The sequence below is a fragment of the Pelobates fuscus genome, chromosome 5 (genome assembly GCF_036172605.1).
Source record: "Pelobates fuscus isolate aPelFus1 chromosome 5, aPelFus1.pri, whole genome shotgun sequence".
Lineage (NCBI taxonomy): Eukaryota > Metazoa > Chordata > Amphibia > Anura > Pelobatidae > Pelobates > Pelobates fuscus.
The window spans coordinates 293,593,151-293,665,239 of record NC_086321.1 but is presented as its reverse complement, the minus strand read 5'-3'; the positions used below and the strand labels follow the sequence as shown (position 1 = coordinate 293,665,239).

At 41.6% G+C, this 72,089-nt stretch overlaps 1 protein-coding gene across 1 annotated transcript; it reads left to right on the top strand.

Annotated features, from left to right (window-relative positions):
- The first annotated feature begins 18,450 nt into the window (after positions 1-18,450).
- Positions 18,451-56,302, top strand: SLC5A5 (solute carrier family 5 member 5). The gene is made up of 16 exons (XM_063455457.1): positions 18,451-18,509; positions 22,033-22,400; positions 22,708-22,773; positions 22,853-22,904; positions 22,987-23,054; positions 26,961-27,115; positions 35,992-36,132; positions 41,351-41,480; positions 43,098-43,186; positions 43,295-43,407; positions 46,615-46,685; positions 50,779-50,865; positions 52,295-52,488; positions 53,237-53,340; positions 53,444-53,553; positions 54,072-56,302. The coding sequence occupies exons 2-16, from the start codon at positions 22,038-22,040 to the stop codon at positions 54,264-54,266; spliced, it is 1,938 nt and encodes a 645-aa protein (XP_063311527.1). The 5' UTR covers positions 18,451-18,509; positions 22,033-22,037; the 3' UTR covers positions 54,267-56,302.
- Positions 56,303-72,089: the final 15,787 nt, after the last annotated feature.

Here is a 72,089-nt window from a genome sequence, read left to right as displayed (position 1 = left end):
GATGGACGCAAGTCTCTTTTCATCTACGTAACTATGTAATTAGAAAAATCCTTGCCCTATATACCTAGTCATCAGAGTAAGGGCAAAAAGAAAATAGAGGATATGTACACCATAGGGCTATAGTTAGGTTAAAGAACCTGTTTTTGAATTAATTAGAATAGTTTCCTCAAACAGCGTATGAATAGAATTTTTACTTATCTCTATTCAGCACCAGGCGAATTCTCTGCACTGCTCGTTGTGCACCTTTCCAATGCTGCCATACTATTGCCATGCCAAGATCCAATGAAAGGCTTCTCGGAGAGAAGCTAAGCTAAAAGCATAATCCAGACTCCTTTCTCACTGTGTCTAGAAGTGTATCAGCTACACCATCTTGACCAAGCCCAAAGTTTTGCTATATCTCTTGTGCCGAAAAGACTAGCCGGCATTTCGATTCTAGACTATCCTTATGGGTGGGATCAGTCTGATGTGCAATTGTTATAGGTTATCTTTGTAATGGTAAAAGTGAACAAAAACTTTTTTAAGACCTAAGTGGAGACTAACCAAAGGGCAAGCTACTGAGTTTCTCTAAGCTTTTGCCCATTCTCAGAGTTCTCATATTCCCTGTTTTTATTGCTTCTCATAGAGAAGCATTTGATTAGAGGATTTAATGGACTCAGTACACAAGTGTGTGCATAGAACCCACAAGAGGATTGGAAAAGAGAGGGAGAGTGGGAAAAAAATATTAGCGGAGGGGCAATTAAGGCATGGAGGGCTATGGTCAGTGTGGGAGGGAGAGAAGACAAGGGTGGACGAGGGAGAAGCAGTTACATCTGTCATCAGCGTGCATTGTACGCCGATAATAGATGTAAAATATGCACAGAATTTATGTTAGGCAGCCCATAACAGAGTTCTGTGTTTCCTTAGTCATGTGTGCCAGGGGTGCAAAGTGCCCCAACACACACAATTGACAATATTTCTGGATGTGCAGTGTTTCAAGCTAAAACACTGCATATCCAGATGCCTACCACCATGGCCACTTAAAAAAGCTTAAGTGTTCATGTTAGTTGCTGCAACCCTTTCAGTGCCAATATGAACAGGAGATGCTACACAAAAATAAATGATGGGTTGATAACAGATATAAAGCCTATCAGAAGCTTATAAACCATAAGGGTATGCTCACCATTTAAATCAACCCAGCTGGCTTCACAAAATATCAGCAAAAAACTGTTCACCAGCAACTTTCTACATGCTATTAGCTGGGCAGATAGCTTCAATAGCTGACTATTGAAGGGTTAAAGCATGTCTCTGAGTGTGTTAACACTAATATTCCTAAGCACACCACTATATGAGGTGTAAATACAGTGACCTTATGGGGACAGAGCACTAATATACAAAATATCGTGGATTTATAAACCAGAAAAAAGCATTCTTGAGACAAAGCAACTCTATGTAACTTCGTACACCAGAGTGAAAGATGTACCTACAATAATCTGATGGACAGAATTCTTGAAATAAATGAATCTTGGAAAGTCTGCCTGATAACAAATCTGCTAGCAAAATTAACCTTGGAACACCATCATGAAGGGTGTACTTACAATACCCTTAAGCAGACAAAATGCCCTAGAGTGGATTGGAACTCTTTCCAGGACAAACAGCCACACAAACAAATACTCATTTATGCACAGTCACATTCACACTATCAAAAGGAAATAAAAGCGTTAGGTAGATTTGAGTATGCACTTTGTGTTAATGAGTATTATATGTCATACTTAACACAATTCAACGCTCCAAACTTGTAATTCCGCCACACTCCCTCTTGCTCTGTCCTCTGACCTCAAATGACTGCTAATGAACAAAAAATAAAAAGGGTATGTGAGAACACAAATGTAATGGTTAATGTAGTGCTTTGCAAATGAACATTCATTATGAACTGTAATTGACAGATTGCAACTTTGGCTTAATACACTTATATTTTTCCATTGATTTAACAGATGTGTGAGTATGAAAAACTTATTTGCATGTGAAGTGGTGTATCATATATACATATATCATATATTGGTTTGGGGTATGCCGAGAGTAATAGAAACATAATGGAGCTTAGTTCCTCATCAATAAAAGTGTTGTAGTGTAGAGATTTATGAACATTTTATTACTTCTAATTCAACCAAGCCATTGAAATGTTAAATGCAAAAGCTTGATAAGGCCTTACAAAAACTCATTGCCAGGTCACCCGTTGGTACAGAGCTGGATTAAGACTGAACAGGGCCCTAAACAGAATGGCAGATTAGATCTCCCTCCTAGAGTCCTGGACTCAGTGAATGGGAGTATGTGTGGGTGGTTGAATTGTGTGTGTATGACAGTGTGCAGTGGCTGAGTCTTGAGAGTGTTGGAAGCTAAAAGCTGCATATGGTGGAGAAGTCTGAGTGTGCAGGTTGAGTATTAGTGGTGTGGTGGCTGAATTTTGTGTGTAGAAGAGTCTGAGTGTGGCTGACTATTGCGTATGTGGTGTCTGGGTAATTGGGTGGGGGGGGTGTAGACCAGCTAAATTCTAGCATTGCTGATTATATCATTAATTTAAACATATATTAATCTAGGTGTATTCTATTAAAATAATCCCAGCACATAGAGTGCAGGGTACTCACTGTATCACCTGGAGATAAAGGTAGTAGTTGTAATAGTAACTGGTACAAAATCCAAATACCTATAGCTAGTGGAATGTGTGGTATAAATTAGATTTGGTGAAAAAATAAATAGTAGAGAGAAGGACAATAAAACAATAAAAGAAGTCCTAATAGTCACCTTTTGACTCTCAATATTTACATTTTGACAACTTATCCTAGCTAAATATTACCAGTCATATATGTCATATCTGACTAGATACTGGTTTGTTACCCCTAAAGAGTGCCATTGATAAATGACTATATCAAGTACTATTTGGAGGGGGAAAGGATACTAGTATATATATGGATTACCATTGAGATACATACTATACAGATCTATAGGACGTATATAATTAGGAGATACTTTACTATATAACACTTGATTTATGATCAGGAGATGTTCCCTGAGAGAGCCATACCTAATAAAGCTTATCCTTTTATATTTTTAACTCTACCTGTATCCAATGACCCTTAATTGTTATATATTTGTATCATGGGAGCATACCTTATTAGGTGACTATAAGGACTTATTTTATTGTTTTATTGTCCTTCTCTCTACTATTTATTTTTTCACCAGATCTAATTTTATAACAAGACACGGAGGCTCATATTGCATATCCCTTTCTTTACTGTTGACAAATAGCAGCAAAGGAAACAAACAGAATGAAAAAAGAATGAACATGTGATAACATAGGCCCCTCCCCCTCAGGTCCCAGTATAACAGGCAGCACTTCCCTTCCATTTCCCTCTTTCTTTGCTGCTCTGACACAAAGATAAGTACATGCCATATTTTCTCCTCATATTTCTCTTATATACTGTTCATTGATAATTTTCTCTTATTTAACTTGTATTGATTTAGTCTTTTATTTCTAAGGTTAGTATTTGTCTCTTTATACACTAGCCTCAGGGCCCAGACCTCCCCTGCTTATGTAATCTTGCCTGTTTCTTCTGCTCGAGCGCCTTTCTGCGCACTTCTTCTTGTTTCATAGTTTTACCGCGTATCTCGCGGGTGCCGCGAATCCCGCGAGATTCCCGGCGGCCATTTTCTTACATCCTGTCCCTACCTCTTAGTGTGTCGCTGGTCTGGGCCCTGGTGAGAGCGTTTTTTCCTTGCTTAGTTTGTTTGGGTGACTAACCCATACGTCCTTTATTTCCTATCACCATCATGCCTAAACCCAGACTATCTACTGGGTCCGCTCACTCTGGGGAGTCGGATTCCCCAGTAATCAGAACTGAGGCCCCTGTCACCTCAGATATTTCGCCTTCTATGGCGGATGGGACTACCCAACCCGGTGGACCACAGTTTCTAGCGCTACAGCGCTCAGTGACAGACGCCATTATGGCTGCTATGGGGTCTATGTCCTCCACCCTCTCCCACACCATTTCACAAGCCCTCTTGCCCCGTCCTTCAGACGAGCAACTCTCGGGCACCTTGACACCCCAGGGAGAGGTGTCTAAAGGGGACTTCAAAAAGGCCGCCCGTAAGTCCAAACACTCCTCTGCCTCCAGAAACACCATGACTGGCGTACCTTCGGTCGCCCCAGAAAGCGTGTCCCATCCACGCAAAAGAGCCTTTCCGCGCCAGGCAGAACGGGCGCGGCTATGGAAATGTGTTAGAGCACAGATTGAGAGCGACACCGACTCAGAAATCGGGTCAAATGAGGAGGCTATGAACGAGTCAGATACCGACTCTGATGCGGATTCCGCCGATGGCGCTCTCGACCTCCTTTCCTCTGCTCAGGCAGAGATGCCCGGAGGCGAGACAGGGACCAGGAACCCCGCGGCTGCGGGGCCATCCCTCGTGGATCCTTCGGGGGTCCCACTCTTCGACCCGGATGACCTTCATCATCCGAGGTCGGCGGAGTGGCTCCCGGCCGACCACGTTGCCACATACCTGGAAAATTGGGTCAGAAAACCCTTAAGCAAGGCGGCCCGCAACAAATTGAGGGCGGAGTGTCCTAGGCCTCTGGTGCCCAACAAGGTGTGTGACACCCCAGAGGTTGATCCTAAAATGACTCAGTTCCTCACTAAACTGGGCTGGAATCCCCGTAAAGGACTAGAGTCCGCTTTGAAGTCCTGCCAGGACAAGCACCTGGACATATTCGGGCCTTTGGCCAAACTATTTGACTTGGCGGAAGACGCCAGAGCGGAGAACCGCATGGTCGACCCTGAAGACCTTAGAGGTTGGGTCCAGAGAGCAATTTGTATTGCTGGGAGCGTCAATACCTCCCTATCTATTGAAAGGCGTAAAGCCATATTATTCAAAATTGAGCCCAAGCTGGCCAACCTCGCCCTTACGGAGGCGGGCAAAGACGCCCAAGGACTCCTCTTCGGAGATTCCTTCATTAAAGACTTAGGGCGTTTTGTGGGAGCATTCACGGCTCTAGACAAGGCCCAGGCCTCCATGAGGCGAGTATTCCAGGGGCGGGTCTCTACCAGGGCCGGCAGAATCAGGAGCCGTCTGTCCGGCCGCAACTATCCCCAATCCCGTGGCACGGGAAGAGGCTCCTTTCAACACTATAACCAGTACCAGGAGACCTCCCGCCCCATGTTTTTTCCATCCCGTGGACGTCAATGGCGATCCAGAGGCCTTCGGGGTAACCCAAACTCAAGACGACCATACGGTGAGTTGCCTTATACCACACATTTCTTCTCCGGGTTACATAGGGGCAGACTCCAACATTTTTTCCCAGCCTGGTCACAAATCACTTCAGATCCCTGGGTACTGGCCACTATTCGGGGCTTCAATATAGAACTCACCTGCCGCCCTACACACATTCCCCCTCCTCGACCGATCCGCTTTTCCCTCCAGGATCGCGGTCGGATCGACGAAGAACTTTCAACCCTCCGGTTCAAAGGGGCTATCGAACTAGCACCCCCCAACCCTGCGGGCGTAATAAGCAATATCTTCCTAGTGGAAAAGAAAGGCGGCCAATTGAGGCCAGTCATAAATTTGCGCCCCCTCAATGCCGTAGTCAGGTACCGCCATTTCAAGATGGAGGGTATTCACCTGCTAAGGGATCTCCTCCTCCACGGAGACTGGCTAGCGAAACTAGACCTAAAAGATGCGTACCTGACAGTGCCAATAGCGGAGGCCTCTCGGGACCTCCTACGCTTTTACTGGCGACACGAAACATGGCGGTTCACCTGTCTGCCCTTTGGCCTATCCTCAGCCCCGTGGTGTTTCACAAAGCTTCTACGGCCCGTTATGGCCTGGCTACGCAGTCGAGGAGTTCGGCTAATCGTCTACCTAGACGATATTCTCCTCATGGCTCCACCCTCCTCACACATCTACGACTAGCCATAAACCTCCTGTCACGCTTAGGTTTCATAATCAACTGGGAGAAGTCATGCCTGACCCCCGCCACCCGCTTGGAATTCCTAGGATTCCAAGTGGATTCGGGGGCAGCGACGCTGAGTCTCCCGATATCCAAGATTCGATCCATCCGCAAAGAATTACGCAGGGCCCTTATCCGGCCCCAGCTCACCTTACGCCAATTGGCACGCCTCATAGGCCTGCTGGCCTCTTCAATCCAGGCCGTGTTCCCAGGCCCACTCCACTACTGAGCGCTACAGCGCCTAAAGATCGCTCACCTAAGAGCCGGGGCATCCTACGCAGACCTGGTCTCTCTGGACAACGAGACGAAAGACGAGTTGCGATGGTGGATTCTCAACCTGTCTGCATGGAATGGCAAAGCCATCTTCGGCTTAATGCCGGAATTCACGATCGACTCGGATGCGAGTCTACACGGTTGGGGAGCCCACTGCGAGGGAATCTCAACTGGGGGCCGGTGGTCGGAGTCCGAAGCCCGACTACATATCAATGCCCTGGAACTTCTGGCAGGCTCCTTCGCCATCCGCAGCTTCGCCAAGGACCGTGCCCTATCATGTATTCGGCTCCGCATGGACAATGTTTCGGCGGTGAGATATGTCAACCACCTGGGTGGTACACAGTCGGCGGTCCTGGCCAGGTTGGCGAAAGACTTTTGGGAATTCTGCCTGGAACGGAACCTGATGGTCTACGCAGAGTACTTACCTGGTCTGCACAACGTCCAGGCGGACTGGGGTTCACGTTATCTTTCAGACACCAGCGACTGGAGATTAGCCAGGAAGGTGTTCTCCAACATATCATCTCTCTGGGGACCATTTACCATAGACCTTTTCGCCTCCCGGCTCAATGCCCAACTCCCACGCTTCTTCAGCTGGAGGCCGGACCCCATGGCGGAGGCAGTGGATGCCTTCCTACAAGATTGGAAGGGAGGCCACCTCTATGCCTTTCCCCCATTTTCCATGATCCCTCGCTCACTCCTGCAGGCCCGCAAACACCGGGCCGAGCTAGTCATGGTCACCCCATTCTGGGAAACTCAGTCTTGGTTTCCCCAAATGCTCGAGATGACGTTGGACTATCCTCGACTCCTGCCGGGTCGCCACGACCTGCTGCAAGACCCGACGGGACGCTATCATCCCCTCCGGCTAGAGGGCTCTCTCCCACTTCTGGCATGGCGAATCTCCGGTGACCCTGGGAAATCCAAGGAGTTTCGGACGCAACTAGACACTTATTTTTTTTTTAAATTCTTTATTTTTATTGTGCATTGATTGACATACATGCATATGATGCCATGACGGCAGCGGTGATCATTATAGGTACATACATCAAAATATCGTGTCATGGCATGTGAGTATTCTGCACTTTTTTAGGTATAACAAAACAGGCTGAACTTTGGATCTAAATGTAAGATCTGAGTAACTACAAATTTAAAGGAACGTAAGGTATTGCTTGGAGCATGGTATATGCTAGGTAGGTGCTAGATAAGGTTAAGACATACATAGTATAACATGCATAGTATAACTGTAGGTTTTGTACCACTGGTCTTCATCTTTAATTTTATGCGTATGGGAGTGAGATGATGGGACTCACTGTAGCTCTATGCCATGTGGGTTTCGTATATAAAGCAAGCTGAGGCAAAATAAAGCAAAATCACGCTATGAAGCATGGAAATTGGAAATTGTGCTGGGTGTCCGCCCAGCCAGGTGATGTAACTATCACGTTAGACTAGCTAATCTTTAGTGCTGCTGTGCATGGCCTAACGTGTAGGGAGGCCTATGGCCGAGTCAGGGTCCGCAGTCATGTCTAACCAATGCCCATCTGGGGCTGTACAGATTCTGGATCTGTAACATGTCCGCTGGGCTGCAGTGGGGTGTAGCATCTACAGTCCCTGCCCCTGTTCGGGATTGCGGGAGAGTCTCTGCATCTTGTGGCACGCAGTATGTGTCTCAGAGCACCATCTATTTTCTTTTCGGCCTGCTTGGGGATCTGTCGCTGGGTTCTGCGGGTCGGAGCCATGTATGAGGTTGGCGTCATCTTCGTCCTAGTGAGGCGTGGAGCTTGGGTCGCCTTGCGCTTGATGCGGGTACCTGGTTTCCTTTGCTGTAGCCTGGGCATCGCAGCAGCAGCGGTTGTGGCCCTTCTCTCTCGTGGGTTATTGTCATGTTTGTTCTGGGTTGATTTCCCCCCTAGGAGGTCAGGGTTTCCAAGGTCCCCGTCAATGCATTGTCTCCGATGCAGCGTGGGCTGTGAGGGCAGCATTTTAACTTCAAGTTGCTGCCAAAATCTCTCAAATGCCCTGTCTATGCGTTGCAGTATGTCAACTGTGGAGTTGGGCTGTAACAGCTCCTGTCCGTGCAGTACTTGCCTCTGCTCAGGGAACTCGTCCGCCATCTTGGGTGCATTAGTTGGAGTCTCCATGTGGTAGATCTCGGTCTTTTGGTTATAGCGTGTGTTTGCTGTACTAGCCAGTAGGGACCGGGATGACCCCCACCGGTCCATAGGGGGGCGGAGTACCTTGTATGAGCGTCTCACCGCAAGGCCAAGCAGTAGGAGAGCGGCCGCCTCTCCCCCGCCTGGTCACTGGTAGGCCGCAGAGCCTCGAGGTATAGTTTCCAGTGTCTGAGAGGTTCCTGTGAGGTATCCCCAGCACCACCGGTAGGAACTAGACACTTATTGGCAGCAGCATGGGCTCCCGGCACTAGACGGGCATATGGGTCAGCTTGGCGAGCTTGGGCTAGCTGGTGCATGGCTCGGAACGAGGATCCCGTTTCGGCCCCTGTAACAACGATCCTGCAGTTCCTGACATCTCTCTTCGAAGCCGGTAAGGCTTACAGGACTATTAACCTTTACCGTTCCGCTATCTCGGCGATTCACCAAGGTTTCGAGGGCCGCCCCGCGGGACAACACCCTCTAGTGTGCCGACTCGTCAAGGGCTCTAGATTTTCAAGGCCACCCAGGCCCCGCTACTCCACGACCTGGGATGTTTCAGTTGTATTGGCTTTCCTCTCATCCTGGCCCACTAACGCAGGACTCTCCCTCAAACAGCTGTCCGCCAAATTGGTGTGCCTGCTCTGTCTCATCTCATGCAAGAGAGTCTCGGATGTCAGTGCACTGGACGTCGATGCCAAGTCATACACCCCGGACGGGGTAACTTTTAACATCAGCAGGCGCACTAAGACTTCCATCAAAGCGGTATCCTACCCTAGTTTCCCTGCCTCTCCTTCGCTATGCCCAGTGACCTGCCTTCGTGAATATGAATCTCGCACCGAACCACACCGCTCTACTGCCTCCCATCAGTTGTTCTTATCTTTCCGTCCTCCTTTTCACCCAGTTTCCAGCACTTCCTTGTCACGCTGGGTGAAATGGCTGCTGGCCCAAGCGGGCATTGACACTACAGTGTTTGGCGCCCACTCAGTACGAGGGGCATCAGCCTCTTCTATGATGTCGGCGGGCGCCCGCCTAGAGGACATTATGAGAACAGCTGATTGGTCTAGGGAATCTACCTTCCGAGAATTCTACTTTCGGCCGGCCCCACACACATTCGCTGTAATAATGGATCAGCTTTAAACTTGCAATATGAGCCTCCGTGTCTTGTTATAAAATTGCATGATTTTGCTATTACATGACGAAAAGTCATGATTTTATTAAAGACACGGAGGCGAGTATTGCCCCACCCTTTTTTGTTATTCTTACACGCTGGTAAGTATGTATCTCCCCACCCAAATTACTCATACCACGATACACCACATAGTATAGTTTGGGACGGTAAGTGGGGCCGTCCTTAGACTTGTTGTTTTTCAATATTACTGGATATGTTAACATTGATTGTGTTGTGGGACTGTACATACAAGGGTCTTTGTTCTCACTGGTGTAACCTTGTAACTAGTTGCAAGTATCGACTTTAACCTGTTGGCTCCTGTCCTTTATATCTCCACAGCTTAATCTGGCAAGACGTCTAGCAAGGGTCCGGTTTATTGGTCTCCTCCCGCTGTCCTCCATCGGTCCTATGGATTCTACGGTCACACTTCCCAGTTTTTGATGTTATACCTCTTCGGTTTTTCTGTTATTACCTTGGGACTTTATTCTCGCACTACTCTAGTTATGGACATTGTTCTTTGGTCGCATCTGCAGAAAGAGGGAAATGGAAGGGAAGTGCTGCCTGTTATACTGGGACCTGAGGGGGAGGGGCCTATGTTATCACATGTTCATTCTTTTTTCATTCTGTTTGTTTCCTTTGCTGCTATTTGTCAACAGTAAAGAAAGGGATATGCAATACTCGCCTCCGTGTCTTTAATAAAATCATGACTTTTCGTCATGTAATAGCAAAATCATGCAATTTATACCACACATTCCACTAGCTATAGGTATTTGGATTGTGTACCAGTTACTATTGCAACTACTACATTTATTTCCAGGTGATACAGTAAGTATCCTGCGCTGTGCTGGGATTCTTTGTATCTATTAGTTTGCTCTTTTTTCGTTTAGGTTATACTTGGGTCAAGCCCTGAGAGACCCCTGAGTCTCAGTTTGGTGCTAAGGATAGTCGGACACACCTGGGTGCTATTTCTTAGGTATAGCGACACCGGTGGTACCCACTATCCTTTATTTGTTTGTTTGCTCTGTTTAAATAGGTTTTAATACCAACAGCACCTACAACGCGTATCATGGCCAGATTTTAATTTGATAAATCCAAGAGAGATATTTGGTGTTCAGATACAGATCGAGTTTTTTCAGACCAAGAACTCAGAAGCAGTTCAGTCAGTGATGATATTATCCTTTAATCGTTTGACTAATTTGTTTCAGCAACAAATTAAAACAGGGTGGAAAATTGCATCACTTGAAAACTACCTTGAAAAAGAATTAATACCAAGAGGTTTAAGGGTACAAAACATTCCAGCTATACATATTGAAGAGGAGGAATTTATTAAAGAATAGGAAGAGGCGGCAGGAAACTGTTCCAAGAGATTTAAAGAGATTTTATGTAAATTTGAATCCAAAAGATTGGAAAAAGTTAGTAAAGAGGTGGTGGATCAGATTAATCAGATTGAGAAATTTAAGAATGACTCCAGTTTTGAATCATTAGAAACTAAGCTTAAGAATAACATAGACAAGTTTCAACACCACTTTAAAAAACATTCAAAATGTGTAAGAGACAGTAAAGACTTTAAAAGTGGGAACATATATAGGAGGAAAAGCCTTTCTTAGCCACTTTCAACATCAGAATATGAGACAAGCGGCTCAGATTCCAACAAGGCGGGTACAACTAGCACCTATGAACGTAATACTAGAAGCATCCTTAAAAGAGGGGTATCTTTTTTAGGCCATCCAAATATGGAGGACAATGTAGCCCCTCAGACACGGAGTCGCTCCAGACCACCACAACAATACAGAAGAAAATGATACTAGATCATGATAAAAATCAAATCATTCACCTCTACTCCCATATTCTCACCAAACTTGAAACACAAGTCTTATAACGAGGTCTGACCTTCGTCCCTGTTTCTGACTTAGACCTGTTTAGCTGGACGAAGGACATACATCTATTTGCGAGGAAACTTGCACTCCATAAATTCCATCGCATTAGAGAAGAAAAGAGAGCAAAGAATTTTGGCCTGCAACCTTCTGATATCATTTTACTAGACACACTTGTCGACCTTTTGTCCAGTTATGATATACCTGAGAACTCACAACCCCCCTTCACGCAGCTTAAGAAAAAAAGTGAGTTTACTCCTCATCTTGCAGAATTCAAATATATTGATCTATTTGTAGAATTAACCTGTAGCGAAATTGAAAAATTAAATAAAAAAGACCTCTTAATCTAACCTTGACGTAACATTACACCTAAAGCTTTCTGATAAAGGTGGCAACACTGTAATTTTAGACAAGACAGGTTATATCTCTATAGTACAAGGACTCATTGAAGATAGAGATACATATGAAACACTAAGTGGAGACCCCACTAAAAAATATCTGTCAGGTTTGAAAAGTATTCTGGATGAAAAACTCTCACTGTCATTGGTCTCTAAAGATGAACATAATTTTATGTTCATAAAAATCCTGTGACTGCTACATTCTATTCACTACCGAAAGTACATAAGCAAAAGTCCGTACTAACTGGTAGAATAATCGTTTCAGGCAGGTCTAATCTAACTCAGAATGTGAGTGTTTATGTAGATCAGATCCTGAGAAAAGCAGTAAGTGAACCTCCTTCATATCTGAGAGACACCAAACACACTTTAAATACTCTAGATGGGATACAACTTCCTGATAATGCCATCCTGTGTAGCCTTGACGTGAAGATCCTATATAGCTCTATTCCACTTGAAACATCTAAAAGCCTTCCTAGATATACATCCAGAAGCCTCACAAAAGACATAATCAATTCGTTCAGGATTTGATGCGTTTTATACTTACGCATAATTATAAAAATTTTCACTGGAAATACTACCACCAGGTGAGAGGGACAGCTTGTGCTCCCTCATATGCCAACCCCCACCTGGGCTGGTGGGAAAAGACTGTTGTGTTATGGACTGACTTTGAGAGGTACATTAGACATGTCAGACTTTGGAAAAGATATATTGACGATATCGTAATAGTCTGGACTGACACCATATCCATATCTACACCATTGTATCTATTAGTTTGCTCTTTTTTCGTTTAGATTATACTTGGCTCAAGCCCTGAGAGACCCCTGGAGTCTCGGTTTGGTGCTAAGGATAGTCGGACAAACCTGGGCACTATTTCCTAGGTATAGGACACAGGTGGTACCCACTATCCTCTATTTGTTTGTATTCTATTAATATTATTATATATGATGTATATTAATATAATGCGCATACATTAATATATGTATGTGTATGTGCATAACACTCAGAAATACATCAATTAAGTAAAACAATTTATAATATTGAATTCACATGTCAACACGGGCAAGCATGTGAGCACCAAGTCAGAGGCTTTTCAATGAGGGAGGTTTACTAAGGCTGCCGTTCATAAGATCTGCAGCCTTTCAAGTTTTTTAAGGTATACATTTATTATATTACATGTATTTTGTGGAGGAATATCTACTAAATAGTTATTTTTCTTTTTTTTTTACCATGTGATGGGATTTGGATAGATTAGGGGACTGGGCACTAAAATGGCAGATTAAATTTAACGTAGAGAAATGCAAAGTTATGCACTTCGGGGTTAAGAATGCACAAGCAACTTACACACTAAATGGTAGTGAATTAGGGATAACCACACGCGAGAAGAATTTGGGAATTGTTATAGACAACAAATTAGGCAGCAATATGCAATGTCAATCTGCAGTTGCTAAAGCCAGTAAGGTTTTGTCATGTATAAATAGGGGCATAAATTCTCGGGATGAAAATATAATTTTGCCTCTTTATAAATCACTGGTAAGACCACACCTTAAATATGCTGTGCAATTTTGGGCGCCTGTTGTAAAAAAAGATATCATGGCACTAGAAAAAGTCCATAGACGAGCTACAAAATTGATAAAAGGAATGAAGCATTTTAATTATGAAGAAAGGTTAAAAAAATTAAATCTGTTTAGTTTGGAAACACGGCGCCTGAGAGGGGATATGATAACTTTATACAAATATATTCAGGGCCAGTACAAACCTTTATCTGGAAATCTATTCATAAACAGGGCTATACATAGGACACAAGGTCACACATTTAGGCTGGAAGAAAGGAGATTTCATCTAAGGCAAAGAAAAGGTTTTTATACAGTAAGAGCAATAAGGATATGGAATTCTCTGCCTGAAGAGGTAGTTTTGTCAGAGTCACTACAGATGTTTAAACTGCAATTGGATAAATACTTACAAAAACATAACATACAGGGATATAATTTCTAATTAGTGGGGTAATAGCTGCTTGATCCAAGGAGACATCTGACTGATATTTTGGGGTCAAGAAGGAATTTTTTCCTAGTTTGTGGCAAAATTGGAAGCACTTCAGACTAGGTTTTTTGCCTTCTTTTGGATCAACAGCAACAACAATGGACGCAAGTCTCTTTTCAGCTATGTAACTATGTAATGTGGGCAATGGAGTGCTTCTTTAGGGAAAATTACTAACTATAGTGAATAATAATTTGAGGAATAGACACAAGTGTATACTCTTATTGATATATGCACATACTGTCACTGACACAAACATTGATATATACTCACAAGCACAAGAATACACACTGGCAAGAACTCTTGATGACACACACATTGACACAGACAGTAACGGACACACTGCCATAAGCACTCACTGATACAGGCACTCACAGTCACCCAATCTGATACAAGCACTCTCTGCTCCAACAGCTATTACAGTGACACAAGCACTTACTGTCACACATACTGTCACACATATACACTGACTCATTGATACACTGATAATAGCACTCAATGACACACATAGGCACTTACAGACACTCTGATGCAATGATATAAGCAAATAAGCACACACACTGTCACAAGCATACACTGGCATAAGCCATCAGTGTTGTCCCCCTCCCCCCCACATATTTTATATACAATTCTAAATGGCACACAATGACACACACAGACACAAGCACTCAGTGACACACACTGACACAAGCACTCAAGACACACATACTCAGGTACAAAGGTACTGAGTGAGACACACACTGACATAAGGCCTTATAGTGACACACACACACTCACACACACTAAACACTTAGTGACATACACTGACACAAGCCCTCAGTGACACACACTGACACTAGTGCTCAGTGACACACATTGATACCAACACACAGTAACACATATTGACACAAGCATTGACACATACACTGGCACAAGTACTCAGTGACACACTGTACAAGCACTCAGTGACACAGGTACTCTGTGACACACATACTGACACAAGCACTCAGTGACACATACTGATAAAGGTACTCAAGACACACACTGACACAAGGACTCATTGAAATGCACTCATTACATACTCTTTTGTAAGCTCAGCCTTACCAATAGTTCTGTCGATTGAGTTTGGAGGCCTGGGTTGTTTAAAGTAAGGTGCCAGAGAAAAATGAAGATACCATAGGGCCCTAGGCTGATTCTAGTTTACCACCCCCTTCATTTTTCACATAGGGATGGTTTACAGGGCCAAATAACTTGATGGTTCTGGGGCCATTGTCTAACTCCTATGCTATCTAGGGTTACCTTATGGTTAATCCTATATCTTTACACTGTCCTGAATTTCTAATTGTTGGTACAGATAAGTTTGAGATAAACGTACCATGCACAGTAGTGAGATATAGATGTAGTTGTGAAAGTTGTGAAAATTGACTGTGCTACAAGGAGTTGCAGTGAAAGATAATTGTACTGAGTAGAGTAACATTAAAAATAGAGATGTGCTTTTGTCGACCTTAGCAACGCGGAATGTTATTGCATGTCACTGGTAAAAAAGGGAATGTCCAGCTACAACAATGATATGGCACAAGACTAAGCAATTTCTCAGATACGAACTGCTCTCTACATCCTCAAAAAAAAACACCACTGCCACGAGATATAACTGGCAGAGATGGACCGAGCTAGACAGAGATAGGGATGCAATATCCTGATATTTCGGCATACCACGACATCCACAACTAGACCTACCTACACCCCCCACCCCACGACACTCGCCCGAAAAAGATGGGAAAGTACAGGTTGAACACCCATATAGACAGGGAAGATCCAACGCTGAGTATATGGACATGATTACAACAACACCAGGATCGCCATATCATTACATTAGCTCGCACCATATCATTATATGAGTCAACACCTTATTTATATACACAGGCCATCAGCAAATATCGACCAGAGGCTGAGCAGCACTGGATATATCAGCCAAGCACCATGCATGACCTACACGTCCCGTCTAACAATGTAATACTTATTAGGTATAGGAATGTATAACTATGTGTTGACACACTGTTGAAACATTGACTAATCCCATGTTGAAATTATGGACATCATATCTTAATCGCCTTCATTATATTCATAATTCATAGTACATTTACATGCGAGACCTGTAAACGCATAAATATGTCTGTTACACTCCCCTTACCTCCCCTTTTTCCTTTCTGTACCCCTATTGTGAAGAAAAAAACCTCAATAAACTACAATTTGAAAAAAAAAATGTGCATGGGAAAAAAATATTTTGTTTCTTTTCAATTCATTATTTTTTTAATTTAGGTTCATACGAAGTCGACAAAATATAAATTTTGACAAACCAAAATTAGTTTTTCCCTATGGGGATTGTGGTGGGAGTCACAGAGGTGAGAGGTGTCAGTCACAGAGTTACAAAGGAACCTACCTCCAGTTGCGTCTGTCTTGCCCCATTTTGCATGTTTTGCTTATTTTCGTTTGGGAGTTATTGTATCAATTTGTCTCCCGAAAGAGGACCAACCCTGTACCCCATTAGATTGTTCACACCAGCAACTTAAGTGTGAAATTGCAATGGTAGTAATTAATGAACGCTTCCCCTTGGTGGCCTTCATTTCGTATAACTGAATGCACATGGTCGACAGAAGAACGGCCACCATTTTGTCTCCTGGACATGGGCAGCGGCACTTGGTGGTCGAGTGTCTGGATTCTTTTCGGCTGGGCACTCGCACGAACCCCGGTAAAGATTATACCGCTGCCCATTCTACTTCCCAACCAGCTATGCGAACGATATTCGGGAGATATGAATTACCGAACAGGGGGGGAACATTCATACCCTGAAATTAAGACAATCTCTTTCATGGTGTTTGCACAGGAACCCCCGAAACAGAGACCCCTGGAACTGTTTTGGGCTAGCGCCGGCCGGTCAAAGCTTTACCACAATGGCATTCCCGTTTCACCAAACCAATCTGAGTGATATTTGGATATGGTATACACTCAGATCAGGGGATATAACTTTGTGGGGTTCCTAGTTATGGTGTATATTTTTTTGTAGATTTTCTGTATTTTCTGTAGGTTTTTCTCATGCAATTGTCTCTCAGGCACAAATGACCCTGGGAATGAAAACCCTGCATTATTGTATTGGAGACCCCATGTAGGGGTCTGTGCATAAGAGTCGTGTGTGGCCTGAAATAAATCAGTTGACTCCTAGAACTATGTTTTGTTTGGTTACTGGAAGAATGGATGTCTGCTTGCTTTAATGGTTCCAGTCTGGCTGAGCGAAGGAATTAGCAGAAGTAAACAGTCGGGTTACCCGTGGTCCGCTACCACCAGTTTAGGGAGTTAGCTGCTAAAATGCTGAAAGATGAAAATTAAGAATATACATTTTCTTAATTTTAATCTTTAAGCTGTTTAGTAGACAACTCCCTAATTGTCTATCCTTGCACAGGGTTGCTATATTTCAGGATACCAAATAAGAGAGCTATCTGCTAAACAGCACCCTAATTTGGTATTCCTAAATATGGCACTAATTTACTAAACTGCTGAAAGGTCAAAATAAAAAACAAAATCATTCAGCTGTTTAGTAGGTAACTTTATCATTTGCTTTATGTGGGATTGCCATATTAGGTATACCAGATTAGGGAGCCATCTAGTAAACAGTTGAAATATCAAAATTAAAAAAGTTAATTTCTTAATATTTTTCTTTCTGTTGTTTAGTAGATAACTCACTAATTTGCTACACTAATCTGAAACAAATGTGTCTGAAACAAAATGATTTGATTTAATTAGAGATCCATTTGTGCCGTGTTTATTTTGTTTTCTTGTTGCGTTGATTCAGATTTCAGATGAAATTCAATTCATTCTGAAACTAATTTTATGACTCCAAGTTCATTATGGGGAATAATTGCACAGATGACATCCCTATCATTTCAGTATAAGATTCTAAAACCTGATCTACCTATTTAAACAGCCGGCAGATCGGATAATGTGACTGTGTTATGAATTGCTCTGTTGTGATATAGCTGCCAGGAGTTACTGCTTCAGTAGATGGTTGTACTGTACTGCACAGGGATACATTCACACTGTCACAAAGTTACATAAATGAAAAGAGACACGAGTCCACCATATTCAGCCTCTCTCACATTTGTTTTTGCTGTTGATCCAAAAGAAGACAAACAATACAGTTTGAAGTGCTTTCCAATTTTGCAACAAATTAGGAAAAAATGTCTTCCTGATCCCAGAATGGCAGCCAGATATTTCCTTGGAACAAGAAGCTATTACCCCACAAATTAAAAAGCATACATCTGCATTGAGAGCTAATTGTCCAGCTCATGGTACAACTTGTTCTTAATCTGCGTCCTGAAAAAGAATGCTGTCATATTTTTACTCTGTGAAAGCTATCTTACACATAGTTATAGTTTAACATAGCTAGGCTGCACAGGATTGCTTTGAGAGATAACTAGTACACCCAAAATTACAATGAAAGATAGCTGGGCTGCCCAGGATTGCAGTGAGATGCCCCAAACTCCTCCTTTAACCCCCCTCCCTCCTCCCCATTCATTCTTTAAAGCACCTGCCACCTCCCTTTTTCTCTTCTAACGTGCAAGAACCAGCACTTCTCCAGCACATCTCTGCTGCTCCCAGATACAGGTGAGCCTTGCAACTTAAAACTTTTCTAAATGTTGTGTATACTGTTGAACTTCCATGCTGTACTCCATTTACAAACTCACACTCTGTGTGGCAGCAAAGAATAAGCCTCTTATGTAATTTAACACTTTCAATGCTGATGCTTTACTGTTTAAGAAAAATGCACTTTGAAAAGGCTAAATATTTATATTACAATTATTAACGTCCTATCTTAATCTGATTCCACACTACCTTCTTGGCATCTGTTATGTTGCCTGGCCACAGGTATTTTCCAGTGTAGCACAATATAACATATACTGGGAGTGTGTCCTATGAATTTGCAACAATATAAAAGCAAACAATAAAAAAATCATGCACAACAAATTGAGCTATACCATTGCCATATCCAACATACTTACAATACCTTTTATAAATTTTCATCCTCGTGGACAATTCCATATTTTGCGACATGACAACCTGAAATTAAAATTACCTGTCAGTACACACAACGTATTAAATTCATATGAAAAAGCATAACATTTCCTCTAGAACAATTGCTAGTAATTGTATAGACTTTTAGATATTTTTAAACAAATCAATACATGTTTGATGTAGACATTAGAATAGCTTCTAAACCAAAGACTGAGTCTCAAGGCGGAAGAAGAAGAACCCTCTTATAGGCGATGCACCTGATGTGCTTATTGCCCCATTAAGCCCACCTTGTGCCCTGCTAGGGAAATAAGTAATGGAGTAATTGATGCCACTGAGTTGTGATGCTGATATGCTGACAAAAAAGCCAGCACGACAGTCTTATAGGAAAGCTGTGGCCTGCTTAGAGAGTTGTTCCCAAGATGGGCCAATCATGTTAGAGAAGGGCAGGGAGGTGGGGGCATTGAGTACAAAATTAATATCTCACTAAGCAATTAAATATTGAATTGATAATAATGATCACTGTTATACTTGTTGGCTTTTTGAATATTAGGGTTTAAAATGTACACGTCATAGATCATTTGTTAAATCATTTTTACTTTAAGCGTTTGTGTTACAACTCTTTTTGAAAATGCTATTTTGTATTATGACACAGTGATTTTTCTTTTGACACTCTTTATTTAGTGACATTTAAATAGTACAAATAAAAAAAAAAAAGCCACATATTCAAGCATAGTATTAGTGGACCCCAGGTTAATAAGGACTTACATACCAGTGAGCCTAGGGGAGAACCGCTTTCCCATATGAGCCAAAAGAGGCTAGGGAAAGAAAAAGGGAGGAGAAAAAGAGGGGATGTAGAAAGAAAGAACATAGAGAACAGGTAGAAAAAAAGATGGCTTTGATTCGACAATTAAAAGGACTGAGATGCAGAGTCCTCCCTTTTTCTTAACCCCATCAAGACCTTAAACTGTCTGCCTATCCTCTGCCCTCCCCCAGGTGCTCCATAAAATCCAGCCAAGGAAGCCACATTTCATGCACTTTCTGTTCCCTTGCATAAAGGCTCGCAGTCATCTATGTACCTCGTATCTTCCATTTTTGCTATTCATTGGTCCAGACTGGGGGTGGAAATCTGTTTTCAAAGCAGGGATCAACACTCTATCCGCATTAAGAAAGTGCTGCGCTAAAGACTTTTTGAACTCAGAGATTAAGCAGCATATTTGCCAGAGTGAATGGAATATTTTCACCAAATATTGAGGTCAATTACACAAAGTGAATTAAAGAAAAAAAATTGTTGCATTCAGAAGTCACTGAATTAGTTAAATGGGGTCTGTACCTGTAATCTGTTAAAGAGTCACGCAATCTCAAAGTATGCTAGTTAACAACATAATGAATATCAAGGAGCTGTCAAAATTAGTTGGATATAATTAAAACTATTAATAAAATATGGCAAGACTACATTACAAATGTAACTTTAGTTAGAGAACCAACCAAGAGACGAGTGTTAACTTAGAAAGAGCTGGAAAGATCAACAGCAGAGATGAAAAATGGTCCATGGGATATTTATAACTGGCATCACCAAATCTGGGCTTACTTTCATGTGGAATGAAGACACCCATTGATGAGAAGCCCCCATATCAATAAACAGGCATGTGGAAGACACCGTAAACATGTGGAAAGGCTCTTTGGTCTGAAAAGGTGAATAATGACATTATTGGTCTTAAGGCAAAGACAACACTGCCCAAAAATCTATTCCCCGGTTTTAACATTACCATATATGGAAACATCCATGGGAGTGAATACTTCTGCAACCCACTGTTTTAGGAAAGCTATTGTCACGATATAGAATTAGCCCCAAGCACAGTGATCCGATTTCACAACAGAGAGTTCTATAATCCATATTACCAGATCATAGAGTGGCCTGGTTTAAAGGAACATTATAGTTCCTAAATTACTTTAGCTAAATAAAGCAGTTTTAGTGTATAGATCATTCCCCTGCAATTTCACTGCTCAATTCACTGTCATTTAGGAGTTAAATCACTTTGTTTCTGTTTATGCAGCCCTAGCCACACCTCCCCTGGCTATGACTGACAGAGCCTGCATGAAAAAAAAATCTGGTTTCACTTTCAAACAGATGTTATTTACCTTAAATAATTGTATCTCAATCTCTAAATTGAACTTTAATCACATACAGGAGGCTCTTACAGGGTCTAGCAAGCTATTAACATAGCAGGGGATAAGAAAATCTTAATTAAACAGAACTTGCAATAAAGAAAGCCTAAATAGGGCTCTCTTTACAGGAAGTGTTTATGGAAGGCTGTGCAAGTCACATGCAGGGAGGTGTGACTAGGGTTCATAAACAAAGGGATTTAACTCCTAAATGGCAGAGGATTGAGCAGTGAGGCTGCAGGGGCATGTTCTATACACCAAAACTGCTTCATTAAGCTAAAGTTGTTCAGGTGACTATAGTGTCCCTTTAACATAAGAATGGTCAGAGAAATTGGCAAGGTCAAGGGTTGGAGAAAACAAAGTAAACGGTAGACAGACAAGCTAAATATCAGGAGTACAGAGAACAGAATAATCGTATAAGAAGTCAAGTCAGTTTGAGAGAGTTTGAATAGTTACAAACACACTATTGGGCTAACCGAGAGCCATAAAAGGGCGATTGGGATTTAAACAGTGGATATTTTACTACTATTGGGCCACATCCTAGGAGAGTGCCAGAAGATGCGAGGACAGTGGATCGTTCAATTCAAGACATGCACAACATCATTCGCGCTCGAGAATAAATAGACACACACTGGCATTAGAGACCAGTCTGGAGCGGCTTGAAAAGCCTTGGAATCTGCAGGTATGACAGCTATGACCAAGAATGATCATTGTGGACTAATCATATCCTTAGTGTGAACTTAAGAAAAAAAAGAATTGAATATGGCACATAAAATGGCTACATTAGGATACATTTAGTTTCATAAGTATATTATTTTTAGTTCAATTTGATTTATATCTCTCCCATGATTCAGTGAGTTGCTTGTAGTCCAAAATAGCCAGATTGTCACAGTTGCCTGTATTTGAGATAGAACCATAGAAGTTTACTATTATTGTTTTGTGCTCATTTCAGGGGTAATGGAGACATACACACCATATGTGCCAGAAAGACTGACCTTCTCACCGTGGGATTATGGGGTCTTTGCTATAATGCTCCTTGGATCCACAGGCATTGGGATGTTCTATGCATTTTCTCATGGGGGACAGAAGACATCGGATGATTTTTTTACAGGTGGCAGGAAAATGTCAGCGGTGCCTGTAGGCTTGTCTCTGTCTGCCAGTTTTATGTCTGCTGTGCAGGTTCTGGGGGTACCAGCCGAGGCTTATAGATATGGTACTAAGTTTATTCAGATGTGCATTGGCCAAACCTTTAATAGCCTCCTTACTGCCTATATCTTCATGCCAATATTCTACAGACTAGGGATAACCAGCACCTACCAGGTAGGTCAATTGAGTGGTCATTTATTATGTTACCATGTTTAATCTCTGTAAAGTTTGAGAAATGTCCTATTAAAGGAAAACATCAGCAAGCTGCAGTAGTTATGGTGCCCTAGTGTCAAGTTGTGACTGGCTGACCCTAGGTAAGGAGTCAAACTGTTCTAAAATGGTTTGACTCCTTACAACGGGGGTGCCTGAGCACTAATGGAACCATAACCACTTTAAGTATGTGATTAACATTTGTTTTCTCTGTCCTGTGATTTTCATGTGTGTTTTATATTATCTGAACTTGCTATCTCTCTATTCACAGTATTTGGAATTAAGATTCACCAGAAGTGTACGACTCTATGGCACTATACAATTCCTTTTAGGGACAGTAAGTATCCTTATCAAATTGAAAAAGTAGTGAACAGGTAGAACAAAATAACTAAATTGTCTATGCTTTGTCTCAACAGATGTTTTACACTGGGATTGTGATCTATGCTCCAGCATTAATACTCAACCAAGGTTATTATAATTTTTTTTCTATGTGGTGCATATACATTGTGACCAAGGACAAGTCCAAGTTTCACTTCTTTTCTCTATACAGTTACTGGGTTGGACATTTGGTCATCTCTGTTTTCTACTGGAGCAATCTGCACATTCTACACTACTGTGGTAAGTGTCTCTTTAGCAAACATGTAAATAGTCACTAAGGAATAGAATTTACACTCAGTGGTGCATAGTTGTTTACCTCAATTAAGCAGGACAATTCTCTGATGAATATATAATTTTGATGTGGTAAATGATAATAATTCCACATATATATCATATCAACGAAGGTAACTCAGGCAAAAAAAAAACTCTGCTGAACAACGGTCCCATAAACAAAGCTTACTTCTTAGAATAAGTAAGATTTGTTCATCTGTTAATGTGAGAACAAAAAGGAAGACCTAAGGAGAGAAGAGGACACTCCTCCTCCCTCCACATGGTCAACCAAAGTAGGAAACCCCAACCTTAGAGTAATGCTAAAACTTAACCTTTAATGATATTAAGAATTAATATTAAAATGCAAATACAAACAAAACAAAATAATAAAATAAAAATGGAAATAGGGGGTGCAGACACTGTAACTCTGGGTGTGGATGGCAGGTATATATAATGCAAGCCACTAAAACCACCTAGTGATGAAGGTATAAATACAGCATGTAGCTCACTAACCATGCCCTAGAATATACCATGGAAGTAAGCAGCCTTGTAAGGCTAAGAACAGGACATGGGAATAAAGGATAAGGAAGGTGTATATATAATACCCACATAGGTCAAAGGAACCTCCTAATGAAACCTTCCAAATACAGAGGAAGGAGGGGAAGGGGAAGGAGCAATCCAGTGAGTCACTATTAAAACTCCTAACAATGGGGATACTAGTACATAAAGTGGCAAACAATATGGATACAAAGTCTATAGTGCAACAAGACAGTGTAACACTTGCAGCAGTAATCCCTGCTAATACAGGAAGCTAATCAAAGCTGGCAGGTGTAGCCAACATAGCCACTTTAACTGAAACAAAAAAATAAATAAAGTAAAATAAATTGAATTCCCCCAAAGGAGAGGACTCATAAACCCCAATGTTGCTAACTATTCTAAAGATTACCGCTGTCTAAATCATATCTCAGGCTGCAACCCCTATCCTAAACTGCCTAACGCGTGTTTCGGCACTTCTAAATGCGCCTTTGTCAGAGGCAAAACAGAGGTCCATCCTTTACCTGGCTCTTTTATATATGCATCGAGCCGGCGAAAGTTAGGTGGGCGTGTAAAACGTGTTCGCGCCAAAACCGGAAAATTGTATATAACACCTAATGGATTGTGTAATTTAAAACCTCGATATTTTAGTAACAAATCAAATGCAAGGCAGAGTTGAAACCCCGATATGAATATAGGTGTTTTGAAATACTTTGCCATAATAGTTGGTACATAAAACTTGTAATCAATCCCTTATAAGGAAGAGAGCATTAATCACTTTCTTTCAACATTGGGATACCCCAATCGTTGCCTCAAGTATGCGTTCCAGAGGGAATTATTGAGTGATAGAATGGACCTTTTAAAAGATAAGGAGGCACCAACCAAACAAGAACCCATCCGTTGTATAGCCACATTTGATTCTGGATGGGATCAGACTAAATGGATTCTAGGTAGGTTTTGGCCTCTGATATCCCAAGATCCACAACTTAAGGGAGTTGTGACTCCAATTGTTCCCTTTAGGATTACCCTGACACACACCTACGCTGGTTGTCTTTGGCCACTAGCTGTTCTCCTTTTTTCCATCTGTTAATGTGGTTTCCTTTCAAACCATGGTTGCACAACCTGAAGCTCTATTAAACAAGTTCTTATTGTAGTAACAGTAGCTGGATCTACTCATTTAACCCCATAAGGACTGAGGCAGTTGTACAAGTTGTGATCAAAACAAAACGTAAACTAAACCTTGAATTTGCGCAAATGTCTGTTCAGGCGTAATTCATATTTTTCATATTATGTGCACCCACACGTATCATATATCATTTTGTTCAGGAGAAACAGGGCTTTCAAGTCACATCCAATATTTGTATATTAAACATAATTTAATATGAATAAAATATTTTTAAAAAAATAAGAAATTAAGAAATGTTGTTATTTTTTTAGTTCTGCATTGCATTTTAACTGTGAATGTCACAATACTGTTAGCTGTTACTGCAATAAAGTAAACATATTTGTATTCAGCGATGTTCCACGAGTAAAACAGTACCCCAATGTAAAGGTTTTATGGTGTTTTGGAGAGTTACAGGGTCAAATATAGCACATTAAAATTTTCAGTTTATACATATTGAAATGTGCCAGACTGGTTATGTTGCCTTTGAGAGCCTATGTTAGCCCAGGAATTAAAACTACCCCCATGATGGCATACCATTTGCAAAAGTAGACAACCCAAGGTATTACAAATGGGGTATGTCCAGTCGTTTTTAGAAGCCATTTAGTCACAAACACTGGCCAAAGATAGAATTCATATTTGTTGTGTGTGAAAAATGCAAAAAACTTAATTGAACGCTCATTTTGGCCAGTGTTTGTTACTAAGTAGCTACTAAAAAAGACTGGACATAACCCATTTGCAATACCATATCTGTTGGTATTTTGCAAATGGTATGCCATCATGGGGGTAATACTTATTCCTGGGCTACCATACAGTGTCAAGGCAACATAACAAATCTGGCAAACTTCAATGTGAAAAAAAGGAAATTCAAGCCTTATATTTGACTCAGTAACTTTTGAAAAAAACATAAAACCTGTTTACTGTTATACTCGGGAGACTTTGCTGAACACAAATATAAGTATTTAAAAATAGTAAAACGACAACAATTATATCGTCAGTGAAAGTACAGTTTGTGTGTGGAAAAACGCAAAAAACTGCATTTTTACTGACAATATCATCGTTGTGATATGTTTTACTGTTTTTAAACACTAATATGTGTTTAGCGAAGTCTCCCAAGTAAAACAGTACCACCAATCTACAGGTTTTATGGTGTCCTGGAAAGTTACAGGGTTAAATATAGGGCTTGCAAGCCAAATTCTCTGGACTTTCTGCCTGGGTTGTCGGGCAGGTCCCTCAGATTGTAATTAATAAAATTACTTAATTATGTAAAAATATTATATAAATATACTTGTAGAATTTAAATGTATATATATATATATATATATATATATATATATATGTATAGATAGATAGATACATATATGTATTTATAACATCATTTTAAATTTATTTTGAATTTAATATACATGTATATTAATATCAGAATACAGTTAGAACAAATTAAAAATAATATATAATTTTTTTCAATGTATTTATTTTTTTCAATTTATTTATTGATTATTTTTATTTTACACATTTATATATATATCGGCAGGGACCCGGTATGTGCCCTGGACGGCGGGGAGGTTCTATGCCACCCACCGGCATTTAGGACCACCCGAAAAAGGACGGCATAGAACGTCCGCCGTCCTTAAGGGATTAAAGGAACACTTCATGCACCACAAACATTACAGTGTGTGATTGTAGTTATGGTGCCAGGAATCCCCTGGGCCACACTTTTGTACTGCTTCCTGTCTCCTCTCTAGTTAGAATCTCATAGCTCTGAGTTAAGCCCAGATGTGCAGTTAATTGGATGAAAGCAATCAGGAGAGGCAATGGAAGCTCCTAACAGGAACTTCCTGCTGAGGTGAAAAGGCAGAGGGGGGTGCTCAGTGAACCCAAGGTAAGAAGTCAAATTGTTACAGTTGAACTTCTTACACTAGGGGGGTGCACCAAGACACTTCTAGCACCATATCCAATAGAAAATGTTGTAGTAGTTATGGTGCTTAGAGTGTTAATTTAACCATTCTTACACCATAGCCTGTGAGAAAATATTGCTTCTTCATGAATGTTTGCACCTGGACAAATAAAACTGCTCCACAATCACTGAAATGTTCTACTGCGAAGAATGACCTCTAAATGACAAGAATACTACTTGAAGATCAAAGTTGTCTCACATTGTTTCATATGTTCTTTTTTAGGGTGGAATGAAAGCTGTGATCTGGACAGATGTCTTTCAGGTGCTAGTAATGATCTCAGGATTCTTTGCTGTTGCTATCCGCTGTACCATACTTGTTGGTGGAGTGTCTGAGGTTATGGACATTGCAGGGAACCATTCACGGATTAACTTTGGGGAGTACGTAAAAAGTCCTACTATTAACAAAATAGCAGTGATATTTAGAGGTCTACTGGACTACAAGTCTGATAGCTTGATAAAGACCAAGTAGGGTCAAAACGTTGCTGCTTTTGCCCCAGTAAAGCTTTTTTGTTATGCCGGAGTGCCTGAACCATTATTTATTCTGCATATTTTAGAAGGGAGGCCTGCTCAGGTCTGGCTTCAGAGCACCTGGGTTATTTGGTGAGTGCGGTACATCTCTACTATTGATAACCACATCAGTCCTTGACTGGCTATTGTGCAAACAGGCAAATATCTGATAGGCTACAAAGATCATGGGCCCGATGACCAATTAGGGTCATCAGGAAACCTCCATTACTGGCCTTGTTAATCTGCAGCTATGTTATGTGTGACTATAGAATCACATGCGGATTCCTTCTGGTTCTCTGTCAACTCCACTCACAATAGAAATTAAGATGACCATGCATGAAACAGCATATATATATATATATATATATATATATATATATATATATATACACACACACAAAGAGGGAAACGGCTGGTATCTAGATGGAATATACAAAAATAATATTGTGTAATACTATTATGAAATAACAATCTGCGCAAATTATAATGCACTCACAAGATCTTGTATGATTCAGGCTTGTAAGGTGCCTCCCCTGATGGTATGGGGGGCTTGGGAAACTTCCCCTGGATTACTCCACTCAAATACAGGACTCCGGGTGGATGTTGAAAAAAACAGCTTTTAATAAGATAATAAAAGCAAATAAATGAATACAGCAGTCGGTCCTACGCGTTTCGTCCCTTTAACAGAGTATGGGACTTCCTCAGAGACCACAAAATAAAAACAATTACACAGGTACATACCATCAGGGGAGGCACCTTACAAGCCTAAATCATACAAGATCTTGTGAGTGTCAGGGTACCTGAGGCCTCTACCTCTAAGGGAGGTAGAGACTTGGTGGTGTATCCGTCCAGGCGAGCTGTCCTCTCCGTTCCTCGCGGTTCATCCAGTCACTTAAACACCGGCCGCGAGGAATCCACGTCCTTTTCTAGCAGGACGCTCAATACGTGACGTCATGACGCTAGCACGAGCTATCTGTCACTCAAGTGTCCGATATCCAATCGGTACTTTTCAGAGGCGTGATTTCCATCCAGAACCAGGGTATTTAAGCTTACTCCTTACTTCAGCTCATTGCCCTGTCGTGGTTCTAGCTTGTCTAGTCACTCAGTGCTCTGGTATTCTAGTTTGCTCTTTTGGTTTTGACTCGGCTCGTTGTACTACCCTGTTTCTCTGTTATCCCTTGACCCGGCTTGTCTCTCGCTTATCTGTCTTCTCGTTCCCTCGACCTCGGCTTGTCTCTGACTATTCTTTACTCTCGGTACGTTAGTCCGGCCATTCTAAGGCCCGGTATACGTACCTTTCCACTCTTTGTACTCTGCGTGTTGGATCCCTGTCCCGATCCTGACATTACGACAGGGCCAATGGATCCTGCAGGTACAAACAGTCAGCTTGGTTCTTCGGATCCCAGGTTTGACGCCATGGAACATAGGATGGATCAGATGGCTTTGGCACTACAGGCACTTTTGTCTCGTGCTAGTAATCCACCTGAGGAGACACGTACCCCTTCTATCTCTCCTGCAGTCTCAGGTCTAGAGGTAGCCACTGTAGGTGCTTCTTCCCGTATTACCCCACCAGTACGTTATGGCGGGTCACCGGAGAAGTGTCGTGGCTTTCTAAACCAGATTAGCATCCATTTCGAACTACAACCCCGCTCTTATCCTACAGATAGAGCAAAAGTTGGATTTATTATTACTCTGCTCATTGAAAAAGCTTTGAGATGGGCCAATCCTTTATGGGAGAATGATAATCCACTCGTCTATAATTATAATGCCTTTGTAGCTGCGTTTAGAAGAACTTTTGACCCTCCTGGCAGAAAGGTCAATGCAGCTAGATTAATGTTGCGCCTTAAACAGGACAATCGAACACTTGTGGATTATGCACTAGAGTTCAGATCCTTGGCGGCAGAAGTTAAGTGGAACGAACAGGCTTATATAGATGTGTTTCTGAATGGGTTATCAGATATAATTCTTGACGAGGTCGCTACTAGAGAACTCCCTGAAAATTTGGAGGATTTAATTTCTTTTATATCTCGTATTGATGAACGCTTAAGAGAGAGGCAGAACACTCGAGATAGGACCCGTAGACCCTCCTTTAAACTAGCGCCTACCTTTCAAATCTCTGAGTTCGAAGACTTACGTATTCCTGAACCTATGCAGATAGGCAGTACTCATCTCACTGAAAGGGAGAGACAGTACAGGAGAAGGGAGGGTTTATGTATGTATTGTGGAGTCAGGGGTCATTTACGCCTAAATTGTCCCAATCGTTCGGGAAACGCTCGCACCTAAGTTCCTCTAGAGGACAGGCCTTGGGTGTTTCTACTTTGTCCTCTATTCACAACTACAAGGAGCTCAGGCTTGTGTTACCCGTTTCTTTAAAGTGGGAGAAGGGAGTAGTTAAGACTATGGCACTAATCGATTCTGGAGCTGCTGAGAGCTTTATAGATCAGGGTTTTGCTGCCAAGCATGCTATTCCATCCCAGTTAAAAGAGACACCTCTGGCTGTTGAGGCCATCGATGGTAGACCGTTACTTGAGCCTGTTATTTTTCATGAGACCATACCGATTAACTTGACTGTTGGCATCCTGCATAAAGAGGATATATCCTTGATGCTCATTTCTTCTCCGTCTATTCCCATAGTTCTGGGGTACTCCTGGCTGAGGAGACACAACCCTATTATTAATTGGGAATCAGGGGAGATAATTTCATGGGGAGAGAATTGTCAAGAAAAATGCTTGCGGAAGGTCTTACCTCTTGGGTTAACTAATACATCGAATACCTCTGACAATCCTACAGAGACACAAATTCCGCCTCAGTATCTAGATTTAAAGGCAGTATTTGACAAAAAGAAAGCCGATACCTTACCCCCACACAGGTCCTTTGATTGCAAAATTAACCTACTCCCTGGTACCATGCCTCCCAGAGGTCATGTATACCCATTATCTATAAAGGAGAACTCAGTCCTAGAGGAATATATTCACGAGAATTTAGACAAGGGATTCATCAGGAGGTCCTCCTCCCCTGCCGGGGCTGGATTTTTTTTTGTTAAAAAGAAAGATGGTTCTTTGAGACCTTGTATTGATTATCGAGGCCTGAATAAGATAACCATTAAAAATGCCTACCCGATTCCCTTGATCACCGAACTCTTCGATCGTTTGAAGGGCTCTACAATTTTCACCAAGTTAGACCTCAGAGGGGCATATAACTTGGTGAGAATCCAGCAGGGACATGAGTGGATGACGGCATTCAATACTCGATATGGCCACTATGAATATACCGTCATGCCTTTTGGGTTATGCAATGCACCAGCAGTATTCCAAGATCTGATTAATGAGGTTCTTAGGGAATTTCAGCAAGAGTGCGTCATTGTATACCTAGATGATATACTCATTCATTCTAGTGACATTGAGATTCATCACAAACAAGTCAGGAGGGTTTTGCACAAGCTTCTCCAGCATGGCTTGTACTGCAAGTTGGAGAAATGTAGCTTTGATCAAACCCAGGTAACCTTTCTCGGCTATGTGATCTCTGGGGAGGGATTTAAGATGGATCCGGATAAGCTCCAATCCATTCTAGAGTGGCCTTTACCCACAGGTCTTAAAGCCATACAGAGATTTATTGGTTTTTCCAATTATTATAGGCGCTTTATTAAGGGCTATTCTTCCATTATTGCACCTATCACTAACATGACCAAACAGGGGGCTGACACTAAGAATTGGACTACTGAAGCTCTCCTTGCGTTCAAGACTCTCAAGGAGCTTTTCGCTTCCGCTCCAATTTTAGTTCACCCTGACACTTCTCTGCCATTTTTGCTCGAGGTAGACGCATCAGAGACTGGTTTAGGTGCTGTTCTATCCCAAAGGTTGGGTGTTGATAAACCATTACATCCATGTGGATTTTTCTCTAAAAAATTGACCGGTACTGAAAGCAGGTATGACATTGGTGACAGAGAATTACTAGCGGTTATCAAGGCTTTGAAAGAATGGAGACATTTATTGGAAGGTACATTACATCCTGTTACCATCCTGACAGACCACAAAAACTTGTCTTATATCGGAGAGGCCAAGCGTCTGTCCTCCAGGCAGGCTCGTTGGTCGTTGTTTCTTACCCATTTCAATTACGTTCTGACTTACAGACCTGGGTCGAAGAATTCTAAAGCCGATGCGCTATCTCGCCAATATGAACCCTCTGCTTCAGTTGAACCACTTTTGTCTTCCATTGTACCCAAATGCAATATTATTGCTAATACCAGTCTCAAAATTCATTCCCCGCTACTTGACCAGATCTTGAAGTCACAACATCTAGCTCCCGGAAACACTCCTGAGGGAAGAAACTTTGTTCCTCCTGAACTTCAACTGGAGCTCTTACAATGTTTTCATGAAAGTAAAATAGCTGGTCATCCTGGTATTCGCAAGACATACTCTCTGATATCCAAGGATTTCTGGTGGCCTTCACTTCGTAAGGATATTGAGGAGTTCGTCGCAGCTTGTGAGACTTGTGCCAAGACTAAACTATCTCATGCATCCCCATGTGGCCTGTTACACCCCTTGGACATTCCTGAGAAACCTTGGTCCTGTTTGTCCATTGACTTTATCGTTGATTTGCCTGCTTCCAAAAGACAGACTGTTATTCTCACGGTGGTGGATAGATTTACCAAGATGGCTCATTTCGTGCCATTACCTAAACTTCCGACTTCCCCTGAATTGGCGGAGATTTTTGCGAGAGAAGTTTTTCGCCTACATGGGATCCCTTCAGAGATTGTTTCTGATAGAGGTTCTCAATTTGTCTCACGTTTCTGGAGATCCTTTTGTTCTCAAATGGGCATCAAATTGAACTTCTCCTCTGCCTATCACCCTCAGTCTAACGGAGCTGCTGAACGTACTAATCAAAAGATCGAACAGTATCTGCGTTGCTTTGTTTCCGAACACCAGGACGATTGGGTCGGTCTGATTCCTTGGGCGGAGTTCGCACACAATAACCTTGTTTGCGATTCAACTCGCTCTAGCCCTTTCTTCATGAACTATGGCTTTCATCCTTCGATTTTTCCTTCGGTTTCCTCTTCTCAGGGGATACCGTCGGTTGATGATCATGTCGCCAACCTGAAGAAATTATGGGATCAAACTCGACAAATTCTATTACATAGTTCCTCACTGTTCAAGAAACACGCGGACAAACATAGAAGAGCGGCTCCTGTTTTTGTTCCTGGGGATAGGGTATGGTTGAGTACTAAGAATATCCGCCTAAAAGTTCCGTCCATGAAATTTGCTCCTCGTTACATAGGTCCTTACAGGGTTCTCACTCGTATCAATCCGGTTGCGTATCGCCTTGCTCTGCCACCTGCCTTACGCATTCCTAACTCTTTTCATGTCTCCTTGTTGAAACCCCTCATTTGCAACAAATTCTCCTCTAAGGTCTCCTCACCTCGTCCTGTTCAGGTGGAGGGTCGGGAGGAGTACGAGGTCAGCTCCATCATTGACTCCAGAATTTCAAGGGGAAAATTGCAATATCTGGTCAACTGGAGGGGATATGGTCCTGAGGAGAGGAGTTGGGTACCTCAGGAGGACGTCCATGCTTCTCGCCTTCGCAGAGCATTTCACCTTCGCTTCCCATCTCGCCCCGGTTCATTCCGCCCGGTGGGCGTATCTGAGAGGGGGGGTACTGTCAGGGTACCTGAGGCCTCTACCTCTAAGGGAGGTAGAGACTTGGTGGTGTATCCGTCCAGGCGAGCTGTCCTCTCCGTTCCTCGCGGTTCATCCAGTCACTTAAACACCGGCCGCGAGGAATCCACGTCCTTTTCTAGCAGGACGCTCAATACGTGACGTCATGACGCTAGCACGAGCTATCTGTCACTCAAGTGTCCGATATCCAATCGGTACTTTTCAGAGGCGTGATTTCCATCCAGAACCAGGGTATTTAAGCTTACTCCTTACTTCAGCTCATTGCCCTGTCGTGGTTCTAGCTTGTCTAGTCACTCAGTGCTCTGGTATTCTAGTTTGCTCTTTTGGTTTTGACTCGGCTCGTTGTACTACCCTGTTTCTCTGTTATCCCTTGACCCGGCTTGTCTCTCGCTTATCTGTCTTCTCGTTCCCTCGACCTCGGCTTGTCTCTGACTATTCTTTACTCTCGGTACGTTAGTCCGGCCATTCTAAGGCCCGGTATACGTACCTTTCCACTCTTTGTACTCTGCGTGTTGGATCCCTGTCCCGATCCTGACAGTGAGGCATTATAATATGCGCCAATTGTTATTTCATAACAGTATTACACTATATTATTTTTGTACATTCCATCTAGATACCAGACGTTTCCCTCTTTGTGTGTGTAAATATATTTCTGTGGATGGCAGATTGCCAGCTGGGAGCGATCTGAGGGAGGCTGTAACCATTACTACTGATAAGTATCCAAAACATACTATTTGTATCTGTATAGGGTGCAAGTGTTTTTTTATGAAACAGCATATGCCTTTATAGTCACACATATCATGACTGCAGGAGGCAGTGGAGAAGACAGCAAAAAGTAAGGATCCACATGTGCCAATTTTATTTCCCAGTCTGGTCCTGGGTAATACCTGGATACAGTCCATGCAGGTGTATGTAATCAATACAATCTGGTCAATTTACTAGTGGCCAGAAAATAATGGTGCATCTGAAAAGTCAGTAAAAAGAGCCTTGATACCACAGTTCACAAACTAACATAAGAACAAAATCAGTGGACTGATTTTTGTAGTTCCTGTATAAAAAGATGTAAATATATTAGGCAGTGGCAGAACTAATATAAACAGGGCCATAGTGCAAGAATTATTTTTAGACCCTTCTATAGCGCAGTGGTTGCTAAAAGGTAGATCCCCATCTGTCATAAAACTCCCATGATGCTATCCCAGCTGACAATCTACCATTTGCCTTGCAGGCTTATATTTGTGAGTAGTATCTGTGCATTTGAATGTAAGCATGTTTTTGTATGAAGTGTGTGTATGTGTATGTAGTAGTGTATTTGTATGTACTGTTGGCATTGAAATTCAGTTGTGTACTTGTGTATTTTGTTTGCTTTTGAATGCCGGTGTGTGTTTGAATGTAGTTTGGCTTTTAAATACAAGTGTACTTTTGTGCGTAGTGTTGGTGTTTGAATGAAGGGGTGTTTGTATAGAATTTGGGGTTTGACTGCAGGGATGTGTTGGCATGTAATGTTTGCATTTGATTGCAGGGGTGTGTGTGCATGTCATATTGGCATTTGACTGCTGGGATGTATGCACATATACACATACACTGCAGCATACATACTTACACAGTTACATATACACATTGACACACACATAGAGATACATACGTATACACATACTGACACATACACACACTGAGATACACAGTGACACACACACACTCAGATATACACATATATATACACACACACATTTTTACATACAGTGACACATGCATAAACACATAATACATTCTGTCATTGTAATAGTTTTAGCCGCTCTACTGTTAACATACCTTTTGTGGATGAATGTGGCTTCCCTAATTTATTGCTGTTGGCTTAGGATAGGAGAATGAGCCTGGTGCAGGCTCTCTCATCCGCCCCGTCCCCTTCCCTCCACTCCAACTCCTTGCTCAGACTCTCTATGTAGCTGGAATGAAAGGATCTGCACTCTCTGTAGCTGGGAGTAATTGACCTGCACTCACTTTCTCCCAGCACTGCCAATTTGATGGGGTCAAATTGTTCAGAAATGCCCAATGGGTGGCCCTATGTGTATGAGCCAATCGATGATCTGACAGCGTGCGGACCCCGGTGCAGTCATTGGTAGTAGTCTCTATCTGCTGAAATAAGGTTCCATGTCAGCAGGGAAGAATCTCCCCTGTTCCTCCACCCTTTATGCGGGTTAATAGAGACTAATAAGTATGGGACTAGTGGCATCCAGTCCAATAGTCCTCTACGTGTGTGTCAATGTGTATGTGTAAGTGTATAAGTATGTATATCGCAGTGTATATGTGCATATACCCCAGCAATCAAATGCCAACAGATAGCACCCACCTATCTAGAATACCTAAAGCCTGTAGCCACCACCATATATATCTAAGATATACTTTTCCTCCTTCTATTAAATAGCATAGAAGGTTAGAAAGTATATCCTCATGAAAATAATGAAAAATAAATATTTCACACTTACCAGTTGAGATAATTTAGGGCTTTTTAAGTCTACTGTAAAATATAATATATTATTATATATGAACATAATGCCACTAAATTTATCAGGCTTTTGTGGTACTTTGAGCACCAGAGTGTAGTTTTAACATTAAAAAATATGTTCTTAAAATCTGTGGCACATTGTATGTAGTTTTGCTATTTATTAGACAAGGCTTTTCTGACAGATAATATTATTCATATTGTCTTTATTTTGATGACCCATTCTTACAAAAATCTTCAACATTAATATATAACAAATATATAGTGTATATCCACTTTAGTTGACTCTTTTTTTATATCAAAGGGTTTTCCAGTGCACAGAGGAAGGCAGTAATCAATTTACTAAAATATATGTATCTCTTCCAACAATTGAGGACAGCCTGCAATACCATGGCATCTAAATTTTGAGTCCTATTTAAAAGTCCTAATAATGTCTTCCAGTGGGTCCCAATTGTTGGAAACATGGTAATTTAGTTATCTCTTCAACAAAATCATGTTCAAACATTCCCAGGTCTCTGGTGTCTCCAGGAAGAATCAATAACTAATAATAATAATTTTTTTATATTTTTATACAGCTTTGACCCAGACCCACGTCGGCGCTACACTTTTTGGACTTTTGTTTTCGGCAGTACATTCCTCTGGCTGTCCATGTACGGAGTCAACCAGGCCCAGGTTCAACGATACGTAGCATGCAAATCTGAACACGAGGCAAAGCTGTGAGTCATTCTTATATTAATGAAAGATTGCATTTGCAACATGGCACTTGTTGCTTGTCTATTCAATTGTTTTTAGTCTGGTTTGTTACGGAGAGTGTTTTTTGAAACTGGTATATTGCTAATGGTAGGGCTCAAAAGGTCATATGCTACTAGACAGGCCTAAAAATTACTGCAAGCCTAGAGAATCCATAGAACACTCACTGTTGGAATTTCACCTGCCAATGGATCTTAAAAGCATTTATCCAGAAGCCCAATTACATAATGAAGGCATGTCAATTGCCAACTATTAAAATAAAGCAAGAGTATGTAATAGCAGCATAAGTGTCTGCATTCGTGACTCAAAAAACACTTTTTATAAGAACCAATTAAACAACACAATTACCTATATAAACACACATCTTAGAAGGTATTGCTCAGTTCAGAAGTACAAATCAATCTATATATACCTACATATGGATTTTATACACATTGTTTTGGGCAGCAGCTATTTGGTCAGTGCTATTGTTTCTGATGTTTTTCTCATACAACTGAATTATATAGAAACATGCAAGTCATGACCTAAGTGATAAAGAAACTACTTTATCTTTGTTTGCCATTGGTCTGATATTTGTTTTCTTTCTTAAGAAAATTAAAGGACCACTATAGTGCCTGGAAAACATACTCGTTTCCCTGGCACTATAGTGCCCTGAGAGTGCCCCCACCCTCAGGGTCCCCCTCCCGCCGGGCTCTGGTGTGAGGAAGGGGTTAAACTTACCTCTTTCTCCAGCGCCACTAGAGGATTTGGAGGCTGGATTAACCCATTTATAATCATAGCAGTTTCTCTGAAACTGCTATGTTTATAATAAAAAGGGTTAATCCTAGAGGGACCTGGCACCCAGACCACTTCATTAAGCTGAAGTGGTCTGGGTGCCTAGAGTGGTCCTTTAAGTTAATGGATACAGGATAATGGTAGATTTGTACTTTGTAAGGTGGTGCTCTATTAATGAGAGGACAGTAGTAGAGATCCGCAACAACACTGCCATTTTGTTAAAGGTTTACTCCAAACATAATGACCACTTCAGAGATTTGAGAAACAGAGAAACACTGTATAAACAGAATTAAAGAGCTTTGATGTTGGAGGTGTAGTTCCACCACAGGTAGGGTCATTAGTGAACCCAAAACGAAAGTTCTGGACTGGCTGATGTTAATTCTGTGCACAAAAGGCGTTTGTTGTCATGCATTATAATTCTGTTCATAAAAGGCATTTGTCATCAAAGCATGCTGATGACCAATGGTGGCACTCCTTTCCCTTCCATGCCACCCAAGTCCTCCTTCAGCCTGGCCTTTTTGGGCAGGGCACTCTTAACAGCATTATAGACCCCTGGGCAGAGCAGTGCACTGGGGCCCTGCCTACACAACCACTCACAGGAATAAAAATGTAAATTATCAATAAAATGAATTGTATATTTATTGGTACCGCCAACAAAATCAGTGTTTAACGTTAAAAAAACATGCTGTACAGCAAAGATTAATCCTCACAATCGTTTGAAAGTTTGGCGCTTTGAAGCTGAAAACAAGAAATTCAACATTAAAATGGTACTCAGTTGGTAAATCATTCAGACAGAGATAGCACAGAACAAAATTAACCCAAAAAGTTGGTGCACAAAACAAACATATACAAACTTGATCATACTTATAAAAAACGCTCTTTTAGAGTTTCTTGTGTGTACCTTTAAGACTAAAATATAGGAACACAATTTATGCAAGGATAAACCAATACCAATATTCAGGGCGCCACAATCACTTGTGTGTACCAGTTGGTCTCCAATGGACTTATTAGTGTGAGACAATTATAGCTAGAAGACAATATCTGTATGATGAAAAAAAATAAAAATTTATTCAGATAGCATAAAACACATGTATCATAAAATACAACTACCATACAATAAAACAGCCTACATAGGCTCCTTCTGGTTAGCAGTTGAAAACAATATAAAGTGCACTATGCATACGACATATAAGTAAAGGGAAGTGCTGAGAAATGACTGCTTACAGCCATTAACATTGACCATCCCTTCACAATGGGAGTAGTAGAAAAAGCGACAATCGCTAAGTGACAATAAAGGTCACTAATTGGTAACCCTCCCAATGGTCAGAATAAAGTGTAAATATTAAAGTGCATACAAGCAAAATCAAACTGCTGATACCAAACTTCAGGGTCGAATACAGCTGGGCCCTACGCGTTTCGTGGGTCGTAAGACTTCCTCAGGAGCTTCAGTCTTCTGTCACCGACTTCTTGCTTTTAAATCCGCCGGTCTTCGTGTTAAAATTAATGATCGCGCATGCGATTTATTGTATGGTACTTGTATTTTATGATACGTGTGTTTTATGCCATCTGAATTAATTGTTAATTTTTTCATCATACAGATATTGTCTTTTAGCTATAATTGTCTCGCACTAATAAGTCCATTGGAGACAAGTTGGTACACACAAGTGATTGTGGCGCCCTGAATATCGGTATTGGTTTATCCTTACCTAAACTGTGTTTTTTAGTAATTTGAAGTCGGGAGTGACTTTGGAACAGAGGCCTGCCTGCACATTGTTTTCACCCCTTCCCCTATCCACTTGGCTCTTATTGTTTTTTTAAAATATAGGAACATCTAGTGCAGAGTATTTACACACTAAAATCATGAGTTTGGTGGATCCACGAACCATAAACTGGACCGCAGACAGAGACTGTTGGTATTCGTGATGCCTTTATTATTTCTCAAGTAGAGTTAAAAACATTTAAACCAAATTCAATATTAAAATCCTTTGAAGGTTTTCTGTATCTCTTTAGTCACTTAGTGTTTCTTCCCCTCTCACAATCTTGTCTCACCTTACATGCATAACGCGTTTCTCTCCACCCTGGAGCTTTTCCAAATGCATCAGCGTTTTAATCCACTTGAGAAATATAAAGGCTTCACGAAAACCAACAGTCTCTATCTGCGGTCCGGTTTATGCCAGGTGGATCCACAGAACTCAAGGAGCTTGATCCCAGCAGGGCTTTTAAAGTGGCACACAATCCACTTATATCCAGTGAGTTTAAAAACATATAATCAGATAAAATTGTATGGTATCAAAGTGTGTAGATGCACTGCACTAGATGTTCTTATATTTTTGTCTTACAGGTTCAACACATGCAACTATAAACACACTCTTTATATAAGTGAATAGCTGTGTGAATAGCTGTGTGTGAGGTGTGGTGGGGAGTGTGTAATTTGTAGTAGGCAGTGTGTGGATAGACTTTGTCTGTTGTGTACTCCTCACACCTTCTCATAATTTTACAATATCAATTAATGATAAAATGTATATATATGCTTACCTTTAGGCATGGGTCAATAATCCTGATAGGATTGTGGTTCAGGGCTGTAAATTGTAACCATTGTTGTACTCCATTGTGGACCAGTGGGAGTTTGTGTCCTGTCCCTAGTTTTTTTGTTTAGATTTTGGTCCCGCTACCTAGTGGTACTGGTGGGATCTATGCCCAGCTTCCTGGTGGTACAGCGGGAGCATCTTGTGGTCTGCACTTTCAGCAAGTGCAGATGATTGTAAACACTCCTTCCAGTCTGGGATCTCAAAGGGACATTTAAAGTGATCTACATCAACTTGAGATTTTTACAACATTGGAACATATTTAACTGCTGAATGCAGCTGTGTGCATTGTTAGATAACATTTTCCATATTATCTATAATGCAACATATCAAGAATCACGATTGCTAATAAGACTAGATGACATTGATTTAATAGCTAATGTATATATTTATTATTATATTTATATATTATATTTATATTGTGATATTACATTTTTTTTTCTCACCCATCCTGGGTGTTATGTTTATTCCTCATTCTCTGGTCCTCTATCAGAGGCCTGGGAGTTTGAGGGTTCTGCGCAGTATCTTAGCTGTTCCTAGAACTTCACTCTTCTGGACAGCGATCTCAGATGTCCCACCTGAAATCTGTTGAAGCCACTCCCCCAACTTGGGAGTCACAGCCCCGAGTGCTCCTATCACAACTGGGACTACTACTGCCTTCACTTTCCACATCCTTTCTAGTTCTTCTTTCAGAAGAAGGAACATGAGAAGGTGAACAAATACCAAGGACTGAAAGAATATAATATAATATAATATATATATATATATATATATATATATATATATATATATATATATATATATATATATATATATATATATAGTGCAGCAAAATCAATCACAATTGCTAATCTTACTCTGTGACTTCATTAGGATTTAGAATAAAGAGAGAAAATATGTCTTGTCTGTCACTGAGTGACTGGTAGTGATAATAAATAGGATGTATCACCACTCGAGATAAAGGGCTTTTGGCCTTAGATAAATGTAAATAGATAAAGGATAGTGGTGAAACATGATTTATAGTAGTGGCACTAATAATGATAATATTTACATAGAAAGTAAAATATACAAGTTGGTTAATCCTAAAGTGGATACTGTTTGAAGTTTTGAAGGAGTGCTGTTTAGGTCTATGTTAATAGCTTGCTAGATCCTGCAAGAGCCTCCGGTATGTGATTAAAGTTCAAGTTACAGAGCAAGAGATAAAATTAAGGTAAATTACATCTGATTGAAAGTGAAACCAGTTTTTTTTCTCATGCAGGCTGTGTCAATTATAGCCAGGGGAGGTGTGGCAAGGGCTGCATAAACAGAAACAAAGTGATTTAACTCCTAAATGGCAGTGAATTGAGCAGTGAAACCTGAGAGGCATGATCTATACACTAAAACTGCTTCATTAAGCTAAAGTTGTTTAGGTGACTATAGTGTTCCTTCAATTATTTAGTGATATCTAGTGGCTTATGAAATACATTGTTATTCACATATTGCTAACAAGTTACTTTTGGGAGAACCTGTGTTTCTCTATGATTTTTTTTCAAAATATCCACTTTAGGAGTAACCAACTTCTTTTATATTTTACTTTCTATGTAAATATTTTCATTATTAGTGGCGCTACTATTTTTGTATTGTGAATACGTATTTAAATGATAAGGATTATTTTTAATTTTAGAAATAAAAGTAATTTTTTTTTATCTATTTAATTTGGATTTAGATTTCAGTGAATGTAATACCATTATCAGACATTCTGTTAGTAGTGCATCACCCTCCCCCTTCCCCATCAGTAATTTAGTGGTTTTAGTTGAATGAATTTTGAGTATGTCTCTGCTCTTAGGGCAATTCTAGTGAATCAAGTGGCTCTCTACATCATCGTGTCAAGTGCGGTCATCTGTGGCATTCTAATGTTCACATATTTTCTGAACTGTGACCCTCTTCTGGCTGGATATGTTTCTGCGCCTGATCAGGTATTATTACTACTATCTATAAAGTGCCAAAATGTGGCACGAAATTAGCATACATATATTAACTATTAGCTATTATGCAAACAATTAAAATAGTTATATTTAAGCAAATAAAATGTGAACAGTGATTCCATACAAATGCTAGTTAATATATATATAAAAACGTTATGCATGCAGAGAAAAAAAAAGACTTAAAGTGCTTTTAATGAATATATATATATATACACACACACACATATACAAGTTAGCTGCATTTTTGTATTGTGTTGTCACTCGAGAAATCTATGCAATACAATGGGATATAGCTGTTTTAAAGGGACTCTCCAGGCAGTCTTTTACTCACCTGGTTCCAGCGCCGGGAGCCTCGTGAAGCCGCACCCCCTATTTCGTCAAAATGACGAAATAGGCGGGCGTGAGCAGGGAGCAATCAGACGCTTCCATTTGGAAGCGTCATTGCTCCCTTGTGCGCATGCGCGGCTTCGCTGCACATGCGCACATACTTCAGAGGGCGGCATTCATGCCGCCCTCTGAAGTCCTGAGCGCACTACTGCGCATGCGCGCGGTGTGCGCGGCCGCGAGCTGAGCTGACTGACAGCTCAGCTCGCGGTCTTTGCCCGCCCCCCTCCTCCGCTGACAGGCTGAAGAGAGAAGGCGCGCACACAGTGCCTTCTCTCTCCTGCACACGTATACTGACGTATACAGGGCCTTTTTAGGGCCCTCCATGATAGGAAGTCCCTCTGGTGGCCGTCTGAGTGACGGCCACTGGAGGTATTCCTATCAATCAATGTAAACACTGTATTTTCTCTGAAAATACAGTGTTTACATTAGATTGCCTGCAGGGAGCTATAGATCATACCTGAACAACTACATTAAGCTGTAGTTGTTCAGGTGACTATAGTGTCCCTTTAAATAACAAACAACAACAAAATTAAATCAAATAAAAACAATATTTTGCCCAGAAAAGTCACAAGAAAAGATTTGTGCCTTCCTTTTTATGATCCTAAAACATGTAATACTAAATATATCTAATACTTATTATTTCATTATTACGTGTCTGGCCAGACCTATTCGTTTGATGGTATGATATCAGTTCTCTATTTAGACATATTAACCTAGCCTGTGTCTGCTTGTTCATGTTATACGAACAATGCAAAAAAAACAAAAACCGACTGAACTACTATGCAATTTTTGTACATTGTGTTTTGTCAATCTTCATTCATGTAATGTCTCTATCCACACCTCAATAAAACCAAGATAGAAAAAAGAAAATATGCCTAATTATAATGGAGCTATATTATTTCAAAATCAATGCTAAATTAAAAAAAAATAAAAAATATTTTTTTCAGAAATGTTCTTGTTGAGGACTGATTTAGAAACCACTGCCTTAAACCAGTAATTTCAATGTGAGCATCGAGGTAGAGCTGGCCAATCACAGTGCCTTTTACATGCAACACACACAAGGGAATCTGCCCTTGTGTGTGTTACATGTAAAATCAATGGAATCTGCCAAGAGTTGTAGTGAGCCATAGCAGACAGCTTAAATGGCAGTGGTGAGACTGAATAAGAAACAATTTTTCTGCAGCATTATTTCTCATAAACGTAACTTTGAATTACTTACAGTATATGCCATATATGGTGCTGGAAATTTTTGATCATTATCCAGGGCTTCCAGGTCTCTTCCTTGCCTGTGCATACAGTGGAACATTAAGGTGAGAGTTTGCATCATTAAAATACCAAAAACAAAATACGCTTTTGTATTTATAAAGTTGGTTTAATTTTACAACACGTTTTAAAAAATTGTTTGTTTATTATTCTAGCACAGCATCTACAAGTATCAATGCAATGGCAGCAGTAACAGTTGAGGATCTAATTAAGCCAAGGTTCCCACAAATGTCAATGAAAAAGCTGACCTTCATTTCAAAGGGACTTTGTAAGTGTTCTCTGCTCAAACAGACAAAGGGGCACGCCATACAGCTACTCTTCTGTGGGATGGGTTGGATTTAGTTGGATTTATTATGGGCCAGGACAAATATTTTTGTTTTGTTTGCGTGCAGCCATTTTATGTTTGCTGATGAGATCACAAACTTTGTGGGTGATTGATTGCCAGCAAACCTTTTTTTTTTTTGTTCTATGTTTACTTTTATTTTTCAAAAGTATATTTTCTAATACGTTACTTTCATTAGACATCAAAAATGTGATTCCTCTCAAGCCTTGAGGGGTCCTTCAAATGACATCTCTACTTGTGCCCGTTTTGTTGTACCCATTCACAAGAAAAGTAGTAGGGAGGAGTCGGGCAACTATAGATTTACTTCAGTAGTGGAGAAAGTGATGGACACCATGTTAAAGGGCAGGATTGTTGATCATCTAAAATCACTTCAAGATCAGAGACAACATGGGTTTACGTCAGGGAGATCATACCAAACTAATCTTATTGATTTTTTTGATTGGGTAACTAAAATAATAGACCAGGGTGGTGCAGTAGACATTGCTTACCTAGATTTCAATAAGGCTTTTGACACTGTTGCACATAGAACGCTTATCAATAAACTGCAATCTTTAAGTTTGGATTCCAATATTGTTGAATGGGTAATGCAGTGGCGGAGTGACAGGCAACAGAGGGTTGTAGTCAGTGGAGTGTATTCGAGGCAAGGTGTAGTTACCAGTGGGGTACCTCAGGGATCTCTACTTGGACCCGTTCTCTTTTTTATTAGTAATATTGCAGAAGGTCTTGATAGTAAGGTATGTCTTTTTGCTGATGATACAAAAGTTTGCAACCAGGTTGATGTTCCAGGAGGGATAAACCAAATGGCAAATTATTTAGGTAAATTAGAAAAATGGTCAGAGCTGTAGCAACTGACATTTAATGTGGATAAGTGCAAGATAATGATCCAAGGGCAGAGTATAGAATATTGTATACCCTACTAACCTCAACATCTAAGGAAAGGGATTTAGGAGTAATTATTTCAGATGACTTAAAGGTAGGCAGACAATGTAATAGAGCAGCAGGAAATGCTAGCGGAATGCTTGGTTGTATAGGGAGAGGTATTAGCAGTAGAGAAACAAAAGTGCTCATGCCATTGTACAGAACACTGGTGAGACCTCACTTATTATTGTACACAGTACTGGAGACCGGATCTTCAGAAGGATATTGATACTTTGGAAAGAGTTCAGAGATGGACTACTAAATTGGTTCATGGATTGCAGGGTAAAACTTACCAGGAAAAGTTAAAGGATCTTAACATGTATAGCTTGGAGGAAAGACACGACAGGGGGATATGATAGAAACATTTAAATACAAAAAGGGAATCAACACAGTAAAGCAGGAGACTATATTTCAGGAAGTATTATTTTACAGAGAGGGTAGTGGAAGCATGTAATAGCCTTCCAGCTGAAGTAGTAGAGGTTAACACAGTGAGGGAGTTTAAGCATGCATCTGATAGGCATAAGGCTACCCTAGACTTACGATAAGGCCAGGGACTAATTAAAGTATTTCTAAAATTGGGCAGACTAGATGGGCTGAATGGTTCTTATCTGCCGTCACATTCTATGTTTCTATTTTCGCAGGAAAACATTATATCTCTGCCTCTTTTAATCTGTTCTATCTGATTTCCATCATAGCTTTGTTAATTGCACTATTAAAATGAATGCAAATTATGACAGTACATGTATATTAATTAGGGATCTACCTTTTGGCAACTCCTGCCACATTCCATCTCCAACCATATCACTTCGAATCTCCCTGGATTTCATCTCTAACATTTAATCTTTCATTTTCTGTGCACCCCACACTATAACGATTCCACAACCTCATGTCATCATCAGAATTGTCTTTCTCTTATCTCCGGTTCCAAATATGAAAATGAAGAATTTTTTTTCAGTCATTCTCCATAATGTAAATTAAAGGGAATTCTAAGAGATTTTAATGTTATAGTCCAAAATAGCCAAATGGGAATTTGTGAAAATGGAATTAAATATTATTAATGTCCTCATGTAATTGTTACGTGACACAGTGCAGACATTGGACACCCTTGGGTATGCAAGCAGCTTTCCCAATACCGGAATTTACCAAGCCATTTTATGTGAAGCCTAAACCTGTTGCAGCTTGGCAACATAACTATTAGTAGTTCCTTCTTTAGGAAAGCATATTAATTAAACTGTTAATAGCTTTCCCTCCCTGCACCTTGTTAACCCTCCTTGTTTCCTGTCATGCAACTGTTATCGAACACACTAACCATTTACTGTAAACTATTCCAGTGACCTACATTCACGTACATGAAATACATCCCACCCTAAGCTCTTGTGCCACTTCAGCCAACCCTCTCCAGAATGTAAACTCGTTTGAGCAGTGCCCTCAACCCCTCAGAGCTGGATTAACATAGGGGCTGATAGAGCTGCAGGGCCCCGGTGCAAAAATTGCCCTGCCCCCCATATGTCTACCCCTCACCTCATATGTCCCCGCCCCCCCATACATGCAGACAAACAGATACACATACATGTAGACACAAACATACATAGGGACATAGGGACACACAAACTCACACATACAAACACACACACATACATAAAGTGACCCATACATACAGATGGTTTGTTTGACAGGCAACTTGTCATTCATTTACACCAGGCTGACCACCCTTTTCCCTCGCCCACCGACATTCTGCTTCACTGGACCTGCTTACTTGAAAGATGAAAGCGAGAAATTAGCATAGGGTCATTTTCTGATAGCTATGTAATTAGGCCCATCATAATTGTAAGCACCAGGCCCAATTGTCTCTTAATCTTGCAAGCCCTCTGTTCCTGTGCTTCCAGCTCATATTTTTGCAATTACATGTTTGTTAGTCCACCTATTGTATAGCACTACGGAATTTGGGGGTGCTTTATAAATAATAATAATAGATATATGGCATATGCAATCTTTTCTAGTGGTCTCATTGGCAGAAGGCATTTAGCCTGCATGTTCCTCTAGCAGGCAGATTAAAAATGGAATAATTACTTACACTGATACATTAGTTTTTACATTGGTTCTTTTTATTATTTTCTTTTGTTAATCTTTGATTCTTTTTTTTTTTCTTACTCATTTCTGTCTATAACGTGTAAAAGTTAATGTAATTTTGTATGTTTTCTCTCTCCCTCTTAGCTTTGCTTTACGGATGTTCTTGTATTATTGTAGCCGCACTATCTTCTCTTCTTGGGGGTGGAGTGCTTCAGGTAATGATAACCTTGAAATAGTCATTTTTTTCATTGCAAAGTATATTTATGAAATTAAAGTAGTATATCAACAAGAATTCGCTATATATAAATTCCCAACTAACTTAAAATTAATGAATTGTAAAACAAAATGTAAAGGACCAACATATGTGGCATGCAATTATTGTTAGTATAAAAAGTATTTAAATGTCCCAGCGTGCAAAATAAAAAATAAATTTAAAAAATGTATTTCAATTAATTGAAATGTAAATATAAAATGTGAACCATATGGCCCCTCTCCTCAGAAATCAGCTATTTCAAAATCAATACATGTTACCTTCTCCAAATACTTTTATCAGCATGACAGCATTTTCTCAAAAGGTCCTAATCACTCATTAAAGTCACAGGGACCTCAGTGTCAATTAAAAAGACCACTGTTGTTCTAGCAGTCACGTTACAATACAAAGTATATATTTTTTTATACATAAATAATTACTAACACCTCAATGGATCCAATTTTTTTTTTTTTATATATACATGACATTTTCTGTATATGCTTTTTTTTTTTACTGGAAAATCCACCCAGTACCTAAACACTGAAGAGTGACAATGTAAATGAATTAACTTTCTGTAAAACAAGTAGGTGGACTGTGTCTGCAGACAGACAGATACATAGATAAATAGAATCTTCCTGTTCCCATTGGCATGTTTTTATGCCACGTGGGCAGATATGTAGGTTAAACATATTTGAGAATGACAGCCTTTTTAATTGATGTATTGGCATCACCCAGCATGTCCTACTTAAATTAAAAAAGAAAACCCCAGAGAAAGTAGGTGTAGTTTCACAATATATTTTACAACTTTTCATCTACAGAAACTTGCCTGACAATGTCAAAATAACTTTTTGGAGGTAGTTCTACTTGAGACTAAGAGGAGAACGTTCTGTCCTGTAAAGTATATCTTTTTGTTTACAGCATGTAGTGAGAAAAAACAGTTAAAATAACCTTTATTAGAATGGGAACCCCATTCTAATAAAGGTTATTTTAACTGTTTTTTCTCACTACATGCTGTAAACAAAAAGATATACTTTACAGGACAGAACGTTCTCCTCTTAGTCTCTTATTCTCCACTAGGGTTACCCCCTGCTCTGTCCTCTGTTATCAGGTTGGCCACCCCTATTTTTCTCCATAGTTCTACTTGAGAATTCATTTTAGCTACACTTCTAAGCACCCCCCATATATTGTTAAAGACCAAGGGGAAATAAAAAAAAATGTTTTAGTGTATGTGTTTTATCATTTAAGCAGACTTTTCTACTTTCAACTCAATGAGTTTCAAATGAAAGTTTTTTCATATTAATTTTTTATTACTTTTCTACAAACTGAATTTTTATTTGTCTTCAATCTTTTAAACAGCCACTGTTTAAACAGTGAACTAATTGACAATGTGATAGCTTTAATATGTATAGTAGGTAAAGGTTCAATTAGTAGATAAGCCCCAGTATACACTGGTGAGTAACTACCACAGTTAAATGCTGAGACCTAGTATGGATACCTTAACCACTGTGTCACTGCAAAAAATAGCCGCCACCTGCGGTTAAAAGAATAAACGTTAAATGCCTATTGAATAAACAACAGTAAATGCAGGACTCTGTGGAAAGGTATTTGGTACTTGAATATATTATACAGAGTAGCAATATTCTGAAGGAAATGTATCAGCTAATTGTATCCTTTCTTACCATGTAGTGGTATGAAAAATATAGAGTAGCTGAATAAATGATCTAGTAGAGGTATTATTAAATCAATAAACCAATACAATAAAAATGTAGTAGGTAGAAATAGCAAAGTATCTCACTGTGGTAAAAGTTAAAAGTGCTGCATTAATCATATCATGTGACCGACAGGTTGCTTTAAAATATAGAAGATTTTATTCGCATTAATACACTGTCTAAACACATTAAAATAAATTCAAATAAAAAATAATTAGAATTCCCAATTCTGAAGAGCAGTGGCTAACAGGTTTAACAGCCTGAGTGTCCCAAAGATGCAAGTAACTCTCTCACCGGCCGGATGAAAATCGAGTATAGGACCTCCTCGTGCTGTGTAAAAGCTTGCTGCCAGCCGCGTGCGTTCCACTGCGGCTCTGGATGCGTTCCAAGCCTGCTCTCCTGGAAATCAATAAACACTGCCGCCTTACGCGTTTCGTGATCATAGGATCACTTCATCAGAGGATGGCAGTCTCGGTTCTCCATGTGTATCGATTTCCATGAGAGAAGGCTTGGAACGCATCCAGAGCCGCAGTGGAACGCACGCGGCTGGCAGCAAGCTTTTACACTGCACGAGGAGGTCCTATACTCGATTTTCATCCGGCCGGTGAGAGAGTTACTTGCATCTTTGGGACACTCAGGCTGTTAAACCTGTTAGCCACTGCTCTTCAGAATTGGGAATTCTAATTATTTTTTATTTGAATTTATTTGAATGTGTTTAGATAGTGTATTAATGCGAATAAAATCTTCTATATTTTAAAGCAACCTGTCGGTCACATGATATGATTAATGCAGCACTTTTAACTTTTACCACAGTGAGATACTTTGCTATTTCTACCTACTACATTTTTCTTGTATTGGTTTATTGATTTAATAATACCTCTACTAGATCATTTATTCAGCTACTCTATATTTTTCATACCACTACATGGTAAGAAAGGATAGAATTAGCTGATACATTTCCTTCAGAATATTGCTACTCTGTATAATATATTCAAGTACCAAATACCTTTCCACAGAGTCCTGCATTTACTGTTGTTTATTCAATAGGCATTTAACGTTAATATGTATAGTATCTATATCTAAATATGTAACTTTTTTTTTTAATGAAAAATGCTAGTAAAAGGAACACTCCAATAGCCAATACACTTCTTTAGTGGTTATGATGCCAGGAGTGACCAGACACCATAAACACTGTAATCTGTCAAAACATTTAAGCATGACACGGACACCTGAACCCGGCCAGGAATTGGCACGGCATCTGGTCTTCTCAAGTTCTAGAAGCTGAATGTCAATTTTGCTCAAGAAACAAACACTTTAATTGCTGAGAGAACTTAGCTGATACTCTTTGCAAATGCACGAACACCCACATCAGCATTTAGCTTCTCTTGATTTTATTTTTTCCACCATCTGATGGTCAGCCATGGAAGACTCCGTTTACCAAATAGATCTTAACCAACCAAATACATGTAAGCAGAGCGAACCCTCATTGATAAATCCCAAATTGCCATGCTCTTACTATAGATGAATTGGAGATTTTGCTCTCTATCAGCTATTTTACCTAAAATCCACAATTTGGATATGAATTCTCTACAATTCAGTGTTTAGTGAAGAAACACTTATTGTATTAAGGTACACTAAAATGTTTACTTGTAACATGGTAACTTAAAGGACCACTATAGGCACCCAGACCACTTCAGCGTAATGAAGTGGTCTGGGTGCCTGGTCCAGCTAGGTTTAACCCTTTTTTCAATAAACATAGCAGTTTCAGAGAAACTGCTATGTTTATATTAGGGTTAATCCAGCCTCTAGTGGCTGTCTCGTTGACAGCCGCTAGAGGCGCTTGCATGCTTCTCACTGTGAAAATCACAGTGAGAAGACGCCAGTGTCCATAGGAAACATTGTGAATGCTTTCCTATGAGACTGGCTGAATGCGCGCGCGGCTCTTGCCGCGCATGCGCATTCAGCCGAGGAGGCGGAGAGTCCCCCGCCCGGTGCTGGAGAAAGAGGTAAGTTTAATCCCTTTCACCCCCTAGAGCCCGGCGGGAGGGGGACCCTGAGGGTGGGGGGACCCTCAGGGCACTATAGTGCCAGGAAAACGAGTATATTTTCCTGGCACTATAGTGGTCCTTTAAGTTGAAAAAACTTTTCTACATTCCTGTTTGTGCCGTAAGTAAAAAAAACAGAAAGCAAAATCCTTATTGAAGTACATTCCAGTATAGCTATAATAACTGCATGTGATATCATTTGGCACTTTGCATCTTTAGCCTCATTTTTTTCCTTGGCTGTAGCGTTGAAAAAATAAATAAATAAATAAAACAATTCATATTCTCATTTGCTTCTCTTTTATAGGGTTCCTTCACAGTAATGGGTGTAATCAGCGGACCGTTACTTGGAGCATTTATGCTTGGAATGTTTACTGTCTCCTGCAATACAGCAGTAAGTTATATATTAATAGTTACAATATATCTTATCTGATTTGTAGTGGGATTCAAAAACAGGTTGTTGTTTTTTTAACTGAAAGTGTTACTCCATCCATCATAGCCACTACAGCCTGATGTAATGGTTATGATGGTAGGAGTACCCTGGAGCTGTTCCTCAGTTTTACAATGGTTTGTGCTCTTATCTTGGCTCCTGTCAAGTGCTTATCATCCTGTTCCATAGAATTACAACATCTAGCTCCTGCAGAGCTATAGAAGAGGACAGATGCTAATCCTACTGCTCATTTATTGGCTTAGAGCATCATCTGAGCACTCTGAGACAATGAATGAGTGTCTGTGCACAGAGTTGACATTATCCAATGATGCTGCCCGAGGTGGAGTGGAGTTACACCTCTGGCAGCAAAGGGTAAAACTCAGTATGTGCAGCATTTCACAATGAAAAGTAGCACATACAGACTCCAGGCACCATGACCACTTCAAATCACTAAAGTGGTCATGGTGCCTGGAGTAACCCTTTAAAAGTTAAGATGGGCTATTAAATGAGACCTAAGGGAATAATATTAGGCTACATTATACTAGGCTACATATAGGCTTTCCCCAAGCTATGCTATATGATAGGTAAGTCGACCAATCATCGCTCTTCGACTGGGCATACACATCTTGGGAAAACCCTTATATGGGGTTTTCTTGTCTTGCAAGCTTATTCTGAGCCAAGTTCCCACGGGGCTCACATGGATTATTATATTGTGTTTTTTTTTAATTATTTTTCTGCAATCCATTTTTTCCCTTGAAGTTGCACTGTAACAATATGGATTTTTAGTTGGCCTTTTTTGTGGCTGAAGAAAAGAAGATGAAAGAGGAAAGAATACAACTAATGGTAACTATGATTTTCTTTTTACAGGTATTGGTTTTGTCCTCCCCCACTATTTTTAGTGGCCTTTGGACAATGTTATATATCAATTTAAAGCTGCTACCGACTGCCAATCCAATCAAAACAGCATTGGCCATTTTGGTTGCTTTGGGATTAGGACATGTGGAGGCTCGGATTTCAGCTTTTCGGTACCATGATCACAAAACACAAATTAAGCTGAATAGTGATTCTGCCAAAACTGATTCTCCAAGTTTTCCAATGTTTAATTGAAAAAAAAAAAACAACAACAGCTTTCTACATCCTCAATTCAACAAATGCAATTTAAAAGTACCCAATTGTGAGCATAGGTGGGTCTGTCAAGAACAGATTGTGCATGTAAACCTTTCTGCAATGTACTAAAGCACTGTGTTTTTGACAAGGAACCCAGTAGAAATTGGGTTAATTGATTTCTATCTAATTTATGTAGACAATGTCTGAATAAATGAACACAATATATGTATCAATTGCATGCTACAGGTGTTCTCATTTTTATTTATTCATGTATTGTTTCTGTCAGGGAGTGTTTTCAGGCCTTCTGGTTGGACTCGCCTTGAGCCTCTGGGTGGCAGTAGGAGGTACTCTTTATCCACCCACAGCAGAAATGATGGGAGAACTACCTATGTATGCAGAAAAATGTCCCTTATACAACTCTAGTCACGGAATCATCTATGGCCCAGCCCCACCTCAAAACATCTCAACTCCACTAGACCGGTAAATAGTGTAATATGTCTACATGTTTTGGGTAAAAATTTATGTAAAATACTTACCATTGGAGACTGAAGGGAAAATGTGATGGGAAAAGTGGTTAGTAGAGTGGGAGTAGATGTTAGCAGGTTGTAGATTATTGGTAATTTACAACATAGTATCTCAAAGTCTCTGCTTGGTCAAAATGAGCCAGTATTCAGAAGATTATTAAAAAGGAAAAATATATAAAAACACTAGAGTGGAAGCTGTAAGACCAGAATTTAAGGTAGTGTGTACAGACTGTTAGTTTATGGAGATAGTTGAAGCATTCCTACTATAATTCTTCCTATATTTTAAATTTTTTATTGATTATGAGACTATAATTCACTTTTAGTGATGACTAGTAGACTAACTGGTAACCTACAAAGCCGATCAAAGTCTAGCTCCATCCTCTTAAACAGGACATGGAATCCGTCCATTTACCAGAAATCCCAAATAGAAAGTAATGGTCAAGCACACCACTTTAAAATTGGAGTGATTTTCACCATTACTTCTTGTTTTGGATTGCTGCTATATACTTGATGACAGAACTGGGGTTACATTGCTTTCACTATCTGTGAGTATCATTACTTAGGTATGGGCTGGCAACTTTTTCACATTGACTAGTCACCAGAAAGACAAAAGCTCTGGAGTAAATGGGTTTGTTTTAGCCTGTAGTTTTGCATAAATGTACCTTTTTCTTTGGAAGTTGCTGAATTTGTTCCTTTCTGCACAGATCAGCCATCACTGAAGAATTCTACTCTCTGTCCTATCTGTATTATGGCGCCCTGGGAACACTAAGTACAATCTTAATTGGTGTTCTGATTAGCTATCTGACAGGTGACACATTTAACATGTTACATTTATTATGTAGTATGGGTATGTTTTATATTAAAGTTCAATTTAAAATTATACATTTGCTATCTCTACATTTCTGGTGTAGGTCCTACCAAGAGGGAGGATATAGCCCCCGGTCTGTTGTGGTGGGATCTTACCAAGCTTCCCTGTGGCTCATCAGAGGATAAAAAGAAAGCTTTGAAGATAAGTGATGAGGTGAGCACTTTACCGCTGAGAAAATTGGAAAATTATTAGAATATGAGGAACTGAAAAGAAAACTACCTCTGAGAATATGGGGAAATAAATGGTGATGTAAATGGCAGAATTAGACAAGCTGCAAGGGATATTAACCAACAATTAATATAGATGTTTTTTCAGTTGCAGTTTAGCAGCAATGATAACACAGTGGTTGGGGGATAGTGGTGTGAATGTGTGGCCTGAGGGTTTTGGTGGGATATAACAAGAACAAATGATGATTGGAGGAGTATGATAAGAAGTACAGGAAAGAATGATAACTATTAGGTAGGAAAAAGGTGGTAACACACTCAGATAAATAACAGGACTGGAAAAGGTATTAGAACTAATATACCTCAAGACTGAAAGAAGGTCAAGTACAGTGTGCTTCAGTAAAAATATAAACAAGGCACCATTTGTGGTTTCTAGAGGAACTGCTGGGAAACTAGAGTTAGGAATGAAAGTGGAATGACTAATTAACTAAATCTCATATTCTTTAGGTCTCTCTCTCAATGAAAGACAGCTCTCTTCCATACTCTCCAAAAATACAAAATTCACTATTGAACTCTGAGACTAAAAGTTTCCTGCTGACTCAAAAATACGCTCAACCATTGGAAAATGAACCTTGTCATCTAGAAAAGTCTACCTCCTTCTCCTCAACCATCCATCATTTGGACAAAGATTCGTGCATATAAGACTGAGCAATACTTTCTGCTCCTTTGAGACTAGACAGAAGATATTAAAAGACTGGATCCTGCTTAGTATGAATAAGCATTCAAGGAGGTTAATTGTCCTAATCTGAGAATTTTGTTTGTCAGGTCCATTGATTTTCATGTAGCAATTTTTAGCTATTTTATTGCACTTTTCACAAAAAGAGACTGTTTTATGTTATGTTACAGATTAAGACTATTAAAGGGCATTGTCCTAGTGGAAAACTGTATGTGTTATGCCACTCTTGGGACTTTTTCTATCCTTCACCTTTACTATTAACATCTCTTAAAGCAATTTAATATATCAAATAAAACATAGTTACAGTAATTTATCAATAGAAAGTAGTTACCTCCACTGTAGCCATGCAGTCTTAGCCATTTGATTGGGTTCATGGGTATTCCACTAATGTAACACCAACTCCTGGCTCCCATGTAAATATCATTGGTCACCTGTCTTCTGCTATAGCTGTTGTCACTCAACCCTCACAATAGACAATACTAATAATTCAATGACAGGTGACGGGAGGGACAGTATCTTTTTTCTTTCATTTAAATAAGCTAAAATAATGTATAAATTAATATATGCTCTCTGTCTAGATTTACTGCTCAGGAAATCCACCATAAATTAGCTAGTCAGACACTCTGAATGATGTAGATCAAGGCTAGGTACACACGGCTATGTGTTCTTCTAAATGTATGAACAGGGATTTCAATGTCCTAACATAATGTCATAATTTTATTAAAGACACAGAGGCGAGTATTAATATGCTATCTCTTTCTTTACTGTCCATATAAAGTCAATAACAATGAACAAAAAAAAAAACCCAGATAAAATTACTTAAATCAGAACTTTGAACTATGAATAGCATGAGTAACAAATAAAATATTTTTTTCTTTACGAATGTCATGATAATACCACCCCTACATGCAGAACTTAGTTTAGAGCATAGGAAGATAGCTTAGCGCGTATTACCAGACCTTAGAGTGGGCAGACAAAGTAAAGATACAAGCAAAAGTAAAATGGCAAAAGTCAAAATGAAAAATATAAACATGCTGTTTGGCAACCAAGAGGAAACCATGACAGGGTAAATCGTATGGCTGAAAGTTTATTTAAATGCCTATGTGTGCTCTGGTACTCATCACTCCAGAGAGGTCAGATATGAAAGAAATCAACAACAGTAATTCAACAGGTGGGAAAAAGATTAATGGTCTAATAATTGCCTGTGTGTCTTTAATAAAGTTACGATTTTATATCATGAAATAGTAAAATGTGTGAATTATATTATAAAAGAATGAGGCTCCTATTATGCAGATCAAAGCTTTGTTAGGTAAATGTTGGATTGGTTGAAAATTGAAAACTGCTTTACCGGTGGTATCTTTCCATGGATAAGCTCCATAGAATCTATAAAACAATGTCCAACTTGTGCAGGAGATGCAAGGCTCAAATAAAAGATATGTTCCATATATGGTGGCACTGCCCAGGGATTCACTTGGTTTGGTAATTTGTCTCCCACATGTTAATTCACTTTACTATCCAGATAGCCAGCACTCCAGCTGCATATTTATGGCTAGACTGCCCCCAAAGTATTGTATCATAAACAAGCTTTAGCTTCTCATTTATTATCAGCTAAATCTCTCATAGCTATCAATTTGAAAAGTAATGTATGCCCTACAGAGACACAGCTAATAGACACATCACATACCAATTAAATGCATAAGGTGGCTATGGACCTTACTTCAGCACAGAAAAAGGCAATAATCCTTATTTGGGAACCTGTTTTTGCTGTTGATCCAAAAGAAGACAAAAAAATAAAACTCCTTCTCGACCCTGGAATGGCAGTCAGATCTCACCTTGTATTGGAATGGCAGTCAGATCTCACCTTGTATCAAGAAGATATTATCCCACATATTAAAAATTATATCCCTGAATATTATGATTTTGCAAGTATTCATCCAGTTGCTGTTTAAACAGACTCTTCACGTGGTGAATTCAACACCCTAATTGTTCTTACAGTAAAAAAAAAAAACAAAAAAAAAACTTTTATTTGCCTTAGACTCCTTTTTTCCGGTCTAAACGTGTGACCTATGTATGTTTAGGAATAGATTTCCAGACAATCATTTGAACTGGCCTTGAATATATTTGTATAATGCCATCATGTCCTCTCGTGCTCGTTTTCTAAACCAAACAGATTAAAATTTGTCTCTGCACTTTTTCTAGTGCCATAATATCTTTCTTTAGAACAGGATGCCAAAAATGCACAGCATATTCAAGCTGTGGTCTTACCATTGAATTATAAGAGGCAAAATTATATTTTCATCCCAAGAATGAATGCCTCTTTCTATGCATGGCAATACCTTAACCTTAGCAATTGCTGACTGACATTACACATGGTTGCCTAGTTTATTGTCTATAACAATTCCCAAATCTTTCTCGTCTTGTTATTCCTAGTTCACTACCATTTAAGGTATACATTGCTTGTGAATTCTTTACCCCGAAGTGCATAACTTTGCATTTTTCTACCTTACATTTCATCTGCCATATGCAGGGCCGGCCTTAGGCAATTATGCGCCCTGTGCGAAAAGTCTTCACGGCGCCCCCCCCCCCACACCCCTACCAAGTTGCCTGTATACAGTCACACACACAGGCACAAGCAGACAGTCACACACACACACACGCACACACACAGTTACAGGCAGACAGTCACACAGTCACAGAGCCAAACACACAGTTAAAGGCAGACAGTCACAGTTACAGGCACACAGTCACACATACTCCATTACAGTCAGACAGTCACACACACACACACACACAGAGGAAGGCAGTTACACAGACAGACAGTCACACACACACAGGCAGGCAGTCAGACTGTTACACACACAGGCAGGCAATCACATACACACACACACACACACAGAGGCAGGCAGCCACACACACACACACTTACCTCTTTACAGTGGATGCAGTTGGTTGTTGGTAAAGCAGGGACTCCCTTCTTCCCTCTTCCTGTGCAGCTTTGGGTAGGTATTAGCCTTGCCTCTGCCTCACAATAAGCCACTGCTCGTTAAGCCCCGCCCCCACTGCCTCATTTTTAATTTTTTTAATAGACCCGGGTGGAGAATAATTCATCCTCCACCCAGGTACCTGTTTTAGCTCCCCTGACACCGGCCATGTGCGCACAGCTCGCACACCCCTAAGGCCAGCCCTGGCCGTATGAGTGCCCAGTCCCCTAATCTATCTAAATCCCTCTGCCGCAAAGTAATACCCTGCTCACACTGTATTACTTTACAAAATGTTGTGTCATCTGCAAACACCGAAACATGACTTTCAATGCTTATTTCAATATAATTTATAAATATGTTAAATAGAAACTGCCCCAAGAGCCACTTGGGATTTGGCGCGTGATGACGTGAGGTGCACACGCTCACACAGCAGTGGGAGTGTCTGGTAGCTGTATGGCGGCAGTTGTGGTTTCCCATACCGCATGTGTTAAACTCCTCGGCAAAATTCCAGGTATGATCACTCTCCTGTCCCTCTGAAAAATAAGCTGCCTCTTCGAATCCCTCCTCTCCTCCATTCATTTGAGTTGGCGGTCGGCATACTCGGGGGTCCCACTGTCTTGATGTACCCTTTGAGATGATTTTGGATCATCTTAAAAACTGTCAAATTAAGTACTCCCTCAAAGAAGAAGCAACAACGCACTCAAAAGGGCTGTGAGTAGCTCCGTCAGGAGCAAAATAGCTCATTACTAGCACAGCTAATCAGGCATACTAGCACCTTTGGTATACCTTGTTTTATGTTTGCTTAAAATTATTTTTTCTTATGTACTTGGGTAGAAGATTTACATTATCTCTAGGAAATTGTTATTGAAGCAGAGACCAGATTTGGGATCCACTTAAAGGACTGGTTAAGAGAAAATGTCTATATAAAATAATGTTTAAGGTGTAGAGGTAGAGAAAAGGGGCAGAAAGGAGAAGGAAAGGGAAAGAGTTGTCATTAAGTTTATAGAGAAAATAAATTTAGTTCCAACTGTAAACAGGGCCAGACTGGGGATACAAAGCAGCCCTGGAAACAAATCTATGCCAGCCCCATAAGTCATTGTGCCATGTATCGTATGTAATATATTAAACACATTCTAAAATGACCAATATTTAGAATTACCAATAAGATGTCTTGCCACCCCAGATGATGGAATAATATATAAACACATAATATATATATATATATATACACACACACACACACACAAAAACACACATATACACACACACACACACACATACACACACATATACATACACAGGTGATACTCGAAAAATTAGAATATTGTGCAAAAGTTAATTTCTTTCAGTAATGCAACGGAAAAGGGGAAACTAATATATGAGATAGACGCATTACATGAAAAGCAAGATAGCTCAAGCCGTGATTTATCATAAGTGCGATGATTATGGCTTACACCTCATAAATACCCCAAATCCACAAGCTGTAGCTTGGGCCAATCCATTATGGTAGAGGAATAATTGCACACAATTACCAGGAATTCCTTTCAGAATTTAAACTTACGTTTGAATCATTAGGCAGCAAGGATGACGCCTCCACTGCCCTAATGCATATCAGACAAGGGAACCGGTCTATCTCGGAGTATGCCACAGAATTTCGCACCTTGACTTCAGAGGCAGACTGGACTAACAGCGGTTTAATCTCTGCATTTAAGAAAGGATTATCTGAAACCATGTTGGATGAGATTGCTCCTAAAGACCTACCCAAGAAACTGAATGAATTTATTACATTTGTCATGCAAATTTATAATAGATTAAGAACCAGAGAAGCCCTAGGGCCATGAAAGTGGCAAGCAACACCCTAAGCACTCGGGAACAGACGAAGCAGGAAACAGGGAAGGGAAGAGCCACACCTGGAAGAGATAATTCACAATCTCTAGCTTAGCTTAACAGATGTAACAACGACTATGGACAGCAGATGAGAGTGAAGGAGACACAAGCTAAGTAGGCAATAACGCTGACAATAGAGACAAACCCTCACCCGAGCACACACAAAGAAACATGAAACCCTCTCACTATGACACGCACATGACGGCTATACCCCCGAAAATGTGACAAGAACCACGTACATGTGACAGAGACCGCTGAGGGTTATATCGCCCCCCCGTTATCCTTATTCTAGACCCTGAATTGCTTAACAAACAATAGGAAAAAACTTACTTATAACCAAAAAAAAGGAAAAGACAAAAGAGGAAACCAAAAATAAAAACCAAAGGTATATGTAAGACAGATACATCAACTTGCAAACTGCTCTCAACAAGTAACGTGTAACAATGTCTCGCAAACCTGCATTTATATATTATATATTTTGTGTTTACTGGACCCTGGAGACTGGGAATTCCCGGGATGGAATATTGGAATGAACCCAGAAAAACCCAGCATAAAGAAAACCAGACATGGAATAGAAAACCAGAAAAAACAAGAAAAACAAAACAAGAATTGTAAAAAGAGTACTGGATACCAGAAGCCATCACCAGACTGATCTGCAGAACATGGCATGATGTGACACTATCAAACACTATTTCACATATCAGAAACCTGCGAGTTTCTCTCTGCTCACTGACTACATTCTCTATGACAGTTTGAAAATATTTCAAAAAAATTATATTTACAAAAAAAAGAACCAGAGAAGCTACTAGAAACGAGACCAGACGTATGAATATGCCTTGAGCACCCCACTTTTCTAGACCTATTGTCCCTGACCTTCCGGTACAGTCCGAACCCGAATCCATGCAGTTGGGGGTCACTAGACTGTCAGACGCAGAAAGACAATATAGGAAAAAAGAAGCCTTACTCAACGCCTTACTCATTTCAGCTTGTTTTTACTAGGAGAAAATAAGGCCTATGTCTATACTGCGTTAGAAGAGGACATATGAGGAGTGCTTGCCTCATACGTCCGGAAAACTACCGCACCTATAACCTTAAAGGGACAGGTTTTAGGTGTAATGGATACGTCCTCTGGGAATAACAAAAATAGGTCTCTCCTTGATATTATGATCATATTTGACAAAAATAACTTTTCATGCATAGCCCTGATGGACTCAGGTGCAGCAGGCAATTTCATTGATGTTCATTTTGTTAAAAGTAATGCTATACCTATCAAGGAGAGACTATCACCTCTGGCTGTTGAAGCTATTGATGGCAGACCACTCTCTCAACCATTAATCACCAACAAAACCTTGCCCATTAACATGCCTATTGGTGCCTTACATAAGGAAGACATAACATTCCAAATTATTGCGTCTCCTTCTTGCCCTATTCTATTAGGCTTAGTAAGCACAGTCCTCATATCGACTCCGCTAATGGGGAAATATTGGAATGAGGTAAGGATTGTAATGAGAACTGTATGTTACCCATCACCAAGAGAGTGGGCACCATCAAATTACCCACTACTATGCCTCAAACTCCCGAAGTTCCCAAACAATACCGGGAGGTTAAGGAGGTATACAGCAAAGTCCTGTCTAATATTTTACCTCCTCACAGACCATATGACTGTTCCATAAACCTACTTCCCGGCGCTATGCCACCTAAGGGAGCAGTTTATGCTCTATCCCTACAGGAGAGCAGAATAATGGAGGAATATATCAAAGACTCCCTAAGTAAGGGCTTGCTGGTGCAGGATTCTTTTTTGTGTGTAAAAAAGATGGTGAGTTACATCCATGTATTGACTACAGGGCATTGAACAAAATCACTATTAAAAATGCCTACTCCATTCCCCTCATTACTGAATTGTTCGACAGACTCCAGGGTGCTAAAATCTTTACTAAACTTGACCTTAGGAGCGCATTCAATTTAGTGAAGATTAAAGAAAACCATGAGATGAAAACAGCATTTAATACCAGAAGTGGACACTATGAGTACCTTGTGATGCCCTTTGGGTTGTGTAATGCTGCAGCTGTATTTCAGGATTTTATTAACGACGTACTCAGGGATTACATTTACTCATTTGTCTTAGTATATCTGGATGATATCATTATCTATTCCCCTGACCTTCAGACACACCACAATCATGTTAAACAAGTTTTGCAAACTTTACTGAAACATCTACTTTATTGTAAACTGGAAAAAATGTATCTTTTATCAGACGGAAGTACAGTTTTTGGGGTATAACATTTCTGTCTATGGGTTTCAGATGGATCCTCATAAACTAGAGTCTGTTCTGCAGTGGCCTTTACCCAATGGATTAAAGGCCATTCAGATGTTTATTGGGTTTGCCAATTATTACAGAAGATTTATCAAGGGGTTTTCTTCTGTAATAGCCCCCATCACCAATATGACATGCAAGGGGGCTAGCAGTACGATATGGTCTAAGGAGGAAAAATAAGCTTTTGAACTTTTCAAGAAAAGGTTTGCCTCTGCCGACATATTGATACATCCCGACACCAGCAAACCTTTCATACTGGAGGTTGATGCTTCCGAGACTGGGGTAGGGGCTATTCCCTGCCAGAGGGAGAGCCAGGATACCCTTTTGCATCCATGTGGTTACATCTCTAGAGAGTTGTCCTCTGCTGAGCGTAATTATGATATTGGCAATAGAGAATTGTTGGCCATTATCAGGGGCGTATTAGCCGCGAGGCAAACAAGGCATTTGCCTTGGGCGGCATTTTTCAGGGGGCGGCAAAAAAAGCCGCCCCCAAATGCCCAAGGCAAATGCCTTGTTAGCCTTGCGGCTAACAAGGCATGCTGGGCGGCCGGCGGGCTGCTGGGCAGTGCGGGTAGGTGGGCGGCCGGCGAGGGAGCACTTCCTCTGAGCGGTCTGCTCAGCTCCCTCGCGCGCCGCAGAGTGAGGCTGGGAGCCAGAATATGACGTCGTCATATTCCGGCTCCGCCTCCCAGCATCACTCTGCGGCGCGCGAGGGAGCTGAGCAGACCGCTCAGAGGAAGTGCTCCCTCGCCGGCCGCCCACCTACCTGCACTGCCCAGCAGCCACTGGACCACCAGGGAGACAGATACCCCCCCCCAGCATTCCCAAAGGTAAGGAGGCTGGGGGGGTTAAATTTTAAAAAAAAATTTATTAAATATGTGAGTGATTGAGTGTGTTTGTATGTCTGTTAGTGTGTCTGTGTGTGTATGTCTGTTAGTGTCTGTGTGTGTGTGTGTGTGTGTGTCTGTTAGTGTGTGTGTGTCTGTTAGTGTGTGTGTGTGTATGTCTGTAAGTGTGTGTATGTCTGTAAGTGTGTGTATGTCTGTAAGTGTGTGTGTATGTCTGTAAGTGTGTGTGTATGTCTGTTAGTGTGTGGGTCTGTGTGTGTGTGTGTTTGTGTATGTTAGTGTGTGTGTATGTCTGTTAGTGTGTGTGTGTATGTCTGTTAGTGTGTGTGTGTATGTCTGTTGGTGTGTCTGTGTGTGTGTCTGTAAGTGTGTGTGTGTGTATGTCTGTTAGTGTGTGTGTGTATGTCTGTTAGTGTGTCTGTGTGTGTGTCTGTTAGTGTGTGTGTCTGTGTGTGTGTGTGTCTGTTAGTGAGTGTGTCTGTTAGTGTGTGTGTGTTTCTGTTACCTAGTGTATGCGTATTTGTCAGTGAATGTGTGTGTGTGTATTTAGAAGGCGGGACGGGGGAAGGGTTGGGTGGGGGTGGCGCGGGTGGGGGGGAGGGTTGGGTGGGGGTGGCGTGGGCGGGAGGGGGGCGCCTGAGTTTTGTCCTGCCTAGGGCAGCACAAAACCAGGATACACCACTGGCCATTATTCTAGCACTCAAAGAATGGCGACATCTTTTGGAGGGTTCCAAGGATCCTCTTTTGATAATTACTGACCATAAAAACTTGGCTTACATAGGGGATGCTATACGGTTGTCTTCTAGACAAGCTAGATGGTCACTGTTCCTTTCTCGCTTTAACTTTCTAATAACTTATAGGCCTGGTTCAAAAAATGTGAAGGCTAATTCCCCCTGAGTGTATCATTGCTTCCACTGTCCTTTCCTTGTCCTCTCCCCTGCTTGGCACCATCATGGAGGCTCAGTCTCAGGCACCCTGCAGTAAACCACGGGACAGATTGTTCGTTACATTGAGTTAAAGGGTGAATGTCATGAAAGTATTTCGCAGCTACATGACTGCTAGACACCCGAGAATTAATAAATCCATATCCACGATCATGAGATCATTTTGGTGATATTCCCTCAGGAAAGATGTTAAGGAGTATGTGCAGGCCTGTCCTGTTTGTGCAGTTTCCAAAACCTCATAAGCTTCCATGTGACTTGTTACATCCACTTCTCATTCCTAGTGTTCCTTGGTCCCACCTGTTCATGGATTCCATTGTGGAACTTCCTGATTCAAATGGCGATACCACTCTTGTCATGGTGGTTGACCGTTTTTCTAAAATTTCATCCCACTCAAGAAATTACCATCCTCACAGGAACTGGTTCTTATCTTTATACGTGAAATTGTCCGACTGCATGGTATTCCTCACAATATTGTATCTGACAGGGGTTCTCAGTTTGTCTCTCGGTTTTGGAGGGCTTTCAATAAACAATTGGGCATTGAGATGTCTTTTCCGTCTTCTTAGCATCCCCCAAACCAATGGTACAGCTGAAATGGCTAACCAGCCTTTGGAATTTTATGACATGACAGGAGGCTTCATATTTGCTTAAGTCTCTCTTTACTAGAACTCCACAGAAACACATTAACATAGAGAGAAAAACACCAGAGACAAAAAAAACTCAGGAATCCATAAAAGGCTTCTCCCAACCAACTAATTCCTCTTTCTTTGCTGCTCTGGAGACAGTACAGGTCAGAGTACCACTGCCTTCTGTTTTATATGGGTGGTTGTGGGGTATACACTTTTACTTATATTTGATCTTATGATTTGTTTTTAAGATTTGATTTGATTGTATGATTTAATTTTCATGCTTTGATTGTGTGATTTAGTTTTCATGATTTGATTTCAGGATTTGATTGTATGACTTGCTTTTAGGATTTGTGGTTTCTGATTTAATTGTATGATTTAAATTCCATGATTTGATTGTATGATTTGATTTTCATGATTTGATAGTGTGTGTTGATTTTGGGATTTATTTTATGAGGTGAAGTCATCTATTGTGCCTTTTGCGGTTGTTTTCTTCTTGCCTGCTCTTTCTACCTCCCCCCCTTTTTCTGTGGGGTCTGTATGGGTGCCTTCCTCCACCCTTCTCCCTCTATTTTTCCCTGCTCTCCTTGTGGGCATTTTACTTTCATTTTCTTTCGGTTCTTTCTGGCTTCCTTCTGTTTTCTGTTTTCCTAGCGGCCGGCGGGGAGTGGTTCAGTACCGCCTCCCGTCCTGTCCAGTCGCCGGGACCGCAGAGAACGACTCCGGCAGCCCCACGTGAGAGCGGCGCACGGGTGTTTTCCTAGCGGCCGGCGGGGAGTGGTTCAGTACCACCTCCCGTCCTGTCCAGTCGCCGGGACCGCAGAGAACGACTCCGGCAGTCCCACGTGAGAGCGGCGCACGGGAACTGCCTCTCCGCCTGTCTCCCTCCCACACTCCCAGTACCACTGGGAAGCAGTTATCTTTCGCGGGTGGCATGAGAGGGATGACCGGCCACGTGGGAGCGACGGCTCCAGACCTCTTCTGGCCTCCCCACACCGCAGGGCCCTCGGTCTGGGTGCCGGTGGGGAGGCAGGTTGTAAGAGTTTACCTTTTGGAAATTCTAATGTCATTACTATAAATACATTTCTGGAGTGAGGCACTTCATGTCTTCAACCTCACTTTCTCTGTTTTCCTATGGAAAGCTGTTTCTTTCACTCTCTGTTACAGAAGAGTTGGTTGCAGTTCACAGAGGGTGTTAGGCACTATTCATCCGAAGAGCGTTATCTACACAGTAGAATGCTATGTACAACTACACAGTAGAATGCTATGTACAACTACACAGTAGAATGTTGTGTACAGTTACACAGAAGAATGCTATGTTCAGTTACACAGAAGCATGCTATGTACAGTTACCCAGAAGCATGCTATGTGCAGTTACGCAGAGGAATGCTATGTACAGTTGCACAGAAGAATGTTATGTACAGTTACACAGAAGCATGCTATGTACAGTTACGCAGTAGAATGCTATGTACAGTTACGCAGAAGAATGCTGGGTACAGTACACAGAAGCATGCTATGTACAGTTACACAGAAGCATGCTATGTACACAGAAGAATGCTATGTACAATTACACTGTAGAATGTTATGTATGGTCACACAGGAGAATGCTAAGTACAATTGCACAGAAGAACGTTATGTACAGCTATGCAGAAGAATGTTATGTACAGTTACACAGAAGCATGTTCTGTTCAGCTACATGGAAGAGCGTTATGTGCAGTTACACAGAAGAATGTTACGTGCAGTTACACAGAAGAATGTTATGTAATGTTATGTACAGTTACACAGAAAAGTGTTAACTACAGTTACACATGTGCCATTAATCTGAAGAAGTGTTAGGTACATCTTCTCCGAAGAGTGAATTGTACAATTAATCAGAAGAATGGAAAGGCAGTGTATCGCCTGTGCACACCTGTAGGGCCTGACTTGTCTGTGCCCCAGGATTTGGCCGGCTTTGTCCGAGCCGTATTGATTGGCCTGCTTTGTCTGTGCCCCATTGATTGGCCTGCTTTGTCTGTGCTCCATTGATTGGCCTGCTTTGTCTGTGCTCCATTGATCTGGCCTGCATTGTCTGTGCCAGAATGTCTGCATGCCAAGCCATACTCATGCTTGGACATTGCATGCGCTGCCAAATTTGCCTCTGTCACTAGATGGGGTGCTGCCCTGATGCTGCTGCCGGTGACACTTGTCCGTTATACCTAGAGTTCGCCATGCCTAGGACCACTCCACGGTCAACCCTTCATTCGGGGGAATGCACACAGGCGATGCCTACTATGGCAGCGACCAGCTTCTAAAGAAGGCGGGAGACTTGAAGGAGTCAGACCCCCCTGAGGAGGGCAGGCAAGCATGCATAAGCGCCACTGGAAGGGTGAAGGTCCTAAACCAGACGCCCGGAAGATATACTCCGGAGAAGCGTCCAACCCTGATGCAATCAGGCTGGACGACACTGCCTATATTGCGCGAGGGAGGTGGTGTCCTTCGGACGCGGCAGTGACCACCTTTTTAAAAAAGACAGATGACTTGAGGAGAGCAGGCAAGTGCCCACAAGCGCTACTGGTGGGGTGAAGGCCCTAAACCAGGCGCCCGGACAGATTAGACTCCTGGGAAGCGTCTAACCCCGATACGATCAGCCTCGGCGACCAGACTACACTGCCTAGGTGGCGCAGGGGTGATAGTCCTCGTGACCCCACCAGGGCCGCCCTAGCTGAATGGCGGGTGGACCCGTCCCTCTCGGAAGGAGAGGACAATGGGGGGTGATGCCCCCAAGTGGCACCGCGGGACGACTGTGGCAGAAGAGGTCGTCTCGTGGGTCGACTTAAACGAACCCCTGTGCGACCCTCGACCAATTGCTCATTTTTTCGGAAGGGTCTTGACCCGGGCACCTAGCACCATTGGTGTGTTGCTGGGACCGTAGATCGCTGACTTGAGAAGCCCGCAAGATACTTGGAGTGGTATACCCAGACTTAAACCCCGATGGGGCCCTACGGCTCTACTGGTGGAAACGCCTGTCTAGTATACAGGAGATCTGGAGTACGGCCCGCTGCGGTGCCTATAATCTACTTTTCCGTCCGCACTGACAAGCCCGCTGCGGTGCCTATAATCTACTTTTTCGTCCGCACTGACAAGCCAAGGGTTTTCCCCACACAAAAGGGTTGTCCTACGGGACATACAGGGAAGAATATTGTGTCCCAGTTTTCATATGAAAAATGTTACGGAGACATATCTAAAGCTCCAACCCATACCTGTTATAAGGGATTGGACCCTGGGCCGGGAATGTCACAGTTGCCTCCACCTTAGGATGACATAACAGACGGGACCTCAAACCTGGGGATTGCAGGAGACCCTATCTTAGTCAATTCGGACCGCTGGAGGTGCTTGGGATCAAGGGATCTGAGGCCTTTGGAGCCTGCACGAGACTACGCTTGAAGGTATAGCCATTAGTTACTTTAAATAAGACGCGATCCTCAGGGAACTTCCAGGACCGCAGGCCCATTCCTGGTAAGGCAGGCTCAAATTTCTCCCTGGACCTGGGGCGTCATTCATTTGGACGATAATACAGCCTGGCTGGCAGGTTTGGATAAATTTAGGATGTTCGGGCATACCAGAACTATCCGAAGAGATCCTTCTAGTTTTTTCCACGAGGACGTTTGGTGGTACGGTCTACCCAGACGCGCTGGCTGGATCCTTGGCGGGTTGCCCTCAGACAGAAGGGACAGACGCTATCTGCGTTTTCCTTGTTTGGGTCCCTAGAGTTCGTGTTCAAACAAGGAATATTGACCCCCTCTGCGACTCGAGGTGTAGAGTCCTGGAGGGCGGATCGGATGCAAGGGGGTACCTCCTACATTTTCCCCCTATCTGAGTTTCTCATACGATTGGAAAAGTTTTCCAGGAAGACCCGGCGTCAAGACCTTAGCCCACGGAGGAGGACCCATTAAGCCCGTCCAGTTTCAACCGGCATACAGACCAGTTTGCTCAGTGATGGACGTTTCCCTCCAACGGTGTTTCGACATGGAGACACTGAGGAGGCCCCTCCATTGTTGTTTCCAGGACCTTACTACAAGTGTCTCGGTCTGCTGGTACCTTGGTTTTATGACCTCCACTTTGGCCGAGTCGAGACTAGTGCCCGGATTCCCTGGACCTGTCCCACTTGATCTCGGGGACCGTAAGACGTTTGCCTGCATGGCGACCCTGACGGAGTTGGGTCTGGTACGGATTAACAGAAATTTAGCAAACACTGTTACAGGGTTCAATTATTGTTTGGTTGTTTTATTGACCGGGGACTGTCGTATCACTTAGAGTATGTAGGGCGTACGAGTTTTTTGTCTCTGGTGTTTTTATCTCTATATTATTGTGCTGCTGTGGAGTTCTAGTAAAGAGATACTAAAGCAAATATTCGCCTCCTGTCATTAAAAAAAATTAAGATTATAGTTACACTAAAGCTAGTATAATCTACAATTATACTTGCGTTGTTTCGTTAATAGCACTAAAGATAATCCGAATTATTGCCTTGGGCCGAGCTTGCTAGGAACAATGCTGACCATGACTCTTCTGGACAAAGCCCGTTTTTTGTTAATGGCCGTCATCCTACTGTTCTGCCGGCTTTTTTCTGATATGGCTATACCTGCTTTAGATGAACGCCTTGCTTCCATTCGTGATACTTGGGTTAAAGTTCATTCCGCTCTGGGGACTGCTGCTGACCGTTTCAAGCGTTATGCTGATAAACGGCATGAAGTTTGGTTATCTGTCACGGTAATATACCCCAACACGCAGGAATAGTTCACAGTCAAGAGACAAGAAACAGAGTTCGTCTACCGGACCTTAGAATGGCCGGACTAGGACGAGAGAAAGACAGAGTCAGAACAAGCCGAGGACTGGTACACAGAGGACAAAACAGCGGATAAGCAAGCAAGGATAAGGAGAGAGCGGAGTCAGGAACAAAGCCAAGGTCAAGCACCAAAAAACCAACTGAACGATACAAGCACTAAAGGGAACTGGACAGAAACCACGATAGGGCAAGGAGCAAGGGGAAACAGGTGAGTATAAAAACCCTAAGGTTCACTTTGATTGGCTCCTGTCATATCCACGCCCCCAAAACGTGAGTGAATGGGGAATGTGGCCTGACAGGGGCCAATGGGAGACTGATTCTAATTTAGTCTCCCACTGTCCCTTTAAGAGCGCGCCCGAGACGCGCGGCGCGCTCTTAGTGTCGGGCGGGACATGTGACCGCTTCTCGCGGTCACTGCCCGCCTGACTGATCCCATCGTTGGCTGAGCCGCGCGCGGCTCGTGCAGGAGCAGGACCGCGCGCGGCGAGAAGGGAGGACCCCGGCCGGCCCCTGGAGAGGGTAAGTACCGCTACAGTACCCCCCCCTGAAGACACGCCCCCCGGGCGGGGAGGAGCAGGCCTGGCAGGAAAACGAGCGTGGAAAGAACGCACAAGGCGAGGAGCGTGAACAGCGTCAGCGGAAATCCAACTGCGTTCCTCAGGCCCATAGCCCTTCCAATGTACCAGATATTGGAGGCGACCCCGAAGCAAGCGAGAGTCAATTACAGCCGCCACTTCAAACTCCTCATGGCCCTCCACCGAAACCGGAGGAGGAGGGGGGATATGCCGAGTAAAACGGTTGCACAGGAGGGGTTTTAACAAGGAGGTATGAAACACGTTAGGAATGCGTAGATTTTTTGGAAGATCCAATGCATACGAGACAGGATTAACCACATGTAAGATACGAAAAGGACCAATAAAACGAGGGGCCAACTTCATAGAAGGCACACGAAGACGAATATTGCGAGTAGAAAGCCAAACCCGGTCTCCCACCGCATAGGATGGAGCCGCCCTGCGATGCTTGTCAGCGTGAACCTTCTGGCGAGCAGCTGAGGCCACCAAAGAACACTGAACCTGCTCCCAAGTATTACGTAGACTAGCCAAATGTTCGTCCAGAGCTGGCATGCCCTGTAAGGAGAATGCAGCTGGAAGAACCACGGGATGCCGGCCATAAACAACGTAAAAAGGGCTGTTACCGGAGGATTCATGAGCAGCATTATTACGAGCAAACTCAGCCCAAGGAAGCAGGTCAGCCCAATTGTTCTGATGGTGGGACACGAAACAGCGAAGATACTGCTCCAGAGATTGGTTGGCACGTTCAGCAGCTCCATTAGACTGGGGGTGGTAGGCTGAAGAAAACGAGAGGGAGATACCCATCTCTGCACAAAACGCTCTCCAGAATCTGGAAATAAACTGGCTACCCCTATCGGACACGATCGAAGTGGGAATACCATGCAACCGAAACACCTCCCCGGCAAAGATAGAGGCAAGTTCCTTGGATGATGGCAATTTGACAAGAGACACAAAATGAGCCATCTTAGAAAAACGATCCACAATCATCAGGATGACCGTTTTACCATTAGAGGGAGGTAATTCAACAATAAAATCCATGGATATATTGGACCATGGCCTCTCGGGTATGGGCAACGGATGCAACAACCCACAAGGAACTCTGTGGGAGGACTTCATACTGGCACAAGTGCTACAGATTTAGATCCTTGCTTTATTCTCATTAATGCCCTGGCGGCATTTTTTGACCTTTTAGTCGTGTCAAATGTTCTACGGAACGCTGTGAGGAAGCTATTAAAGTCGTGTACCATAGGCCCATTAGCCTCCCAAATAGGATTTGCCCATTCTAGTGCCTTATCCGTAAGCTGGTGCATAAGAAAACCCACCTTAGATCTGTCAGTGGGAAATGAACGTGGGTACATTTCGAAGTGGAATTCCACTTGATTAAGGAATCCCCTACATGTCTTAGCGTCCCCTCCATACCTAGGTGGCGGGGTTAGATGTGCAGAAGCATTAGACATATTAGTTGTGTCCGGTATAGGGTTTACAGGAGGCGTAGGTACAGGTACCGGAACAGATCTGGATAACAGTGTCTGGATGGCTTGAGCCATTTGATCCATACGGTGATCCTGTTCTGCGAATCTAGCCTCATGAGTGGCCATCTGTTGACCTAAACCTGCGGGGTCCATGGCCCTATCGTAATGTCACGGTAATATACCCCAACACGCAGGAATAGTTCACAGTCAAGAGACAAGAAACAGAGTTCGTCTACCGGACCTTAGAATGGCCGGACTAGGACGAGAGAAAGACAGAGTCAGAACAAGCCGAGGACTGGTACACAGAGGACAAAACAGCGGATAAGCAAGCAAGGATAAGGAGAGAGCGGAGTCAGGAACAAAGCCAAGGTCAAGCACCAAAAAACCAACTGAACGATACAAGCACTAAAGGGAACTGGACAGAAACCACGATAGGGCAAGGAGCAAGGGGAAACAGGTGAGTATAAAAACCCTAAGGTTCACTTTGATTGGCTCCTGTCATATCCACGCCCCCAAAACGTGAGTGAATGGGGAATGTGGCCTGACAGGGGCCAATGGGAGACTGATTCTAATTTAGTCTCCCACTGTCCCTTTAAGAGCGCGCCCGAGACGCGCGGCGCGCTCTTAGTGTCGGGCGGGACATGTGACCGCTTCTCGCGGTCACTGCCCGCCTGACTGATCCCATCGTTGGCTGAGCCGCGCGCGGCTCGTGCAGGAGCAGGACCGCGCGCGGCGAGAAGGGAGGACCCCGGCCGGCCCCTGGAGAGGGTAAGTACCGCTACATTATCATCGCGCAACATCAAGCTTAAAGTCCCCAGCTTGAAGTTTGCTCCTAGGTTCCTTGGTCTGTTTTGTATCCTTCGTAGGATTAATCCTGTCTCTTATTCTCTGGCTCTCCCTGCCTCTTTGCAAATTCCGAATACTTTTCATGTTTCTTTGCTCAAACCTCTTATTTGCAATAAATATACTGTCCCATGTGTTCCTCCTCCTCCCTTGGTTGTTTCTGGACAGGAGGAGTATGAGGTCTCCTCCATAATTCACTCAGCATTGCACCAAAATGCACGTCAGGCATTTTTCTCCGTGGGTTATGGGCACAGGAGACGGCACTTTTTATTTTTATGCACTTGTTGATTTATTAGTTTGTAACTTTCTTTCAGTATTTTATGTATGCCTATCTAGCTAGCTTTTTTTTTTTTTTTTTGCAGTGCAAATAAACGGTACAAGCAGGCGTGAGGTGCCCTAAAAGCAGTCCTCGGGCTTTTCCTCGCTGAACATGCGGGACATGAGAGTAATAAGCACAGTTTTATAATATAATCAAGCTCGGTG

Coding starts and splice junctions, on each gene's coding strand:
- SLC5A5 (XM_063455457.1), top strand. CDS start 22,038: ATGGAGACATACACACCATATGTGCCAGAAAGACTGACCTTCTCACCG. Junction 43,187..43,294: donor GCATACAGTGGAACATTAAG/GTGAGAGTTTGC, acceptor TTATTATTCTAG/CACAGCATCTACAAGTATCA. Junction 43,408..46,614: donor CTTCATTTCAAAGGGACTTT/GTAAGTGTTCTC, acceptor TCTCCCTCTTAG/CTTTGCTTTACGGATGTTCT.